The 69,428-nt window shown below is 46.1% G+C and overlaps 2 protein-coding genes across 4 annotated transcripts; both read right to left on the minus strand.

The window, feature by feature from the left end:
- Positions 1-19,790: 19,790 nt before the first annotated feature.
- Positions 19,791-22,361, minus strand: LOC110489151 (rho-related GTP-binding protein RhoG). Of its 2 annotated transcripts, none has more exons than XM_021561756.2 (3): positions 22,243-22,361; positions 21,490-21,674; positions 19,791-21,408 (listed from the first exon to the last, which is right to left on the minus strand). In XM_021561756.2, the coding sequence occupies exons 2-3, from the start codon at positions 21,616-21,618 to the stop codon at positions 20,962-20,964; spliced, it is 576 nt and encodes a 191-aa protein (XP_021417431.1). In that variant the 5' UTR covers positions 21,619-21,674; positions 22,243-22,361; the 3' UTR covers positions 19,791-20,961. The 2 variants fall into 2 exon arrangements, with proteins under 2 accessions (XP_021417431.1, XP_021417432.1); XM_021561757.2 differs by having other exon boundaries at positions 21,490-21,665; positions 22,243-22,351.
- Positions 22,362-25,832: 3,471 nt separating this feature from the next.
- Positions 25,833-59,475, minus strand: LOC110489150 (FH2 domain-containing protein 1). Of its 2 annotated transcripts, none has more exons than XM_036943334.1 (12): positions 59,263-59,475; positions 50,978-51,732; positions 49,678-49,739; positions 41,724-41,826; positions 40,750-40,835; positions 39,426-39,526; positions 37,810-37,880; positions 37,132-37,239; positions 36,026-36,096; positions 30,112-30,229; positions 29,573-29,737; positions 25,833-29,093 (listed from the first exon to the last, which is right to left on the minus strand). In XM_036943334.1, the coding sequence occupies exons 2-12, from the start codon at positions 51,449-51,451 to the stop codon at positions 26,967-26,969; spliced, it is 3,486 nt and encodes a 1,161-aa protein (XP_036799229.1). In that variant the 5' UTR covers positions 51,452-51,732; positions 59,263-59,475; the 3' UTR covers positions 25,833-26,966. The 2 variants fall into 2 exon arrangements, with proteins under 2 accessions (XP_036799229.1, XP_036799230.1); XM_036943335.1 differs by having other exon boundaries at positions 59,159-59,475.
- Positions 59,476-69,428: the final 9,953 nt, after the last annotated feature.

The following is a 69,428-nucleotide window of genomic DNA, read 5'->3' on the forward strand; positions in this document are numbered from 1 at the left end:
TCCATCCTCTCCAACACCAGACTTGTACACCATCTTCTCCAACACCAGACTTGTACACCATCTGTCTCCAACACCAGACTTGTACACCATCTGTCTCCATCCTCTCCAACACCAGACTTGTACACCATCTGTCTCCATCCTCTCCAACACCGTACTTGTACACCATCTGTCTCCATCCTCTCCAACACAAGACTTGTACACCACCTGTCTCCATCCTCTCCAACACCAAACTTGTACACCATCTGTTTCCATCCTCTCCAACACCGTACTTGTACACCATCTGTCTCCATCCTCTCCAACACAAAACTTGTACACCACCTGTCTCCATCCTCTCCAACACTAGACTTGTACACCATCTGTCTCCATCCTCTCCAACATCAGACTTGTACACCACCTGTCTCCATCCTCTCCAACACCAGACTTGTACACCACCTGTATCCAACACCAGACTTGTACACCATCTGTATCCATCCTCTCCAACACCAGACTTGTACACCATCTGTCTCCATCCTCTCCAACACCAGACTTGTACACCATCTGTCTCCATCCTCTCCAACATCAGACTTGTACACCACCTGTCTCCATCCTCTCCAACACCAGACTTGTACACCACCTGTCTCCAACACCAGAGTTGTACACCATCTGTCTCCATCCTCTCCAACACCAGACTTGTACACCATCTGTCTCCATCCTCTCCAACACCAGACTTGTACACCATCTTCTCCAACACCAGACTTGTACACCATCTGTCTCCAACACCAGACTTGTACACCATCTGTCTTCAACACCAGACTTGTACACCACCCTCCCCTACCCTCCATACAGATAATATAAAGCTTTGTCCCGACTGGCACCCTATTCTATTCCCTACATAGTGCACTAGGGGCCCTGGTCAAAAGTAGTGCACTAAATTTGGAATAGAGTGCCATTTGGGTATAGATGTCAGGGGTTGGCAGGATGTAGATTTAAGAGACCCTCGCACTGTGCTTCACATCAACCCTGTTTAATTCTCTATTTGTATTCTCCCAGTCGGCAGAGAGGATGACAAGATGATTGTGAAGAGAGAGAGGGGGGGGAGAGAGAGAGAGAGAGAGAGAGAGAGAGAGAGAGAGGGAGAAAGAGAGAGAGAGGGAGAGAGAGAGAGAGAGAGAGAGAAAGAGAGAGAGAGAGAGAGAGGAGTGTAAAGAAGAAATGAGGAGTGTGAGGACTGTGTTATTTTTCCATTATGAGAGTGTTACGTGGGCATTGTGTGTGTGTGTGTGTGTGTGTGTGTGTGTGTGTGTGTGTGTGTGTGTGTGTGTGTGTGTGTGTGTGTGTGTGTGTGTGTGTGTGTGTGTGTGTGTGTTGTATGATGTACAAGTCTCTGTGAACAATGTATGTGTATCGTATGATGGTGGTATGGTGTATATCCCTGTGTGTATAATATCTTTGTTTGAGTGAGTATGCTGTATATCCCTGTGTTTATAATATCTTTGTTTGAGTGTGTATGCTGTATATCCCTGTGTGTATAATATCTTTGTTTGAGTGGGTATGCTGTATATCCCTGTGTGTATAATAACTTTGTTTGAGTGAGTATGCTGTATATCCCTGTGTTTATAATATATTTGTTTGAGTGTGTATGCTGTATATCCCTGTGTGTATAATATCTTTGTTTGAGTGGGTATGCTGTATATCCCTGTGTGTATAATATCTTTGTTTGAGTGGGTATGCTGTATATCCCTGTGTGTATAATATCTTTGTTTGAGTGAGTATGCTGTACATCCCTGTGTTAATAATATCTTTGTTTGAGTGGGTATGCTGTATATCCCTGTGTGTATAATATATTTGTTTGAGTGAGTATGCTGTATATCCCTGTGTGTATAATATCTTTGTTTGAGTGTGTATGGTGTATATGCCTTCTTGCCCATCCAATGTTTCCTCATCTCTCACCCTTTCTAATGCGATTATCCCCAATGCTTCTCCCTCTTTCCCCCTCCCCCTGCCCTGCTACAAAGTTTCTCCCTGCAGGTGGTCACTGAGTCCGAGATGCTAAAGGAGCTCCTTAACCTTGACCCCCAAAAAACAACTAGTCAGGTGGTTTAGACCTTTTCTTCTTTAAGGTTGCTGACCCTATCATCGCCAAACCGATCTCGGACCTTTTTAACCTGTCTCTCCTCTCTGGGGAGGTTCCCATTGCTTGGAAGGCAGCCACGGTTCAGCCTTTATTTAAATGGGGAGATCAAGCTGATCCTAACTGTTATAGGCCTATTTCTATTTTGCCCTGTTTATCAAAAGTGTTTGAAAAACTTGTCAATAATCAACTGACTGGCTTTCTTGATGTCTATAGTATTCTCTCTGGTATGCAATCTGGTTTCCGCTCAGGTTATGGATGTGTCACTACAACCTTAATTGCCCTTAATTCTAAGCAATGTTGTGCTGCTATTTTTATTGACTTGGCCAAATCTTTTGATTGGGTAGGTCATTCCATTCTTGTGGGCTGGCTAAGGAGTATTTGTTATGCGGAGGGGAACAGGTGAACCCAAGAGTAGACTCAGACGAGGAGACGGATGAGGTAACCAAGGTATTTATTGAAACACAGGGGGAAGATGGAGTGCAGGCCAGGGGAAGCTCGGGCAGGTTGCAAGAAACCAAGTGCGGAGGCTGAAGTTGGAGCGAGAGGTGTTGTGACAGGGTCAGCAGGTCCACAGGGGAATCCAAGGGAGCAGTAGAGTGGGGGAGCCGGGACAGAGTAGCAGGACTGATGAGACGTGGGACTGGAGACAGGGACCAGAGTCAGAGCAGGCAGAACTGTATCGGAGAGGAAAACAGCATCAGACAGGAATAACACACAAAAAAAAGGATCTAAACAGGAACAAACGGCTAGAAACGTAGACTGACTGAGCAGAGATTACGATCTGGCAGCGTGGAAGTGGCAGGACTGAGTATTTGTGGAGGTCTTGATTATGAAACAGGTTGCAGCTGGTGGGGATCTGCTCTGACTCCAGCACACCTGTCTCCACCCACACAATCACACACAGAGACAGAGAGAGAGAGGGAGAGGGAGAGAGAGAGAGAGGGAGAGAGAGAGAGGGAAAGAGCACTGGGGGAGGCGACAGGTCATGGAGACACAGGATGCGCAGCGACTGGAACGAGCTGCAACAAACACTCAAACTGGACAATTTTATATCAATCTCTTCATTCTCTTCATTCAATCATGGACACTCTTACTGACAGTGTGGCTGCTTTGTGCGACATATTGTTGTCTCTACCTTCTTGCCCTTTGTGCTGTTGTCTGTGCCCAACAATGTTTGTACCCTGTTTTGTGCTGCTACCATGCTGTGCTGCTGTCATGTTGTGTTGCTACCATGCTGTGCTGCTGTCATGTTGTGTTGCTACCATGCCGTGTTGCTACCATGCCGTGTTGTCATGTGTTGCTGCCATGCTATGAAATCGTCTTATGTAGTGTTGTGATGTGTGTTTGATTTAATTTATTTATATTTTTAATTCCAGCCCCCAGCCCCGCAGGAGGCCTTTTGCATTTTTGGTAGGTCGTCATTGATTGAGAACCATACCCGGCCAGAACCTAGAAATAAAGAGACATAGAAAAGAAAACATAGAATGCCCACCCCACATCACACCCTGACCTGACCAAATAGAGACATAAAACGTCTCTCTAAGGTCAGGGTGTGACAGTGGTACTGTAGGAATGCATGCAATGCTGTCAACACCAACTAACAAGCTGTGTGTGTGTGTGTGTGTGTGTGTGTGTGTGGTACTGTAGGAATGCATGCAATGCTGTCAACACCACCTAACAAGCTGTGTGTGTGTGTGTGTGTGTGTGTGTGTGTGTGTGTGTGTGTGTGTGTGTGTGTGTGTGTGTGTGTGTGTGTGTGTGTGTGTGTGTGTGTGTGTGTGTGTGTGTGTGTGTGTGTGTGTGAGCGTGTGCGCGTGTCTGTGTCAGGGTTACGTGACAAGCTTCTACTCTCTCTTTATCTGTAATGAAGACCTGATTGGTTCTCTGAAGCTTCTCTGTCCTCTTATATTTTCTTCCCAGTTCTGTTCTTGACTCCTCTCGTCTCTCCTCCTCTCCTTGCCGCTCAATGCCTCTCCTCTCCCATCTCCTCTCTCTTTCTCTCCTCTCAACTCCTCTCATCCACTTTTCTACCTGCCCACTAAGTCAGTGTTCCCCGAGGGATTCCATCTGCGTTCTACTCCGCTCCCAGAGCTGTCTAGAATAATAATGCAACCATAATGTGGCAATAAACATAACGTTTAAAACCACCTACCCTGCAAACACACACACACACTCATGCACACACACACACACACACACACACACACACACACACACACACACACACACACACACACACACACACACACACACACACACACACACTCATGCACACATGGACACAAACGCACACATGCATATGCACGTAAGTAAGCGAACACGCATGTACAGTAACTCCTATCTCTATATCAATCTCTTTCATTTCTTCTGTACAGTAACTCCTATCTCTCTATCAATCTCTTTCCTTTCCTCTATACAGTAACTCCTATCGATCTATCAATCTCTTTCCTTTCCTCTGTAGAGTAACTCCTATCTCTATATCAATCTCTTTCCTTTCCTCTGTACAGTAACTCCTATCTCTATATCAATCTCTTTCCTTTCCTCTGTAGAGTAACTCCTATCTCTCTATCAATCTCTTTCACCATACCCACTCAGTACACCATACCCACTGAAATAAAGGTAAAATTAAAATTCAATCTCTTTCCTTTCCTCTATACAGTAACTCCTATCTCTCTATCAATCCATTTCCTCTACACAGTAACTCCTATTTCTCTATCAATCCATTTTCTCTACACAGTAACTCCTATCTCTCTATCAATCCATTTCCTCTACGCAGTAACTCCTATCTCTCTATCAATCAATTTTCTCTACACAGTAACTCCTATCTCCTCTACGCAGTAACTCCTATCTCTCTATCAATCCATTTCCTCTACGCAGTAACTCCTATCTCTCTATCAATCCATTTTCTCTACACAGTAACTCCTATCTCTCTATCAATCCATTTCCTCTCCGCAGTAACTCCTATCTCTCTATCAATCCCTGTCCTCTACACAGTAACTCCTATCTCTCTCTATCAATCCATTTCCTCTACACAGTAACTCCTATCTCTCTATCAATCAATTTCCTCTACACAGTAACTCCTATCTCTCTATCAATCCATTTTCTCTATGCAGTAACTCCTATCTCTCTATCAATCCTCTCTCTTTCACCCTGTATCTAAAAGCATTTTCGTGAGCACGGCCATAAAGCCTCCCTCTGTGACTTCTACCTCTTTCTATTCTTCTTCACCTCTACTGCTTGATTAGAATGCAGAGCCACAACTTCCTTTCTCTGTATCCCAAATGGAACCCTGTTCCTTACCCTGTGGGCCCTGGTCAAAAGTAGTGCACTATGTAGGGAATAGGATGCCATTTGAAAATATTAAGTTCAAGGCCACTTCTTCTTTTTCTCTCTCTAAAGAAAATAAGAAATATTCCTATTGGAGCCCACAGCTGACCAACCTCTACCCCCAACCAGCACAGCATCAAACGGATGGATGGAGGGAGAGAGTGAGGGCGCACTAGACACACACACACACACCCATACACACAGGACATGAGCCTGCTGGTAGGTTACACTGATTATCACATGTATCTTAGGAGGAAGATAAACCGATAAAGAGAAAAGAGAGATACCGCTAACCTCCCACAGAGCTGAGTGATCCAGCTAACCTTCCACAGAGCTGATAGATCCAGCTAACCTTCCACAGAGCTGATAGATCCAGCTAACCTCCCACAGAGCTGATAGATACAGCTAACCTTCCACAGAGCTGAGAGATACAGCTAACCTCCCACAGAGCTGAGAGATACAGCTAACCTCCCACAGAGCTGATAGATACAGCTAACCTCCCACAGAGCTGATAGATACAGCTAACCTCCCACAGAGCTGATAGATACAGCTAACCTCCCACAGAGCTGATAGATACAGCTAACCTCCCACAGAGCTGAGTGATCCAGTTAACCTTCCACAGAGCTGATAGATACAGCTAACCTCCCACAGAGCTGATAGATCCAGCTAACCTCCCACAGAGCTGAGTGATCCAGCTAACCTTCCACAGAGCTGATAGATCCAGCAAACCTCCCACAGAGCTGATAGATCCAGCTAACCTCCCACAGAGCTGAGAGATACAGCTAACCTCCCACAGAGCTGATAGATACAGCTAACCTTCCACAGAGCTGATAGATACAGCTAACCTCCCACAGAGCTGATAGATACAGCTAACCTCCCACAGAGCTGATAGATACAGCTAACCTCCCACAGAGCTGATAGATACAGCTAACCTCCCACAGAGCTGATGGATCCAGCCAACCTCCCACAGAGCTGAGAGATACAGCTAACCTCCCACAGAGTTGATAGATCCAGCTAACCTCCCACAGAGCTGAGAGATACAGCTAACCTCCCACAGAGCTGATAGATACAGCTAACCTCCCACAGAGCTGATAGATACAGCTAACCTCCCACAGAGTTGATAGATACAGCTAACCTCCCACAGAGTTGATAGATACAGCTAACCTCCCACAGAGTTGATAGATACAGCTAACCTCCCACAGAGTTGATAGATACAGCTAACCTCCCACAGAGTTGATAGATACAGCCAACCTCCCACAGAGTTGAGAGATAAAGCTAACCTCCCACAGAGTTGAGAGATAAAGCTAACCTCCCACAGAGTTGAGAGATAAAGCTAACCTCCCACAGAGCTGATAGATCCAGCTAACCTCCCACAGAGCTGAGTGATCCAGCTAACCTTCCACAGAGCTGATAGATACAGCTAACCTCCCACAGAGCTGATAGATCCAGCTAACCTCCCACAGAGCTGAGAGATACAGCTAACCTCCCACAGAGCTGATAGATACAGCTAACCTCCCACAGAGCTGATAGATACAGCTAACCTCCCACAGAGTTGATAGATACAGCTAACCTCCTACAGAGCTGATAGATCCAGCTAACCTCCCACAGAGCTGAGTGATCCAGCTAACCTTCCACAGAGCTGATAGATACAGCTAACCTCCCACAGAGCTGATAGATCCAGCTAACCTCCCACAGAGCTGAGAGATACAGCTAACCTCCCACAGAGCTGATAGATACAGCTAACCTCCCACAGAGCTGATAGATACAGCTAACCTCCCACAGAGTTGATAGATACAGCTAACCTCCTACAGAGCTGATCGATCCAGCTAACCTCCCACAGAGCTGAGTGATCCAGCTAACCTTCCACAGAGCTGATAGATCCAGCTAACCTCCCAGAGTTGATAGATACAGCTAACCTCCCACAGAGTTGATAGATACAGCTAACCTCCCACAGAGTTGATAGATCCAGCCAACCTCCCACAGAGCTGAGAGATACAGCTAACCTCCCACAGAGTTGATAGATCCAGCTAACCTCCCACAGAGTTGATAGATACAGCCAACCTCCCACAGAGTTGAGAGATACAGCTAACCTCCCACAGAGTTGATAGATCCAGCCAACCTCCCACAGAGCTGAGAGATACAGCTAACCTCCCACAGAGTTGATAGATCCAGCTAACCTCCCACAGAGCTGATAGATACAGCTAACCTCCCACAGAGTTGATAGATACAGCTAACCTCCCACAGAGTTGATAGACACAGCTAACCTCCCACAGAGTTGATATATACAGCTAACCTCCCACAGAGGTGATACAGAGAAGGTGGAGATGTTTCACTATCTAAACTCTGAGACAGCCCATTGTTAATATGTGTAGGTGTAACAGATTGAGATCGTCCTGGACAACCTCAGCTTGTTGGCCCCTAGAATCAGATCCTTTTCACTGGTCTGCTGTTCAGTATGTTTTCAAGCCGACGGTCATGTGTGTTGGCCAGCAGAGGATCACTTGTTTAAGTCATGGTACCGGCAGGGAGTGGAGGAAGCAATGCTGTTTGTGGCACAGTGGCTCCGGCTACATAGGCCTAGCTCTTTAATGGAACTGGGGGGGGGGGAGATAGAGGGGGTGGACAGAGAGGGGGTGGACAGAGAGGGGAAGGGAGAGAAATCTGAAATTGAAATATTCTGTCTGTATTGTGTAAAGTCCTTGGTATATTCTCTTTTTCAGTTCTCTGCCAGAGGCTTTATCTGAACCTCAGATCCATAGGGACCTATCCTTTCTTCTCTTCTGTTCTCTACTATCCAGGCTTTACAGTGGATGTCCTCAGCTCTGCACCAGAGTAACTTAGCTGTCTTCAGCTCAGTACCAGAGTAACTTAGCTGTCTTCAGCTCAGTACCAGAGTATCTTAGCTGTCTTCAGCTCAGCACCAGAGGAGCTTAGCTGTCTTCAGCTCAGTACCAGAGTAACTTAGCTGTCTTCAGCTCAGTACCAGAGGAGCTTAGCTGTCTTCAGCTCAGTACCAGAGGAGCTTAGCTGTCTTCAGCTCAGTACCAGAGGAGCTTAGCTGTCTTCAGCTCAGTACCAGAGTAACTTAGCTGTCTTCAGCTCAGTACCAGAGGAGCTTAGCTGTCTTCAGCTCAGTACCAGAGTAACTTAGCTGTCTTCAGCTCAGTACCAGAATAACTTAGCTGTCTTCAGCTCAGTACCAGGGGAGCTTAGCTGTCTTCAGCTCAGTACCAGAGTAACTTAGCTGTCTTCAGCTCAGTACCATAATAACTTAGCTGTCGTCAGCTCAGTACCAGAGGAGCTTAGCTGTCTTCAGCTCAGTACCAGAGTAACTTAGCTGTCTTCAGCTCAGTACCAGAGTAACTTAGCTGTCTTCAGCTCAGTACCAGAGGAGCTTAGCTGTCTTCAGCTCAGTACCAGAGTAACTTAGCTGTCTTCAGCTCAGTACCAGAGGAGCTTAGCTGTCTTCAGCTCAGTACCATAATAACTTAGCTGTCTTCAGCTCAGTACCAGAGTAACTTAGCTGTCGTCAGCTCAGTACCAGAGGAGCTTAGCTGTCGTCAGCTCAGTACCAGAGTAACTTAGCTGTCTTCAGCTCAGTACCATAATAACTTAGCTGTCGTCAGCTCAGTACCAGAGGAGCTTAGCTGTCTTCAGCTCAGTACCAGAGGAGCTTAGCTGTCTTCAGCTCAGTACCAGAGTAACTTAGCTGTCTTCAGCTCAGTACCAGAGGAGCTTAGCTGTCTTCAGCTCAGAACCAGAGTAACTTAGATGTCTTCAGCTCAGTACCAGAGGAGCTTAGCTGTCTTCAGCTCAGTACCAGAGTAACTTAGCTGTCTTCAGCTCAGTACCAGAGTAACTTAGCTGTCTTCAGCTCAGTACCAGAATAACTTAGCTGTCTTCAGCTCAGTACCAGGGGAGCTTAGCTGTCTTCAGCTCAGTACCAGAGTAACTTAGCTGTCTTCAGCTCAGTACCATAATAACTTAGCTGTCGTCAGCTCAGTACCAGAGGAGCTTAGCTGTCTTCAGCTCAGTACCAGAGTAACTTAGCTGTCTTCAGCTCAGTACCAGAGTAACTTAGCTGTCTTCAGCTCAGTACCAGAGGAGCTTAGCTGTCTTCAGCTCAGTACCAGAGTAACTTAGCTGTCTTCAGCTCAGTACCAGAGGAGCTTAGCTGTCTTCAGCTCAGTACCATAATAACTTAGCTGTCTTCAGCTCAGTACCAGAGTAACTTAGCTGTCGTCAGCTCAGTACCAGAGGAGCTTAGCTGTCGTCAGCTCAGTACCAGAGTAACTTAGCTGTCTTCAGCTCAGTACCATAATAACTTAGCTGTCGTCAGCTCAGTACCAGAGGAGCTTAGCTGTCTTCAGCTCAGTACCAGAGGAGCTTAGCTGTCGTCAGCTCAGTACCAGAGTAACTTAGCTGTCTTCAGCTCAGTACCAGAATAACTTAGCTGTCGTCAGCTCAGTACCAGAGTAACTTAGCTGTCGTCAGCTCAGTACCAGAGTAACTTAGCTGTCGTCAGCTCAGTACCAGAGTAACTTAGCTGTCTTCAGCTCAGTACCATAATAACTTAGCTGTCGTCAGCTCAGTACCAGAGGAGCTTAGCTGTCCTCAGCTCAGTACCAGGGGAGCTTAGCTGTCTTCAGCTCAGTACCAGAGTAACTTAGCTGTCGTCAGCTCAGTACCAGAGTAACTTAGCTGTCTTCAGCTCAGTACCAGAGTAACTTAGCTGTCTTCAGCTCAGTACCAGAGTAACTTAGCTGTCTTCAGCTCAGCACCAGAGGAGCTTAGCTGTCTTCAGCTCAGTACCAGAGTAACTTAGCTGTCTTCAGCTCAGTACCAGAGGAGCTTAGCTGTCTTCAGCTCAGTACCAGAGTAACTTAGCTGTCTTCAGCTCAGCACCAGAGGAGCTTAGCTGTCTTCAGCTCAGTACCAGAGTAACTTAGCTGTCTTCAGCTCAGTACCAGAGTAACTTAGCTGTCTTCAGCTCAGCACCAGAGGAGCTTAGCTGTCTTCAGCTCAGTACCAGAGTAACTTAGCTGTCTTCAGCTCAGTACCAGAGGAGCTTAGCTGTCTTCAGCTCAGTACCAGAATAACTTAGCTGTCGTCAGCTCAGTACCAGAGGAGCTTAGCTGTCTTCAGCTCAGTACCAGAGTAACTTAGCTGTCTTCAGCTCAGTACCAGAGGAGCTTAGCTGTCTTCAGCTCAGTACCAGAAGAGCTTAGCTGTCTTCAGCTCAGTACCAGAGGAGCTTAGCTGTCTTCAGCTCAGTACCAGAGTAACTTAGCTGTCTTCAGCTCAGTACCAGAGGAGCTTAGCTGTCTTCAGCTCAGTACCAGAGGAGCTTAGCTGTCTTCAGCTCAGTACCAGAGGAGCTTAGCTGTCCTCAGCTCAGTACCAGAGGAGCTTAGCTGTCTTCAGCTCAGTACCAGAATAACTTAGCTGTCGTCAGCTCAGTACCAGAGGAGCTTAGCTGTCTTCAGCTCAGTACCAGAGGAGCTTAGCTGTCGTCAGCTCAGTACCAGAGTAACTTAGCTGTCTTCAGCTCAGTACCATAATAACTTAGCTGTCGTCAGCTCAGTACCAGAGGAGCTTAGCTGTCCTCAGCTCAGTACCAGAGTAACTTAGCTGTCTTCAGCTCAGTACCAGAGGAGCTTAGCTGTCTTCAGCTCAGTACCAGAATAACTTAGCTGTCGTCAGCTCAGTACCAGAGGAGCTTAGCTGTCTTCAGCTCAGTACCAGAGTAACTTAGCTGTCTTCAGCTCAGTACCAGAGGAGCTTAGCTGTCTTCAGCTCAGTACCAGAGGAGCTTAGCTGTCTTCAGCTCAGTACCAGAGGAGCTTAGCTGTCTTCAGCTCAGTACCAGAGTAACTTAGCTGTCTTCAGCTCAGTACCAGAGGAGCTTAGCTGTCTTCAGCTCAGTACCAGAGGAGCTTAGCTGTCTTCAGCTCAGTACCAGAGGAGCTTAGCTGTCCTCAGCTCAGTACCAGAGGAGCTTAGCTGTCTTCAGCTCAGTACCAGAATAACTTAGCTGTCGTCAGCTCAGTACCAGAGGAGCTTAGCTGTCTTCAGCTCAGTACCAGAGGAGCTTAGCTGTCGTCAGCTCAGTACCAGAGTAACTTAGCTGTCTTCAGCTCAGTACCATAATAACTTAGCTGTCGTCAGCTCAGTACCAGAGGAGCTTAGCTGTCCTCAGCTCAGTACCAGGGGAGCTTAGCTGTCTTCAGCTCAGTACCAGAGGAGCTTAGCTGTCTTCAGCTCAGTACCAGAGTAACTTAGCTGTCTTCAGCTCAGTACCAGAGGAGCTTAGCTGTCTTCAGCTCAGAACCAGAGTAACTTAGATGTCTTCAGCTCAGTACCAGAGGAGCTTAGCTGTCTTCAGCTCAGTACCAGAGTAACTTAGCTGTCTTCAGCTCAGTACCAGAGTAACTTAGCTGTCTTCAGCTCAGTACCAGAATAACTTAGCTGTCTTCAGCTCAGTACCAGGGGAGCTTAGCTGTCTTCAGCTCAGTACCAGAGTAACTTAGCTGTCTTCAGCTCAGTACCATAATAACTTAGCTGTCGTCAGCTCAGTACCAGAGGAGCTTAGCTGTCTTCAGCTCAGTACCAGAGTAACTTAGCTGTCTTCAGCTCAGTACCAGAGTAACTTAGCTGTCTTCAGCTCAGTACCAGAGGAGCTTAGCTGTCTTCAGCTCAGTACCAGAGTAACTTAGCTGTCTTCAGCTCAGTACCAGAGGAGCTTAGCTGTCTTCAGCTCAGTACCATAATAACTTAGCTGTCTTCAGCTCAGTACCAGAGTAACTTAGCTGTCGTCAGCTCAGTACCAGAGGAGCTTAGCTGTCGTCAGCTCAGTACCAGAGTAACTTAGCTGTCTTCAGCTCAGTACCATAATAACTTAGCTGTCGTCAGCTCAGTACCAGAGGAGCTTAGCTGTCTTCAGCTCAGTACCAGAGGAGCTTAGCTGTCGTCAGCTCAGTACCAGAGTAACTTAGCTGTCTTCAGCTCAGTACCAGAATAACTTAGCTGTCGTCAGCTCAGTACCAGAGTAACTTAGCTGTCGTCAGCTCAGTACCAGAGTAACTTAGCTGTCGTCAGCTCAGTACCAGAGTAACTTAGCTGTCTTCAGCTCAGTACCATAATAACTTAGCTGTCGTCAGCTCAGTACCAGAGGAGCTTAGCTGTCCTCAGCTCAGTACCAGGGGAGCTTAGCTGTCTTCAGCTCAGTACCAGAATAACTTAGCTGTCGTCAGCTCAGTACCAGAGGAGCTTAGCTGTCTTCAGCTCAGTACCAGAGGAGCTTAGCTGTCCTCAGCTCAGTACCAGAGGAGCTTAGCTGTCTTCAGCTCAGTACCAGAATAACTTAGCTGTCGTCAGCTCAGTACCAGAGGAGCTTAGCTGTCTTCAGCTCAGTACCAGAGTAACTTAGCTGTCTTCAGCTCAGTACCAGAGTAACTTAGCTGTCTTCAGCTCAGTACCAGAGTAACTTAGCTGTCTTCAGCTCAGTACCAGAGGAGCTTAGCTGTCTTCAGCTCAGTACCAGAGTAACTTAGCTGTCTTCAGCTCAGTACCAGAGTATCTTAGCTGTCTTCAGCTCAGTACCAGAGGAGCTTAGCTGTCTTCAGCTCAGTACCAGAGGAGCTTAGCTGTCTTCAGCTCAGTACCAGAGTAACTTAGCTGTCTTCAGCTCAGTACCAGAGTAACTTAGCTGTCTTCAGCTCAGTACCAGAGTAACTTAGCTGTCTTCAGCTCAGTACCAGAGTAACTTAGCTGTCTTCAGCTCAGCACCAGAGGAGCTTAGCTGTCTTCAGCTCAGTACCAGAATAACTTAGCTGTCGTCAGCTCAGTACCAGAGGAGCTTAGCTGTCTTCAGCTCAGTACCAGAGTAACTTAGCTGTCTTCAGCTCAGTACCAGAGGAGCTTAGCTGTCTTCAGCTCAGTACCAGAGTAACTTAGCTGTCTTCAGCTCAGTACCAGAGTAACTTAGCTGTCTTCAGCTCAGTACCAGAGGAGCTTAGCTGTCTTCAGCTCAGTACCAGAGTAACTTAGCTGTCTTCAGCTCAGTACCAGAGTAACTTAGCTGTCTTCAGCTCAGTACCAGAGTAACTTAGCTGTCTTCAGCTCAGTACCAGAGGAGCTTAGCTGTCTTCAGCTCAGTACCAGAGGAGCTTAGCTGTCTTCAGCTCAGTACCAGAGGAGCTTAGCTGTCTTCAGCTCAGTACCAGAGTAACTTAGCTGTCGTCAGCTCAGTACCAGAATAACTTAGCTGTCTTCAGCTCAGTACCAGAGGAACGTTCATGCATGTTTGTAGGCCTATAGATGAAGGTGTTCCTGACTTTATATCAAATCAAAATCAAACGTATTTATAAAGCCCTTCGTACATCAGCTGATATCTCAAAGTGCTGTACAGAAACCCAGTATAAAACCCCAAACAGCAAACAATGCAGGTGTAGAAGCACAGTGGCTAGGAAAAACTCCCTAGAAAGGCCAGAACCTTGGAATAAACCTAGAGAGGAACCAGGCTATGAGGGGTGGCCAGTCCTCTATGAGGGGTGGCCAATTCAAACATTGGTTTTAATTAGTTGCATCTAGAAGTTTAAATGGATGTTTTGTAGAGCTGGGAAATATCAATACAATTACTGTTGAAGTCAGAGGTTTACATACACCTCAGCCAAATACATTTAAACTCAGTGTTTCACAATTCCTGACATTTAATCCTAGTAAAAATTCCCTGTTTTAGGTCAGTTAGGATCACCACTTTATTTTAAGAATGTGAAATGTCAGAATAATAGTAGAGAGAATGATTTAGTTCAGCTTTTATTTCAGGGTAGCCTGGTGGTTAGAGCATTGAGATAGTAACCGAAAGGTTGTAAGTTTGAATCCCCCAGCCCTCTGACAAGGTACAAATCTGTCGTTCTTCCCTGAACAAGGCCCACTGTTCCTAGGCCGTCATTAAAAATAAGAATTTGTTCTTAACTAACTTGCCTAGTTAAAAAAAAAATCACATTCCCAGTTGGTTATAAGTTTACATACACTCAAGTAGGATTGCCTTTAAATTGTTTAACTTGGGTCAAACGTCTCGGGTAGCCTTCCACAAGCTTCCCACAATCAGTTGGGTGAATTCTGGACCATTCCTCCTGACAGAGCTAAGTCAGGTGTGTAGGCCTCCTTGTTCGCACACGCTTTTTCAGTTCTGCCCACAAATGTTCTATAGGATTGAGGTCAGGGCTTTGTGACGGCCACTCCAATACCTTGACTTTGTTGTTCTTAAGCCATTTTGCCACAACTTTGGAAGTATGCTTGGGGTAATTGTCCATTTCGAAGACCCATTTGCAACCAAGCTTTAACTTCCTGACTGATGTCTTGAGATGTTGCTTCAATGTATCCACATAGTTTTCCGTCCTCATGATGCCATCTATTTTGTGAATTGCACCAGTCCCTCCTGCAACAAAGCACATCAACAACATGATGCTGCCACCCCCGTGCTTCAAGTTTGGGATGGTGTTCTTCAGCTTGCAAGCCTCCCCTTTTCCTCCAAACATAACGATGGCCATTATGGCCAAACAGTTCTATTTTTGTTTCATCAGACCAGAGGATATTTCTCCAAAAAGTACGATCTTGATGGTTTTATAGCAGTGGCTTCTTCCTTGTTGAGTGGCCTTTCAGGTTATGTCGATATAGGACTCGTTTTTACTGTGGATATAGATACTTTTGTACCTGTTTCCTCCAGCATCTTCACAAGGTCCTTTTTCTGAGGTCTTGGCTGATTTCTTTTGATTTTCCCATGATGTCAAGCAAAGAAGCAATGCGTTTGAAGGTAGGCCTTGAAATACATGCACAGGTACACCTCCAATTGATTCAAATGATGGCAATTAGCCTATCAAAAGCTTCTAAAGCCATGACATCACTTTCTGGAATTTTCCAAGCTGTTTAAAGGCACTGTCAACTTAGTGTATGTAAACTTCTGACCCACTGGAATTGTGATACAGTGAATTATAAGTGAAATAATATTGTGTCATGCACAAAGTTGATGTAATAACCGACTTGCCAAAAATATAGTTTGTTAACAAGAACTTTGTGGAGTGGTTGAAAAACAAGTTTTAATGACTCCAACCAATGTACAGTTGGAGACTTCTGACTTCAACTGTACATATTGCTATAAATTGTCTGAACTTATGTGATATCGATAAATAGAATGATAAGTTTATAACATAAATGTTTATTTTTATTTTACCTTTATTTAACTAGGCAAGTCAGTTAAAAACAAATTCTTATCTTCAATGACGGCATAGGGTTAACTGCCTTGTTCAGGGGTAGAACAACAGATTTTTACCTTGTCAGCTCAGGGATTTGATCTTGCAACCTTTTGGTTACTAGTCCAACGCTCTAACCACTAGACTAGCTGACTACCTGTAAACCACAAGTTTAAAACGAACCTTTAAACTATTAAATAAATACTACTAGTTTGATGGTTGATGCCATTAATTGTCCCATTAACAATCACCCATATTAGCAGATGTATTTTATTTAAAACGTTAAATGTCTCTAGTATAGGCTATGTATCGTAATGAACAATATCAGAAAAAGGCCTACGATAAGTGATCGGTATGGTTGTTGTCGATCATTTTCGGTTCATCTTCTATGTCTTCTAAACAGTTTAATGTCCATATTGTGTCTACTAAATGTTGGCCTGATAAATATTCTGTGCCAAAAATGTCAACCTCTTAAATAGAACACAAACCTGAACGGAATAAAACATTTCAGGACAGAGAATATGCATACTGTTGTGGGAGTTTGTTGGTGAAGTTCAACACATCTATCATGTGTTTAGAGACAACTCCCACGAAGGTCACAGACATTTTTCAGAGTTAGCAACACTTCGACATTCTAGAGCAGGAAGAATGGATGGAACTTGTAGGTGTCTGCTGAGTTGAAGGATGACTCAGAGAGAAGAGGTGAGGAGGGTGGAACATTAAGTCTGAAACTGTGTCCCAAACGGCACTATTCCCTATATAGTGCACTACTTTTGAACCGAGCCCTATGTGGGCACTGGTTAAAAGGTAGTGCACTATTAAGGGAATAGGGTGCCATTTGGGACACACCCTCTGAATGAAAAAGGTTTTGTAACACCAGTGTAAACGAGAGGAGAGTGTCAATCTGGGAATGTGGAATAAAACCGACGGACTTTGTCGCCATCTTGTGTTGAAGAATGATTATGTACTCAACACAAACTACAAAATACAGATGTACATGTATTTTAGTGCAGCAATTTCTTATTTCCATCAAAGACTGTGCTAATAAAGATGCCACAGTAGCCTAAATGTAACTTTTAAAAAGGACTGAATACATACAGCACATGTAGCCACTTGGGACCTGAAACGTAGAGCTGTGTTCTAGACCCTACTGTATCATGACATGAAACCTAGAGCTGTGTTCTAGACCCTACTGTATCATGACATGAAACATAGAGCTGTGTTCTGGACCCTACTGTATCATGACCTGAAACATTGAGCTGTGTTCTAGACCCTACTGTATAATGAAAAGTTTCCATTTCACGTTCATCATTTGATGTCCACAGCTTTACATGATCTAAGCTCTGTTCCATTTGGTTAGTCAATAATAAGTCACATTAGGTGTGGCTTCAGCCACACCTACAGGTTCACCCACTTTGAACCCACAGGCTCACAATCTGCAGAAGCAGAGAACACCTCACAGGAAATAGCACAATATCCCTATTTAACTAACTATAACAATTTTATTTAGCATAGTTTAAAATCATTTCATGGTTCATTTATACAAATAGGCTTTTGATATACAATGATCAAAAATATAAACACACCATGTAAAGTGTTGGTCCCACGTTTCATGAGCTGAAATAAAAGATCCCAAAAAGCATATTTCTTTCAAATGTTGTGCACAAATGTGTTTACATCCCTGTTAGTGAGCATTTCTCATATCCACCTGACAGGTGTGACCTATCAAGAAGCTGATTAAACAGCATGATCATTACAAAGGTGCACCTTGTGCTGGGGGCAATAAAAGGCTACTCTAAAATGTGCAGTTTTTTCACAACACTACTCCACAGATGTCTCATGTTTTAAAGGAAGTTTCAATTGCCATGGTGACTGCAGGAATGTACACCAGATCTGTTGCCATAGAATGAAATGTTAAATTTCTCTACCATAAGCCGCTTCCAACGTCATTTTAGAGAATTTAGCAGTACGTCCAACCAGCCTCACAACCGCAGACCACGTGTATGACGTCGTGTGGGTGAGCGGTTTGCTGATGTCAACATTGTGCCCCATGGTGGCGGTGGGGTTATGGTATGGGCAGGCATTAGCTACAGACAACGAACACAATATCCTTTTATTGAATTTGAATGCATAGAGATAGCGTGAAACAATTTTTTTTTATGATATCTTTGACCAACAGATGCATATCTGTATTCCCAGTCATGTGAAATCCATAGATTAGGGCCTAATTAATTCATTTAAATTGACTGATTTCCTGATATGAATTGTACCTCAGTGTAATCCCAAAACATTGTGGCATAATGCATTCATATTTTTGTTCAGAATATATGAAATTACAAAAATTCTACAAACAAATCAAGTTCCCAGTGTATTACAGAGTTCCCCACACATACACACTAGCCTTGTATTACAGAGTTCCCCACACATACACACTAGCCTTGTATTACAGAGTTCCCCACACATACACACTAGCCTTGTATTACAGAGTTCCCCACACATACACACTAGCCTTGTATTACAGAGTTCCCCACACATACACACTAGCCTTGTATTACAGAGTTCCCCACACATACACACTAGCCTTGTATTACAGAGTTCCCCACACATACACACTAGCCTTGTATTACAGCGTTCCCCACACATACACACTAGCCTTGTATTACAGCGTTCCCCACACATACACACTAGCCTTGTATTACAGCGTTCCCCACACATACACACTAGCCTTGTATTATAGAGTTCCCCACACATACACACTAGCCTTGTATTACAGAGTACCCCACACATACACACTAGCCTTGTATTACAGAGTTCCCCACACATACACACTAGCCTTGTATTATAGAGTTCCCCACACATACACACTAGCCTTGTATTAGAGTTCCCCACACATACACACTAGCCTTGTATTACAGAGTTCCCCACACATACACACTAGCCTTGTATTACAGAGTTCCCCACACATACACACTAGCCTACACCATTATTTCCCAAACTCAGTCCCAGGGACCCCAAGAGGTGCACATTTGGGTTTTTGCCCTAGCACTACACAGCTGATTCAAAAATCACCAAGCTTTGATTATGTGAATTAGCTGCGTAGTGCTAGGGCAAAAACCAAACATGAACCTCTTGGGGGCCGCAGGAGTTCTGAAAACACGGGCCCACACACACACAGCTAGCTGTAAGACCGCAGACAAAAAAACCACAGGTGTGTGTTCTGTTTAGACTGAGTAAATATCAGGACACGGTAGCACAACAAGCAACCCATAGCATTTACACTGACAGACATGCTTTCATTCTTTTAAAAACACTAAACACAGTCTCAGCAATATGTTCAACCACAAAGCCCTGAAGGATCTCCACATGACAGAATAAAAAGTGAACTCCCTCTAGAACTTGAGGTGGAGTGGCATGTTTCTTCCACACACAGATTTTTTTCTCAAACAATAATTTGCATCTCTCCCCCTACCTAGGGGTGAACTCCCATGATTGGTTACTGTTAAGTTTATATTCAAAATACCAGTTGAACACCTGAATATATAGATTTTTTTTTTAAAGATGATATAAAATAGGAATGAGTTTTAATTGCTCTCTTGGTTTTATTCTTTAATACTCTGAGTGAGTCACAAATGGTACCCTATTACTTACTTGATGCACTAAAAACGCAGTAGGGTGCCATTTGTGATGCACATGTAAATAGGTCTGACCCTGTACATTTTCAGCATGATACCCTATCAATGTCCAGACTATACTGCCCACGTTTCCTTTACTTAATAAAATGCAAAAAAATTAAATATGCCAAAATAAATGTGCAATCTCAGCCCTATTTCCTGCTATAGTTATTGTCAGTTATCACAGCCAGTAATCAAACCCCAGCCTCCATTTACCAGCATTATATAGGTTGTAGCATTCTAGAGGCAGACGCCAAGGGCTGTGAACACAAGTTCACACCACAACACCCACAACACTTCTCTGATGTCAGTTATAGGGCTACATCCGTCAGAGTAGACCGAGGGGAGAAACATTGTGTAATGTGGTTTCATGGAACTTTGATAAAGAAGCTTTGGTTTCATTTAAAGCTTTGGTTCTTCTGAGAGGATGTAACGTGGAGTTTAATCAACTCTAGTATCTCTCTCACACACACACACACACAGCTACTTAACAGTTTTGGCATCTAAAGCAAATAATCAATAAGGTAGATACAATAAACGTCAGATATCTTACAATAAGGCACATTAAAATGTAATTGGCATAAATAACTAGAAACGACAATCTGATATGTCCGTCATTCCACCATTCCTGTCAGCATTAAATCATACAAACTCACAACATTCATCCAACCAATCCATTCATTGATTTTAAAATGTCTGCACACAAACCCATTGCTTTGGCCCTTGCATCATACTTGGATTAGTCTAATATCCATCTGAAGGGACATTAAGAAGGTAAACTGGACACCTAGCTAAAGCAGAGAACCGTACAGAACAAGATGCCCAAAACGTATTGGCTATTTCCAGGTGTGTTTTCAACAGTCCTTGATGGATAGCCTGAATAACCGACTGGAGAGGCTGTGATTGAGGTCATGATTAACCTCTTACTAAGGCAGAGCTCATCTCTCCAGCTCTATCAGCCAACATGGCATATTAAGAAACATCTTAATGGTAAGGGATCATACAAAACAAAACAGACCGATTATTTACGCAGAAGCATCTTTGGAACATTGCAACAAAACATAAACAAAAATCTAGTGATAACACTAACACAGGTTTGAGTGGACTGGGAGGAGTGAGGCTATCTGCACCCTGTTGGTATAGTCAACTTGGTGATGATAGAATTAGAAGTGGATTAAACTCAGAGGACAAGGAATAGAGCCAGGGTACTCAGCTCTGACCCTACAAAGGTCCGAACAACTGGTTCTGTTCTACCTTGTAATTAATTGCACACACCAAGTGTCCCAGGTCTAAATCAGTCCCTGATTAGAGGGAAATCATCCACCTGGTGTCCCAGGTCTAAATCAGTCCCTGATTAGAGGGGAATTAGGGGAAAAAGCAGTGGAACTGACTGAGTTCCAGATTTGATTTTGAGGGGCTGGAGGAAGGAGAGAAGTGAGCTGAATCAAGAGTCTTTAAAGGCAAAGGGGTCGAGAGACAGAGGGGGCCGAGAGGCAGAGGGGGCCGAGAGGCCTGGGGGCTGAGTCTATCTCCTCCAACAAACTCAACCTTGCGCCGTCATTGTCTCTCCCTCCTTCTCCCCATCTGTGTCCCTCCATTACAACAGTACACACTTCTTGGCATTCTTTTTGGTAACGGGATACAACACGGCCCGTACTGCCTCGCTGAACACTTCCCTGACCCCTTCCTGCGTCAGAGCAGAACACTCCATGTACTTCACCGCTCCTATCTGCTTAGCCATGCTGTTCCCCTGCTGCTGTGTGGTGGGAGCTAAACCCTGCTCCTTCAGCTTCTTCACCGTCTCCCCATCACTCCTCAGGTCCCTCTTGGTCCCCACTAGGAGGATGGGCACGCTGGGGCAGTGGTGAGACACCTCCGGGTGCCACTTGTGGCGGACGTTGGCGTGGGAGGAAGGACTCCCGATGGAGAAACAGATGACGAAGACGTTGGATTGGGGGTAGGACAGAGTGCGGAGGCGGTCGTACTCCTCTTGTCCGGCTGTGTCCCACAGGTTGAGGCTGATGATGCGGCCATCAACCGTCATCTGTGACAAACACACAAGTGTGTAAACATTTGTGTAACACATACGTGTAACACACACACACACACACACACACACACACACCTGGGCGCTGTAGTTGTCGAACACGGTGGGGATGTACTCCTCAGGGAAAGCGTTGGTGGTGTAGGAGATGAGGAGGCATGTTTTACCCACGGCACCGTCCCCCACCACTACACACTTTACGTTCTGCATTCTGTCTCCTGTCCTGTTGCCTTCCTAACACCGACCTACCACACGGGCTGCAGACGCTGGACAGAAAGAGGATGGGGAGAGAGGCACCAGAGAGAGGTTGGGGAGAGAGAAAGTGAGGAGAGCAGGAAAGAGAGGGAGAGAGAATAGAAGGAGAAGCGGAGTAAATGTCTGATTGATTGTTACTGCTGGACAGTTTTAGTTTCCTCTAACCTTTGTCTCAAAATCAAAGTCCACCGGCTGGAGCCTGCCGGCGAAACAGAACTCAGCAGCAGAGCACTGACTGGACTTTGTTTTGATTATTTATATAACTTTTGCTCAAGTCTTCTTAATTAGCAAGGTACCAGTTAAGTACAAGGATTTACCTATGATAAAGTGTAACGCCTGAGTAAATTAGACAACAATAAAATTGCTATCCTAGGTCGTTAACTTTTGGGCGTACCCATAAGTTACTAGCCAGCCAGCTAGATGGAAAGCTAAGGAACTAGCATGTGGAATTCCTCGAAGTTTCTACTTCCTAAACACAATAAGTAACTATCAGCCACAATTAGCACAGTGTTAGTATACATACAAGTATAACAATGGCTTGCAAGAAGTATCTATATTCAAAAAAGTTGTTTCTCTTACCACCTCTCGACTAGAGCGAAACTTTTTAGCAGTGTACAGTCAATCACAACTGCATCCGGGGACCTGTCTTAAACGCCCACCACGTTCTATGTTGATTAAGGCATCATGGTAGTTGTCGTTTTTATTCTTCTTATTTAGAGCTGATAAGTCATTCGGACGCTAGATGGCACTATAAACCATAATGCTTCATAAATAATGATCTCGCCCAGAAAATAACCTTGCTCGTTACCTTAAACGTGTCTTACACTAAACATGCACGTTCAAATTTTGGTATATATTTGATTGTTTTATAAAACCGGTATGTATAGATCTCAAATCAACAACTAAATCAACAGTAGTCAGACCATGCCAAAATGTAAGCCTACAGTCAACAGAAGTCATTGGGCAGCCAAGCATGGCTCATCACAAAATGATACGGAACAAAAATATTAACACAACATTTAACAATATAAAAGATTTTACAGTTCATATAAGGCAATCAGTCAACTGAAATAAATAAATTAGGCCCGAATCTATGGATTTCACATGACTGTTAACTGTTAACACAGATAGGAATCTGTTGATCACAGATACCTTGAAAAAAAGCAGGAGCTTGGATCAGAACACCAGTCAGTATCTGGTGTGACCACCATTTGCCTCATGCAGCACGAAACATCTCCGAGTTGATCAGGCTGTTGCTTGTGGCCTGTGTACTCCTCTTCAATGGCTGTGCAAAGTTGCTGGATTTTGGCGGGAACTGGAACACGCTGTCGTACACTTCGATCCAGAGCATCCCAAACATGCTCAATGGGTGACATGTCTGGTGAGTATGCAGGCCATGGAAGAACTGAGACATTTTCAGTTTCCAGGAATTGTGTACAGATCCTTGCGACATGGGGCTGTGCATTATCATGCTGAAACATGGGGTGATGCTGGTGGATGAATGGCACGACAATGGACCTCAGGATCTCGTCACGGTATCTCTGTGCATTCAAATTGCCATCCATAAAATGCAATTCTGTTCATTGTCCATAGTTTATGCCTGCCCATACCATAACCCCACCGCCACCATGGGGCACTCTATTCACAACGTTGACATCAGCAAACCGCTCACCCACACAACACCATACACGTGGCCTGCAGTTGTGAGGCCGGTTGGACGTACTGCCAAATTTTCTAAAACAATGTTGGAGGAGGCTTATGGTAGAGAAATTCAAATGAAATTATCTGGCAACAGCTTTGGTGAACATTCCTGCAATCAGCATGCCAAATGCACGCTCCCTCAAAACTTGAGATATCTGTGGCATTGTGTAGTAGAGAGGCCTTTTATTGCCCCCCAGCACAAGGTGCACCTGTGTAATGATCATGCTGTTTAATCAGCTTCTTGATATGCCACACCTGTCAGGTGGATGGATTATATTGGCAAAGAAGAAATGTTCACTAACAGGGATGTAAACAAATTTTTGCACTAAAGTTAAGAGAAATAAGCTTTTTGTGCATATGGAAAATGTCTGGGATATTTTATTTCAGCTCATGAAATCAACACTTTACATGTTGCGTTTATATTTTATTCTGATTGATCATTTTAAATCCAGTATTGGACGGGTGCTGCACCCTGACTGACTACTCTTTTAAGCTCTTTTATGCACTTTCACTGTCTTAACTTCCATTCATTGTTACATATTGCTCAATGATATGTATGCTGCTCTCTTGATCAGGGCTCGCTTGAAAAAGAGATGTAAATCTCAGTGTGACATCTCTGTTTAAATACATCAATCATTTGGTTGGATGTCGGACAGGCCTCTCCATTTCCCAAAAATGTGACCCTTGACCGATCGCTAAAACGATCAGTTTTCCGACACCATTACAAACGGCACAGATTACACAGTGTTACTAATTACCATGTCTCATCGGCTTTGTCCACTTTCTTCTGGAGAGAACTGACACCGACTAACATGCCTTCACTGGTTACTTTTAACTTAAGGGTAGGGTACATTGGCCAGTTCTGTTCATAAACTTTGTAGAGCAACATCTGCATTGAAGTCCATTTATGTTTGTTGACAGTGACAGAGCGGTTGTGAGTAACTCTTCATCACAAGCAGACAAGGAATAGGAAGGGAAGCCATTTTAGAATACTTTACACTATTTCAGTCGGACCTACTCTGGCAGAGCGGGGCAGACTGGGACCCGAAATCGGGCCTGGCATTTCTAACACACCGGCCCATTTCTTTCCTTAAGGCCCCCAAACCGGTCCATTTTATTCTTAAAAGCTTCCACACCCAAGTATTAGCCAGATAATTATTGTTTTGCGCATAAAGAAATACGTTAAACAAGCCCACTGGGCTGAAAATGGACCAGCCCACCCCCACTGGCAGACTCATCAATGAAGTCACATCTCCCGTCTATACACTGATCAAGGTAAAGCAATGGATACGTCCAAAATGGCACCCTTTTCCCTATATAGCACACTGCCCTGGTCAAAAGTAGTGCACTATAAAGGGAATACAGTAGGGTGTAATTTGGGACACAGAGAGTGGTTAAGAGGTCAGTGCTGACCAACCACCAGACAACCAGGGGAGACAAAGAGGCGCCAGTTTGTTGCTCTGCCCTCCAGGAGGTTCTGGCATCATCCGTGTCACTGTGGCCTGTAAACAGAGCTCTCCCACTGGACTCTTACACCCACACCCTTCTCACCCAAATTCTCCAAGGAGATTCTCTAGGACGCCTGCAGTGTCACCATGGCAACGGTTACAGGCCTGAGGAGGACTGTGTCAAGACATGGAGAGGAGGAGAGAAAAGGAGAGAAGCTGAGAGACAGTGGAGAGAGGGAGAGAAAAGGAGATGGAAAAGAGGACAATGGTAGGACAATGGTGTGTTAGTAGAGCAGGACAGCTTTGTCTCTGGAGGAGGAAGTAGTGTCATGATGCTGATAACGAGCCAGCAGCTTGGTTAGTAGAGCAGGACAGCTTTGTCTCTGGAGGAGGAAGTAGTCTCATGATGCTGATAGCGAGCCAGCAGCTTGGTTAGTAGAGCAGGACAGCTTTGTCTCTGGAGGAGGAAGTAGTCTCATGATGCTGATAGCGAGCCAGCAGCTTGGTTAGTAGAGCAGGACAGCTTTGTCTCTGGAGGAGGAAGTAGTCTCATGATGCTGATAGCGAGCCAGCAGCTTGGTTAGTAGAGCAGGACAGCTTTGTCTCTGGAGGAGGAAGTAGTCTCATGATGCTGATGTCGAGCCAGCAGCTTGGTTAGTAGAGCAGGACAGCTTTGTCTCTGGAGGAGGAAGTAGTCTCCTGATGCTGCTTGGTGATCAAGACAGGTCTCTAGTCTAAAATACCGTGACCAATGTCAGGCTATTCACTATAAGGTTCACATAGGTTTCTGATCAAAAGTAGTGCACTATGTAGGGAACAGGGTGCATCGGGAGGGGCACAGCAGTACGTGACCCTGCAGATGTCTGGGGGAACTCAGACTGTGGAGGATAGTAACTGCAGGAAAAAACAAATAAGCAGCGCTGTGCATTGAAGAACACCTGCCTTCGACTTCTCTGTCGTCTTTAAACAGAAAGTCCTTTAGTGACGTCATTTCTAAAACAAACAACCACACCCCGAGTCTGATTAGCAACTTTATTTGATACGTTATTTACAAATACACACAATGTTGCCATGGATAACAATTCATGCCGTTCATTTTAAGATCTTTTTGATATAAACAGCAGCAGAATATTACAGTGAGTATCCTAGCAACATGTCTCCTCTTCACTTGTTAAAGTGCGTCAGAATGAAGAGCACATTCGAGATGAGGATAACCAATAAAATCGCTCAATTACCAATAATCACTTCGATATCACACCGATTGATTGCTGATTGGGCAAATTCCATCTATTCAATCTAAGTTTGGTCCATGCATCTAATGAAACAGCACAACAGGTGTAGAAATACAGTTCTAAGAATGGCCGCTCGAAACACAGAGGGAAATTATTCCCTACATAGTGCACTCATTTGGACCAGAGCTGTTTGGGGGCCCTGGTCAAAGGTTGTGCACTATATGGGGAATAGGGTGCAATTTGGGATGCAGGTAAAATAAAATAAAATAACCTTTGAAGACGAACACGCCATTTTCAACATACAACATGCAACCTAAAAAGACTGGTCGATGAGAGTGATCTGTTGGAAGACCAAGGCACAGAGGAGGCCGCAGTGGCAAATTATTCTAAACAAATGATTTTCTTGAACAACAAATGAGGCACCCATTTCAGTAGCTTGACAAAGTCCAGGTTGGGTGTGAGGTGGTTAGAGTATCTCCTTGAAGTGCCCTGTTGCATGGACAGGACACTAGTGGATGGAGGTAGAGTGGAGAACAGAAGACAATTATATCTACAGTGACAGTACACCTACTGTCCATTTGCAAAACATGGTAAATGTAGAGTGATGTAGTGGCAGCCATTTTGTTCGAGTTGCAGTTCTTTGTCATCTTCCTGCCAGACAAGAGCGAGTATGGCAGGTACTTCGTACGTCCTTAATTGCACTTTACAATAAGACAGACCCAAGTGAAAACACCCCATCGATTCTGGACAAGCTAAATAGAGTCTGCATGGACCAGTAACTGCCTACCCCTCCAGAACAGAGAGGTCTGATACAATTCACCAAGTCATTTATTGATACCCGCATACATGTACAGTGGACACAAACATAAACACACCGAGGCATGTGGACAGAAGACTGAAAAAGTGGTATGATCTCCCACGATCACTTCCACATGGGCGAGGAGGCAGGACGGGCCATTTTAGGCCCAGGTATCCGTGTTGCTGTGGGGGTTTTGCAGGCAGGGACAGCAGCTCTAGAGGGATCTGTGCTGGGGCTCGTCTTGGTTGTTTTAGTCCTGGACGCAGCTGTAACAGCTGTACGGATGGTTTTAGCTGTAGCAGAGGAGGGGCTGTGTGTGGAGCGGGGCTGAGAGGAGTGTTGGGTCTCAGAGTTGGAGGTGGGGGCAAGACGTTTGGTGACCCTGAGAGGAGAGCCTCTGACAAAGGCTGGCTGGGTGGTAGCTGTACTACTAGTGGTGCTGGTGCTAGAAGTCCTCTCCCTCTCTGGTCCAAGCCCCAGCCCAGCTCTCTCTGATGCCCGGCGGGTCATGGTGGGTTTCCCTGGGGTCTGCTGCTGGTTCTCACCCCCAGCCTGGCTCCTCTCACTCCTGGTGCTACCGCGCCGCTTCACCTCTGTCTGGGTAGTAGTAGGGCGTGTGATGGGGGAGGAGCGTATGGAGACGCTGGGTACGGACGGGGACGCCAGATGAGTGGAACGTGGTGTAGTCTGTAAATTAGGATTTGGAACGGGGCCGGTGGGTGTCTGTGTCTCCGGTTTGGTAATAAAACGCACCCTATGGATAGCAGTATTGTTCGGTAGACCTGCACGGGGTACCAAGCCCCGCTTAGCCCCACCTCGGACAACAGGAGACTTCCCCCCGCCCCGAGAGTCCTCTTTCCCCATTGGAGACCCAGAACCAGCCCCTGGGGTCTCCGCCTGCTTCACTTTCCTCCACTTGGAGCAGAGGCTGGGTGGGGCTCTGGAGAGTGTTGTGGTAGGGGTGGGAGGAGGGGATAGGTTGTCGTAGGAATGCAGACCTCGGACCAGGGTGTGGCACTCAAGGGTTTCGCCCACACATGGGTATGACCGGTCCCTCTCCCTGTCAGGGCTGGAGACCTCTGGGCATTCCTGTGCCCGCTGTGGGCTCAGTTCTGGTAGGCTCGGAGTCAGCCAGCTCTGTTCCACAGATTCGGTTTCCCTCTGCTGGGTTGGTCCGCTCTCAGGTGAAAGCCTCAGCTCCAAGGCACCACCACGTCCTGGTGTGGTCTCATTGGCTCCCTTAGCCTCCTGGGATTGTGACTGGACACCGTCTGGGGTGGCGGTGGCCATTGATGTTTCTGATTGGCTCTCGAAGGGCTGCTGAGTCACCTGAGTAACCGTTGACCCTGTTAGCTGAGCGAGGTCAGGGTCCTGATGCGCTGCATCTCTGACTGAGGTGTCTGTGTGTTTCGCCTGAGAAACAGTGGTAGGATCAGTCCCCTCTAGGTCATACCTGTGTCTAAGACCAATGGTATTTCTTCTCACACTGGGGATGGCAGTAGTGGTAGTGGAGGAGTGTCTATAAGGACTGGCCATAGACTTAGTGGTCAGTACACACTGGTCAGGGACGGCATCAACTGTCCGTTCATCGTGAGTTTGAGTCACTCGAGCCGTTGGTTCATGTCGGCTATCAATGACGTTTTTAAATATTCCATGTTGGGTTTGGGTGACATAGGCAATAGTGTCCTGCCTGTTTTGGGGGAATTTGAATCTATGTCCACACTGGGTTTGAATGAAGTTAGAAGTCAGTTCATGTTGCGGTTCTGAGACTTGAGTCTGAGTTGTCCCTTCATGATTTGGTCCCTTAGTCTCCAGGACTGGTCGGTGCTGACGGACCAGGGGCTCTGTCTTGGTCTCGGTCCCCAGGGATGGTCTCTCCTGGTTGGGGTAGGTGGGGCAGGGTAGCCCTGGAGAGGTCTGGAGGTTGGAGGAGCTAAGGTGGAGTTGGGGGGATGTGTTTCTAACCAAACCTGGGGATGTCTGAATAGGAACGGAGGTGTAGTTCTGGAGGTGGTGGGAGTGCCTGCGGTTCTCCTGGGTTCTAAGGCTGCGCCGGCTCCAGGTGTGGCTCAGGTTCTCAAGGGTTTTCTCTAGGTCATTCTGGTTCTCCTGGGTTCCCAGTGGGGACACCCGACCCGTAGCCACAGCCAGGTCCAGGTCCAGCCCTGTACACACGGCCACGGAGCGACGCTTCTCCACCATCTCACGCTCCATCCGTTTCTGCTCCTTCTGTTCCCGCTCAGCGTTTTCCTGAGAGGGAACAGGACGAGTTCAATGAGTTTCAGGTAAAAGAAGAAACATCAAGTATACATTTATCAGCACAGCATCTACGCTTCTTTCTTCTGTCTACATCTACGGTATTCCATCCCACTCATCCATCCCACTCATCCATCCCACTCATCCATCCCACTCATCCATCCCACTCATCCATCCCACTCATCCATCCCACTCATCCATCCCACTCATCCATCCCACTCATCCATCCCACTCATCCATCCCACACATCCATCCCACACATCCATCCCACTACCTCATATTGCTGTCATGCAGAGGGTCGTCAATATCTTCCCAAGTTGCAAAGTCGGAAGCCCAACCTAGTTCTACAAATTATCTTCTTAAAATCCTATTTTAAAATCCAACCCTAACCTTGAATTACAACCAAAAGGCATTACAATATGTACGTAGTGGGAACCCATGCAGACAGCTTGATGTAAAACAGTCGGACTCACCTGTACGGCTCTTTGGAAGCGAAGGCAGAATGAGTGGAAGACCCTGCAGGCCTCCTCCAGTTTAAAAGTGCTGTCATCCTCACAGAAGAACTGGACCAGAGCCTGACTGGACATCCTCATCCCCTCCACTTCATCCTCTGCTTCCTTCAGACGCTCCTCTGCCACCTAGAGAGAGAGATGGAGAAGAGGAGAGAGAAGAGAGAGAAAGGAAAGGAAAGAGAGAGCGCGAGTGCGAGCGAGCGCGAGAGACATGGAGGAGAGATGGAGAGATTGCGCGCAAGAGAGAGAGAGAGATAGCAAGATTAGACTGACTGTTTTTTTTGACCAAGGAGGACGAATATGAAGGGAAGAGACTCAAAAGCTCAAGAACCAAAGCCATGTGAGTTTCAGTTTTGTTCTTTGTGAGTTCATAAATTCTCACTTCACTAGACACCATAGATGTGCTGTAGATCTAGAATTATATATTTTCTAGGTCAGTGCGAGTTCTAGATCAGTGTGTGTTCTAAATCCATGTTCTAGAATCTAGTTCAGGTCCATACCTCCAGGAAAGGCTGTGTGAGCTGCTGGATCTCTGCCTCCGTCTGGACACTGATCCTGAGGGATGCCACACGCCTGTGGAGCCTGGAGAGATCCTCTACTACCGACTCCTCACACAACCTATAGGAAGACAGAGACGAGAGAGATGCATCACTTTACATGACTTTAAAGGTGGGCAATATGAGATAGATGCAGAAAGTAAACAGCATAGTGGGTCCATTACCGTAACAACTAAGAGTGTGAAAAGCATGAAGCAAACCCGTACACATGCACAGATACTGTGTGTTGCATCTCGCTCATCTCAATATCTCCGGTGCTGCTCGTGGCAACGTCATTTTGCAGAGTCTACCTTCATAGATGATAGTAAAGTGATCGCTGTGAGTTTCTGTGACCAAAAGTTGGCCGAAATATATGGCTCTGGATAAAAGCATGGGTTTTTAAACCACAACCCAACCTGTTGCTGTGATCCGTGAGAGACTAGCGTGCGGCAAATCAAACCATATGGGAATCTTTGTTGTAGAAGATGCTGTTAATTAAGATTATAACTCAAAGCTGTTCCCAAGCTGTGACCTACATCAAGCTGTTATTTTCCTCTAACAGATAATGTAATACATCCAAGATTTCCCCTTTGGCCCCAGCAGGCTGTCGCAGAAGCTTTTATTTAACGAGTCCGTCGTGAAGGACATACTGCTTTCCCGGGAACAGGCCCAAATCCCTGTCCTTTGCGTGAAGAGAAGATGGAGAAAAAGAGGACGGAGTTCGGGCTGCCTTCTGAGAATTAGTTGGCGATCAAATAAACCCCCACTGCCTTCTGTTCTACTAGCTAACCTGTAATCATTGGAAATTAAAATCGACGACCTACGAGGAAGATTATTCTACCAACAGGCCATTAAAAATGAAAATCTTATGCTTCACGGAGTCATGGCTGAACAACGACATTACAGCTGGCTGGTTACATACAGCTGGCTGGTTATACACTGTATCGGCAGGATAGAACAGCAGCCTCTGGTAAGACAAGGGGGCAGACTATTTATATTTGTAAACAACAGCTGGTGCACGATATCTAAGGAAGTCTCAAAGTTTTGCTCGCCTGAGGTAGAGTATCTCATGATAAGCTTAAAGACCACACTATCTACCTAGAGAGTTTTCATCTGTATTTTTCGTAGCTGTCTACAGACCACCACAGACTGATGCTGGCAGTAAGGCCGCACTGAATGAGCTGTATTCCACCATAAGCAAACAGGAAAACACTCATCCAGAGACGTTCCTAGTGGCTGGGGATTTTAATGCAGGGAAACAAATCCATTTTACCAAATTTCTATCAGCATGTTAAATGTGCAACCAGAGCGAGAAAAAAAACAACTCTAGACCAACCTTATTCCATACACAGAGATGCGTACAAAGATCTCCCTCACCCTTTGGCATATCTGATCATAATTATATCCTCCTGGTTCCTGCTTACAAGAAAAAATTAAAGCAGGAAGCACCAGGGACTCGGCCAATAAAAAAGTGGTCAGATGAAGCAGATGCTAAGCTACAGGACTGTTTTTCTAGCACAGACTAGAATATGTTCCGGGAATCTACAGATGGCATTGAGGAATACACCACATCAGTCATTGGCTTAATAAGTGCACAGTGACCGTACGTACATACCCCAACTAGAAGCCATGGATTACAGGCAATATCAGCATCGAGCTAAAGGCTAGAGCTGCTGCTTTCAAGGAGCGGGACTCTAACCTGGAAGCTTATAAGAAAGACCACTATGCCCTCCGACAAACCATCAAACAGGCAAAGCATCAATACAGGACTAAGATTGAATCATATTACACTGGCTCTGACGCTCGTCAGATGTGGCAGGGCTTACAAACCATTACAGACTACAAAGGGAAGCACCGCCGAGAGCTGCCCAGTGACACAAGCCTACCAGATGAGCTAAACTACTTCTATGCTCATTTCGAGGCAAATAACACTGAAACATGCATGAGAGCACCAGCTGTTCTGGACAACTATGTGATCACGCTCTCAACATTCACAAGGCCGCAGGGCCAGAAGGATTACCAGGACGTGTACTGCGAGCATGCGCTGACCAACAGGCAGGTGTCTTCACTGAAATGTTCAACCTCTCCTTGTCTGAGTCTGTAATACCAACATGTTTTAAGCAGACCACCATAGTGCCTGTGCACAAGAACACTAAGGAAACCTGCCTAAATGACTACTGACCCATAGCACTCACGTCTGTAGCCATGAAATACTTTGAAATGCTGGTCATGGCTCACAACACCATTATCCCAGAAACCCTAGACCCACTCCAATTGACATACCGCCCTAACAGATCCACAGATGATGCAATCTCTATTGCACTCCACACAGGTTTGTAGGCCTTCTTGCTCGCACACGGTTTTTCAGTTCTGCCAAAAAATGTTCTACAGGATTGAGGTCAGGGCTTTGTGATGGCTACTCCAATACCTTGACTTTGTTGTCCTTAAGCCATTTTGCCACAACTTTGAAGTATGCTTGGGGTAATTGTCCATTTGGAAGACCCATTTGCGACCAAGCTTTAACTTCCTGACTGATGTCTTGAGATGTTGCTTCAATATAACCACATCATTTTCCTTCCTCATGAAGCTATCAATTTTGTGAAGTGCACCAGTCCCTTCTGCAGCAAAGCACCCCCACAACATGACGCTGCCACCCCCATGCTTCACAGTTGGGATGGTGTTCTTCGGCTTGCAAGCCTCCCCCTTTTTCCTCCAAACTAAACGATGGTCATTATGGCCAAACAGTTCTATTTTTGTTTCATCAAACCAGAGGACATTTCTCCAAAAAGTACGATCTTTGTTTAAATTACATTATTTTCTGGAATTTTCCAAGCTGTTTAAAGGCACAGTCAACTTACTGTATGTAAACTTCTGACCCACTGGAATTGTGATACAGTGAATTAGAAGTGAAATAATCTGTCTGTAAACAATTGTTGGAAAAATTACTTGTGTCATGCACAAAGTAAATGTCCTAATCGACTTACCAAAACTATAGTTTGTTAACAAGAAATGTGTAGAGTGGTTGAAAAACTAGTTTTAATGACTCCAACCTAAGTGTTTGTAAACTTCCGACTTCAACTGTACCTTGTGTCAACTGAAGCTTATCCTCAATACTGACAAAACTAAACTAATGGTGCTTTCTAAAGCAAGAAATAGACATCTCAACCTTTCCCCTAATACTACCTGCCAGGGCAATGAGATTGAGGTTGTAACCTCATAAATACCTTAGAATTTTTATTGATGACGGCCTCCTTTAAATAGCATATTCAACAATTACAAAAAGATTGAAGCTGAAGTTGGGATTTTATTTCAGGAATAAGGCCTGTTTTTCTTTTGAAGCCAGAAGGAGGCTAGTACCCGCTACATTTATGCCTTTAATGGGATATTTTATATATGAACGCTTCCGCTCAGTGTTTGAGATCAATTGAAACCCTTTACCATGGCACTTTGAGATTTATTTTAAACTGCAAAACCCTTACGCACCACTGCACTTTATGAACAAAGATTGGCTGGCCTTCTCTAGTCAATCGTAGGATCAGTCACTTTTATTTAGAAAGCCATTTTGGGTTTACTACCACCATATTATTTGGCTCTGTACCGGTACCCCCTGTATATAGCCTTGCTATTGTTATTTTACTGCTGCTCTTAAATGACTTATTCCTTTCATTTCTTATTCTTATTTTTTTTTTTAAATTAAGCTGCATTGTTGGTTAGGAGCATGTAAGTAAGCATTTCACTTCATTGTATTCGGTGACTAATAACATTTGATTTGATTGGCTGAGAGAAATTGATTATAAAATGATTGTGGGGCTGTTTTGTTAGACTTCAGTGTGGCCTTTGACATTGTCGATCATAGTCTGCTGCTGGAAAAACTTGTGTTATGGCTTTACACCCCCTGCTATATTGTGGATAAAGAGTTACCCGTCTAACAGAACACATGTGTTCTTTAATGAAAATAATCAGGAATTCCCCAAGGCAGCTGTCTAGGCCCATTACATTTTTCAATCTTTACTAATGAATTGCCACTGGCTTTGAGTAAAGTGTATCTATGTATGCGGGTGACTCAACACTATACATGTTAGCTACTACAGTGACTGAAACGGCTGCAACACTCAACAAAGAGTTGCAGTTAGTTTCATAGTGGGTGGCAAGGAATAAGTTAGTCCTAAATATTTCTAAAACTAAAAGCATTGTATTTGGGACAAATCATTCACTAAACCCTAAACCTCAACTACGTCTCGTAATGACTAATGTGGAAATTGAGCAAGTTGAGGTGATGAAACTGCTTGGAGTTAACATGGATTGTAAACTGTCATGGTCAAAACATATTAATACAACAGTAGCTAAAATGGGGAGAAGTCTGTCCATGGTAAAGCGTTGCTCTACCTTCTTGACAGCACTGTCAACAAAGTAGGTCCTAAAGGCCCTAGTTTTGTTGCACTTAGAGTACTGTTCAGTCGTGTGGTCAGGTTCCACAAAAAAGGACTTAGGAAAATTGCAATTGGTTAAGAACAGGGCAACAAGGCTGGCCCTTGGATGTACACAGAGCTAATATTAATAATATGCATGTCATTCTCTTCTGGCTCAAAGTGGAGGAGAGATTGACTTCATCACTACTTGTATTTATGAGAGGTATTGACATGTTGAATGCACCGAGCTGTCTGTCTGAACTATAGGCACACAGCTCGGACACCCATGCATACCCCACAAGACATGCCACAAGAGGTCTCTTCACAGTCCCCAAGTCCAGAACAGACTATAGAGGGCGCACAGTACTAAATAGAGCCATGACTACATGGAACTCTATTCCACATCAAGTGACTCATGCAAGCAGTAAATAACAGATTAAAACAAAACACATTATGGAACAGCGGGGACTGTGAAGCAATACGAACACAGGCACAGACACATGCATACAAACACACAATAACATACACACTATACACACACGTACATATGGATTTTGTACTGTATATATGTGGTAGTGGAGTAGGAGCCTGAGGGCACACAGTCTGAATGTATTGTACTGTTTTTAAAATGGTATGAACTGTCTTAATTTTGCTGGAGCCCAGGTAGCTGCTAATGGGGATCCTTAATAAATACAGACACCGATACCCACAGAGTAACTGACAGTAAGAGTGTTTCCCAAATGGCACCCTATTCCCTTTATAGTGCACTATATCTAGAGCTCTGGTAGTGCACTATATAGGGAATAGGGTGCCACTTGTGGACTCAATCTAAGGGTCCTACATAGCTAACCAAACCCAACAGAGCCGTGATATTGAAACAGACATGTTGCTCATGACAAGGGGATAGCTATATCACTAACAGCTGGACAGTACCGTAACACAATACAGTCCAGTTGGAGGGGTGTGTGTGTGTGTGTGTGTGTGTGTGTGTGTGTGTGTGTGTGTGTGTGTGTGTGTAGCCTGCGGATCTCATATGCTCCCCAGAAGCAGCCAAAACACCACGGGCCACGTTGGAACACTTCCGATTGCTTCCTTCCTTCTTTCCTCCGTTTAATTAACTAATTCAGTACAGATCTACTGGATTGGTTAATAGCAATGAAGTGAAAATCTTACTTTATATGCAGATCAAGCAAATATCTGTTTTTGCCACGAGGTAGATTTTCAAACTATTAGAACTGTGGCGCGTTCAGTGTGGCAATGTTTTGGAACATTCGGATAGAACTATGTAATATAGAAAAAACATGCCTCTCTGACATGTAGAACAATGAATCATGTTGGCTCTATTTGTGGCATTTCTATTTGCAAAGTTTGACAGCGTCTGGCAACTGAACGTTGCCCAGTCCCCTATGAGGAAGGAAGGGGAGCATTTCTAATCTTGGGAGGGATCTATATTATTGGCTCTTACTGACCTGGAGGCGGGGCCGACGTGTCCTAGTTGGCCGGGAAACGACAGTAAACTCTGGTCCTTTTTCACTGCTTCCTGTGGAGACAGAGACAGAGCTGATCCAGCTATTGTTTCACACAGTGAGCCCTCATAATTCTGGATGAATCATTGCATTGTGTCACGATTCAGTGTGTTGATGTGGTTATTGTGAATTCATGGTTGGTCAAATACAACAAATAGTTTGAAAGAGATTTTGAAGACCTGTTTTATCTGTGCCAGTTGAACAATTTAGCTAAATAAGAAAAAGTATCTAGTTTTTCCAAAGGAAACTAAATGAGCAGTCTGTCAGATGGTTGTTAGTCTTCAATAAAAGGGATGAATTTTGTTGTCTTTGAACTACATCTGGAGAGAATTAATTTAGATGTGTGGAATATTACTGCTACAGCTATAAGTAGGTCTTGACTGAAAGATAAACTAAAGTCAAGCACTTCAAGGGTCACTGAGTATACAAAACATTATGAACAGCTGCTCTTTCCATGACAGACTGACCAGGTGAAAGCTATGATCTCTTAATGATGTTGCTTGTTAAATCCACTTTAATCAGTGTAGATGAAGGGGAGGAGACAGGTTAAATAATAACTTTTAAGTCTTGAGACACTTGATACATGGATTGTGTATGTTTGCCATTCAGAGGGTGAACGGGCAAGACAAAATCTTTAAGTGCCTATGAAAGGAGTATGGTAGTAGGTGACAGGCGCACCGATGTGTGTCATGAACTGCAGTGCTGCTGGGTTTTTCACGCTCAAGAGTTTCCTGTGTGTATCAAGAATGATTCACCACCCAAAGGACATCCAGCCAACTTGACACAACTGTGGGAAGCATTGGAGTCAACATGGGCCAGCATCCCTGTGGAACGCTTTCCACACCTTGTAAAATCCATGCCCTGACAAATTGAGGCTGTTCTGAGGGCAAAAAAGGTCGGGGTGCAACTCAATATTAGGAAGGTGTATATTTGACGACGTCGGGGCGAGGGGTGCTGAAGTACAGTAGGATCAGTTTGGCACTTTAGATGATAATGAATACAGCTACAGTATATGAGTAATAGATACCTGATCCTAGATCAGATCTTACCATGGCCACAAAGTGCAGGAGGTTCATGCCTGGTTTGTTGGCTTTAGTGTCGGCCAGTTTGAGCAGGGAAGGGATTCGAAACCCTGCTGCGTTGCCTGCGTACCCACCCTGAGGTCAAATACAGTAGGTCAGTGAAAAGAGGTCACACACAAACCTGACATCTTAAACAAACACATTACAAAACACAGATGCCGTCAGAGTGATGCTCTGGAACACACCGCAGTCCACACCCCAGTCCAACACCCCAGTCCAACACCCCAGTCCACACCCCAGTCCACACCCCAGTCCACACCCCAGTCCAACACCCCAGTCCAACACCCCAGTCCAACACCCCAGTCCACACCCCTGTCCAACACCCCAGTCCAACACCCCAGTCCAACACCCCAGTCCAACACCCCAGTCCACACCCCAGTCCAACACCCCAGTCCACACCCCTGTCCAACACCCCAGTCCAACACCCCAGTCCAACACCCCAGTCCAACACCCCAGTCCAACACCCCAGTCCACACCCCAGTCCAACACCCCAGTCCAACACCCCAGTCCACACCCCAGTCCAACACCGCAGTCCACACCCCAGTCCAACACCAGCAGCATTGTGCACACAGATAAAGAACGTCTCTCTCTTTCATCTGAAAGGTAAAAAGAAAGGAGGAGAAAAAAGAAAACATGAATACTCACAGCATTCATGTAGTTTCCTGCCTTCAGAACCAGACGGAGGATGGAGTGCAGCTCAGGACAGCTCAACAGCTCTGAGAGAGAGAGAGAGAGAGAGAGAGAGAGGGTGAGAGAGAGAGAGAGAGAGACCATTGAGAGAAATATCGAGAGACCGAGAGAGAAAGATTTGGAAAGAATTAACAAAATAAATCAGTGCAAACAATAATCTATAAAAAGAGAGTCTATATAGAATATATAGAATACAGAATATCTGACCACTGTTACTGACCCAAACTTAAGGAAAGCTTTGACTATGTACAGACTCAGGAGCATAGCCTTGCTATTGAGAAAGGCCGCCGTAGGCAGACATGGCTCTCAAGAGAAGACAGGCTATGTGCTCACTGCCCACAAAATGAGGTGGAAACTGAGCTGCACTTCCTATCCTCCTGCCCAATGTATGACCATATTAGAGAGACATATTTCCCTCAGATTACACAGATCCACAAAGAATTCAAAAACAAACCCAATTTTGATAAACTCCCATATCTACTGGGTGAAATTCCACAGTGTGCCATCACAGCAGCAAGATGTGTGACCTGTTGCCACGAGAAAAGGGCAACCAGTGAAGAACAAACACCTTTGTAAATACAACCCATTTTTATGCTTATTTATTTTATCTTGTTTCCTTTAACCATTTGTACATTGTTAAAACACTGTATATATATATATATAATATGACATTTGTAATGTCTTTATTGTTTTGAAACTTCTGTATGTGTAATGTTTCCTGTTAATTTTTATTGTTTATTTCACTTTTGTATATTATCTACCTCACTTGCTTTGGCAATGTTAACACATGTTTCCCATGCCAATAAAGCCCTTGAATTGAATTGAATTGAGAGAGACAGACCGAGAGAGAGAGAGAGAAAGAGACAGACCAAGAGACATACATGTTAAGAAATTAATGAGTTAGTCATTCGGTTTTACACCAATAAACATCAAACATCACTTAATGCTAACTTCAAAGTTTCTGATGACTTAGATGTCGTCTGTCAGCGACCCTGTATAAAACTGGTGAATAAAACTCATATCTTCATTAGACGAAAAGCCACGTGCCAAATCCAACGCCTGTGGCCCATCTGTGGCCTACAGTACAAAGCATCACTAATTCTGGACAAACTTTAGATTACCTTCCCAGACTAAACTCAAACAAGACTGAGAACTCAAAGGGGAAAATAAAAACCCCTGCTGGTGATTAAAGGGGAAACTAAAAACCATTGGTCTTATCTAAAAAGGGAAGTGGATGGGCCACAAAAGGGTTTAAAGAGACAGTGATGAGGAGTAGAGTAGGCCTAATCTAAAAACCTACTTTCACCATTTCATACTAAACTGAAACAAGAGCACTAAAACGGGACATGACTGGTATGGACGTGAACAGCCACATAAAGGAGTTTAAAAAGGGGCAGTAATTGGGAGTAGAGTAGGCCTAGGGTTCATCCCAAATGGCACCCTATGCCCTACATAGTGCACAACCTTTGACCAGATCCCTATGGAACCTGGTCAACAGTAGTACACTACATAGGGAATAGGGTACCATTTGGGACGAACACTTAACTATAAAGGCCGTGCTGACGGTTTACCTCTGGCCGCCTCCCTCAGACATCTGGCCGCCAAACAGAGAGAGGTCACGGCAGGGTCAAACTCCTCTTGCAGGATCATGGCATCCAGACGCAGACGAAAGCTAATGGGGAAGAAAATGGGAGGAGAGGAGGGATGAGGAGAGGAGGAGGTAGAGGAGAGAAGAGGAGGGGGGGAGGAGAGGATGAGAGGAGGGGGAGGAGCGGATGAGAGGATGAGGGGAGGAGGAGGTAGAGGAGAGAAGAGGAGGAGGGGGAGGAGAGGATGAGGGAAAGGTGAGGTAGAGGAGGAGGGGGAGGAGAGGATGAGGGCAGGAGGTGGTAGAGGAGAGAAGAGGAGGAGGGGGAGGTAGAGGAGGAGGTAGAGGAGAGAAGGGGAGGAGGGGGAGGAGGTGGTGGAGGAGAGAATAGGAGGAGGGGGAGGAGAGGAGGAGGAGGTAGAGGAGAGAAGAGGAGGAGGGGGAGGAGAGGAGGGTGGTAGAGGAGAGAAGAGGAGGAGGGGGAGGAGGTAGAGGAGAGTAGAGGAGAGGAGGTGGTAGAGGAGAGAAGAGGAGGAGGGGGAGGAGGAGGTAGAGGAGAGAAGAGGAGGAGGGGGAGGAGATGATGAGGGAAAGGGGAGGTAGAAGAGGAGGGGGAGGAGAGGATGAGGGGAGGAGGTGGTAGAGGAGAGAAGAGGGGGAGGGGGAGGTAGAGGAGAGAAGAGGAGGAGGGGGAGGAGAGGATGAGGTGAAAGGGGAGGTAGAAGTGGAGGGGGAGGAGAGGATGAGGGGAGGAGTTGGTAGAGGAGAGAAGAGGAGGAGGGGTAGGTAGAGGAGAGAAGAGGAGGAGGGGGAGGTAGAAGAGAGAATAGGAGGAGGGGGAGGAGAGGATGAGGTAGAGGAGAGAAGAGAAGAGGAGGAGAGGGAGGGGAGGAGGAGGTAGAGGAGAGAAGAGGAGGAGGGGGAGGGGAGGAGGAGGTAGAGGAGAGAAGAGGAGGAGGGGGAGGGGAGGAGGAGGTAGAGGAGAGAAGAGGAGGAGGGGGAGGAGGAGGTAGAGGAGAGAAGAGGAGGAGGGGGAGGAGAAGGTAGAGGAGAGAAGAGGAGGAGGGGGAGGATGGAAGTGGTTAGAGCCTAATCGATCCTCAGAGACACACACATCAGTGCAAAGCTAGTGAATCAACCAGTAGTGTGTGGAGGGAGGGGTCACTGCAAAACGAGGAGATAGACCGTCACCCTGAGAAAAGCAGATCAATTGGAATATTTTGCACCATAGTTAGAAATTCAGGATCAGGGTTTGTAATCATTGTAAAACACGAGGTGCTGAAAGTTCTAAGGATTGAGTGGTATACCTGGGGACTTCCACTAGCAGAATCATGAAGAGGTCAGGCTCCCCAAGCCCACTGCGTTCGGCCTTGAACCTCTTCAGACGAGCCTCCTGTGAAAATACCCAGATGGACAGCATAGAGAAGTGATCAGTCAGTTCTGTTCAATTCTACAAGCCTCATTACTTTTACTGGGAATTCCACACAGCTTTAATCGAGTCCAGTGTTAAAACCCCCCATCACCCTGGGTGAGTCTAGTGGTAAAAAACCCCATCACCCTGGGTCAGTCTAGTGGTAAAACCCCCCATCACCCTGGGTGAGTCCAGTGGCAAAACCCCCATCACCCTGGGTGAGTCTAGTGGTAAAACCCCCCATCACCCTGGGTGAGTCTAGTGGTAAAAACCCCCCATCACCCTGGGTGAGTCTAGTGGTAAAAAACCTCATCACCCTGGTAAAAAAAAAACATCACCCAGGGTGAGTCCAGTGGCAAAACCCCCATCAACCAGGGTGAGTCCAGTGGTAAAACCCCCATCACCCTGGGTGAGTCTAGTGGTAAAAACCCCCATCACCCTGGTAAAAAAAAAACATCACCCAGGGTGAGTCCAGTGGCAAAACCCCCATCAACCAGGGTGAGTCTAATGGTAAAAACCCCATCACCCAGGGTAAGTCCAGTGGTAAAAACCCCATCACCCAGGGTGAGTCTAGTGGTAAAACCCCCATCACCCAGGGTGAGTCCAGTGGTAAAACCCCCATCACCCAGGGTGATTCTTATGACTGTTATATTATTATAACCATGTCCATATACAACACGTGCAGTCATTGGCAACATCTTTTACAACATGTATTATCAGTAAGCATTTCTCAATGATGATGTAATGGCAAACTGTTGATCAGGATAAGGAGAACCAGATGATGAGAGGAGTGGGGGGGCTACAGGCTAGTCAGCGTTGTTGCAGTAGGAGCTACGGTGTGTCGGAGAGGACACAGAGCAGAGACTTTACCTCGTCTGCGTCAGGCAGCAGTTTGCAGAGCTCGGACAGTTTCTCGGCCCCGTAGCGGGTCCCGACCCCCTGCCGGATATCCTCCACTATCTCCTGGACAGCCCTGTAGAAACATGACAACACACATCAGCTCTATGGATGACTTCTCTCTCACACACACACACACACACACACACACAGGTCCTTAGAGGTTGAGATACCGCCAGACAGAAAGAGCAGAAACTAGCCAGTTCCTGACATTATGACCTCCAGGAGCCAGGAGTCCATTACCTTAATCTGCCTGACTCCCTCCAAATGATGAATCAGTCCAGGTGACTCAACCCCTCCAGGAGCCAGGAGTCCATTAGAGATACCGCTCTCCTTTCATCTGCCTGACTCCCTCCAAATGATGAATCAGTCCAGGTGACTCAACCCCTCCAGGAGCCAGGAGTCCATTAGAGATACCGCTCTCCTTTCATCTGCCTGACTCCCTCCACTTCTACCCCCTCTTTACCGGACTTTCTCTCTCTCGGTTATTTTCCCCTCCCCCCACTATTTCCCTGACTTCCCTCTCTCCTACTCTTTCTTTCCCTTCTCTTATTACATACATACACTGAACAAAAATATAAAAACACCACATGCAACAATTTCAAAGATTTTACTGAGTTACAGTTCATAAGGAAATCAATTAATTAGGTCTTAATCGATGGATTTCACATGACTGGGAATACAGATATGCATATGTTGGTCACAGATACCTTAAAACAAAAAGGACCTTGGATCACAAAACCAGTCAGTATCTGGTGTGACCAACATTTGCCTCATGCAGTGCGAAACATCTCCTTCACATAGAGTTGTTCAGGCTGTTGATTGTGGCCTGTGGAATGTTGTCCCACTCCTCTTCAATGGCTGTGTTAAGTTGCTGGATATTGATAGGAACTGGAACCTGCTGTCGTACACGTCGATCCAGAGCATCCCAAAGAGGCTGAATGGGTGACATGTCTGGACAATATGTAAGCCACTGGGACATTTTCAGGAATTGTGTACAGATCCTTGCGACACGGGGCCATGCATTATCGTGCTGAAACATCAGGTGGTGGCGGCAGATGAATGGGCCTCAGGATCTCGTCACGGTATCTCTGTTCATTCAAATTGCAAAATCAATAAAAAGCAACTGTGTTCGTTGTCCGTAGCTTATTTCTGCCCATACGCTAACCCCACCGCCACCATGGGGTACTCTGTTCACAATGTTGACATCAGCAAACCGCTCGCCCACACAACGCCGTCCACTGTCTGCCTTCTGCCCGGTACAGTTGAAACCGGGATTCATCTGTGAAGGGCACACTTCTCCAGCGTGCCAGTGGTCATCGAAGCTGAGCATTTTCCCACTGAAGTTGGTTGTGACGCCGAACTGCAGTCAGGTCAAGACCCTGGTGAGGATGTCAAGCATGCAGATGAGCTTCCCAGAGACGGTTAATGAAATTCTTCAGTTGTGCAGAAATTCTTCCACAGTTTCATCAGCTGACCGGGTGGCTGGTCTCAGATGATCCTACAGCTGAAGAAGCCGGATGTGGAGGTCCTGGGCTGGTGTGGTTACACGTGGTCTGCGGTTGTGAGGCCGGTTGGACATACTGCCAAATTCTCTAAAACAACGTTGAAGGCGGCTTATGGTAGAGAAAAGAACCTTCATGCAGTCAGCATACCAATTGCACGCTCCCTCAAAAACATCTGTGGCATTGTGTTGTGTGACAAAACTGCACATTTTAGAGTAGCCTTTTATTGTCCCCAGCATAAGGTGCACCTGTGTAATGATCATGCTGTTTAATCAGCTTCTTGATATGCCACACCTGTCAAGTTAATGGATTATCTTCACTAATACCATGGCTCTGTTGGCCCTGTGTTCACTCATACCATGGCTATGTCTGAATCACAGATAATACTAACCTTAATGAACTGCACGGGGCTCAACTGGGGTTATCCTGATTAATAAGAGTTCAATAAAAACGTTTTTTTTTGCCTCTGCCTTTGTTCTATGCAGACCTGAATGCTGGATACAATAATAGTCGACACAGTTGAAATACAGCATAATGAAAAGACAGAGGGAAGTAGTACAGTCGTGGCCAAAAGTTTGGAGAATGACACAAATATTAATTTTCACAAAGTCTGCTGCCTCATTTTGTATGATGGCAATTAGCATATACTCCAGAATGTTATGAAGAGTGATCAGATGAATTGCAATTAATTGCATAGTCCCTCTTTGTTGTGCAAATTAACTGAATCCCCCAAAAACATTTCCACTGCATTTCAGCCCTGCCATAAAGGACCAGCTGACATCATTGTCAGGGATTCTCTCATTAACACAGGTGTGAGTGTTGACGTGGACAAAGCTGGAGATCACTCTGTCGTGCTGATTGAGTTCGAATAACAGACTGGAAGCTTCAAAAGGAGGGTGGTGCTTGGAATCATTGTTCTTCCTCTGCCAACCATGGTTACCTGCAAGGAAACGCGTGCCGTCATCATTGCTTTGCACAAAAAGGGCAAGGATTTTGCTGCCAGTAAAATTGCACCTAAATCAACCATTTATCGGCTCATCAAGAACTTCAAGGAGAGCGGTTCAGTTGTTGTGAAGAAGGCTTCAGGGCGCCCAAGAAAGTCCAGCAAGCACTAGGACGTCTCCTAAAGTTGATTCAGCTGCGGGATCGGGGCACCACCAGTACAGAGCTTGCTCAGGAATGGCAGCAGGCAGGTGTGAGGGCATCTGCACGCACAGTGAGGTGAATACTTTTGGAGGATGGCCTGGTGTCAAGAAGGGCAGCAAAGAAGCCCCTTCTCTCCAGCAAAAGCATCAGGGACAGACTGATATTCTGCAAAAGGTACAGGGATTGGACTGCTGAGGACTGGGGTAAAGTAATTTTCTCTGATGAATCCCCTTTCCGATTGTTTGGGGCATTCGGAAAAAAGCTTGTCCGGAGAAGACAAGGTGAGCGCTACCATTAGTCCTGTGTCATGCCAACAGTAAAGCATCCTGAGACCATTCATGTGGGGTTGCTTCTCAGCCAAGGGAGTGGGATCACTCACAATTTTGCCTAAGAACACAGCCATGAATAAAGAATGGTACCAACACATCCTCCGAGAGCAACTTCTCCCAACCATCTAGGAACAGTTTGATGACGAACAATGCCTTTTCCAGCATGATGGAGCACCTTGCCATAAAGCAAAAGTGATAACTAAGTGTCTCAGGGAACAAAACATCAATATTTTGGGTCCATGGCCAGGAAACTCCCCAGACCTTAATCCCATTGAGAACTTGTGGCCAATCCTCAAGAGGCGGGTAGACAAACAAAAACCCACAAATTCTGACAAACTCCAAGCATTGATTATGCAAGAATGGGCTGCCATCAGTCAGGATGTGGCCCAGAAGTTATTTGACAGCTAGCCAGGACGGATTGCAGAGGTCTTGAAAAAGAACACTGCAAATATTGACTCTTTGCATCAACTTCATGTATTTGTCAATAAAAGCCTTTGACACTTATGCAATGCTTGTAATTATACTTCAGTTTTCCATAGTAACATCTTACAAAAATATCTAAAGACACTGAAGCAGCAAACTTTGTGGAAATTAATATTTGTGTCGTTCTCAAAACGTTTGGCCACGACTGTACACGTACTAATACCATAGTGCCTCACGAAGGGACCAATCTGTTCAAACTATTCCCACCCACACCCCAAATCTAACAGTACCTTGTTACAACACTCACACAAGGCAAACAAGCTCTATGTAAGAAGACAAATGCTTCTGTTCATAGGAGAGGCTCTTCTGTCGTCATAAAGGCTTTCAACTACATGTTCTGGCATATGTTGTTTAGAGAGAAAAGCTCTCTTCAATTAGGATTGGCACAACTGAATCTCTGAACTCTGTGTACTGTAAACGCATGACAACATACCTGCTCTGCAAGGGGCCATGGCCTCGTAGCTACCGTCATACCCACTAGTGTTGTCACAATACTAGAATCATTAGTTCAGTACCAGATTTAGTAACACGATAGTCGATATCAAAAAGATGACACGGCATACAGTGCCTTGCGAAAGTATTCGGCCCCCTTGAACTTTGCGACCTTTTGCCACATTTCAGGCTTCAAACATAAAGATATAAAACTGTATTTTTTTGTGAAGAATCAACAACAAGTTGGACACAATCATGAAGTGGAACGACATTTATTGGATATTTCAAACTTTTTTAACAAATCAAAAACTGAAAAATTGGGCGTGCAAAATTAATCAGCCCCCTTAAGTTAATACTTTGTAGCGCCACCTTTTGCTGTGATTACAGCTGTAAGTCGCTTGGGGTATGTCTCTATCAGTTTTGCACATCGAGAGACTGACATTTTTTCCCATTCCTCCTTGCAAAACAGCTCGAGCTCAGTGAGGTTGGATGGAGAGCATTTGTGAACAGCAGTTTTCAGTTCTTTCCACAGATTCTCAATTGGATTCAGGTCTGGACTTTGACTTGGCCATTCTAACACCTAGATATGTTTATTTTTGAATCATTCCATTGTAGATTTTGCTTTATGTTTTGGATCATTGTCTTGTTGGAAGACAAATCTCCGTCCCAGTCTCAGGTCTTTTGCAGACTCCATCGTGTTTTCTTCCAGAATGGTCCTGTATTTGGCTCCATCCATCTTCCCATCAATTTGAACCATCTTCCCTGTCCCTGCTGAAGAAAAGCAGGCCCAAACCATGATGCTGCCACCACCATGTTTGACAGTGGGGATGGTGTGTTCAGGGTGATGAGCTGTGTTGCTTTTACGCCAAACATAACGTTTTGCATTGTTGCCAAAAAGTTCAATTTTGGTTTCATCTGACCAGAGCACCTTCTTCCACATGTTTGGTGTGTCTCCCAGGTGGCTTGTGGCAAACTTTAAACTACACTTTTTATGGATATCTTTAAGAAATGGCTTTCTTCTTGCCACTCTTCCATAAAGGCCAGATTTGTGCAATATACGACTGATTGTTGTCCTATGGACAGAGTCTCCCACCTCAGCTGTAGATCTCTGAATTTCATCCAGAGTGATCATGGGCCTCTTGGCAGCATCTTTGATCAGTCTTCTCCTTGTATGAGCTGAAAGTTTAGAGGGACGGCCAGGTCTTGGTAGATTTGCAGTGGTCTGATACTCCTTCCATTTCAATATTATCGCTTGCACAGTGCTCCTTGGGTGTTTAAAGCTTGGGAAATATTTTTGTATCCAAATCCGGCTTTAAACTTCTTCACAACAGTATCTCGGACCTGGCTGGTGTGTTCCTTGTTCTTCATGATGCTCTCTGCGCTTTTAACGGACCTCTGAGACTATCATAGTGCAGGTGCATTTATACGGAGACTTGATTACACACAGGTGGATTGTATTTATCATCATTAGTCATTTAGGTCAACATTGGATCATTCAGAGATCCTCACTGAACTTCTGGAGAGAGTTTGCTGCACTGAAAGTAAAGGGGCTGAATAATTTTGCACGCCCAATTTTTCAGTTTTTGATTTGTTAAAAAAGTTTGAAATATCCAATAAATGTCGTTCCACTTCAAGATTGTGTCCCACTTGTTGTTGATTCTTCACAAAAAATACAGTTTTATATATTTTTGTTTGAAGCCTGAAATGTGGCAAAAGGTCGCAAAGTTCAAGGGGGCCGAATACTTTCGCAAGGCACTGTAAATAAATAGATAATACATATTATCCAAAGTCACAGAATGGCACTTGATCCAGACAGATCTTTTGAGTTTAATATTATTACATTATAATTGTTTTGATGTATGCATTAATGAATCAATTATACAGGCAATGTGAATGTTTTTTTTCACCCAATCTAACCACATAACAACATAATGGTAATCATGTATTTGAATGGTAAATCTCTATTGATAAACTGTGGTGAATCAATATGTAACCAATACATATTATTCAATAAGTGTGCGCACATGCATCGAGTTATTCAGCTTGTTTTGGCTGATTGGTGGCTACAGATGTAAAACTGTTTACAATACCTTCCATTTAGGACTTATTGTACTGATCAACATCATTTGCATAGAAGAATCAATCTCTTCTCTTTAAGACCCATGACCTCAAGACAGAATGAGAGGGGAGATAACATGATACAGACCAGACTCCCAGTGGTTCCTCAGGACAGTATGAGAGGGGAGATAACATGATACAGACCAGACTCCCAGTGATTCCTCAGGACAGTATGAGAGGGGAGATAACATGATACAGACCAGACTCCCAGTGGTTCCTCAGGACAGTATGAGAGGGGAGATAACATGATACAGACCAGACTCCCAGTGGTTCCTCAGGACAGTATGAGAGGGGAGATAACATGATACAGACCAGACTCCCAGTGGTTCCTCAGGACAGTATGAGAGGGGAGATAACATGATACAGACCAGACTCCCAGTGGTTCCTCAGGACAGTATGAGAGGGGAGATAACATGATACAGACCAGACTCCCAGTGGTTCCTCAGGACAGTATGAGAGGGGAGATAACATGATACAGACCAGACTCCCAGTGGTTCAGGACAGTATGAGAGGGGAGATGACATGATACAGACCAGACTCCCAGTGGTTCCTCAGGACAGTATGAGAGGGGAGATAACATGATACAGACCAGACTCCCAGTGGTTCCTCAGGACAGTATGAGAGGGGAGATAACATGATACAGACCAGACTCCCAGTGGTTCCTCAGGACAGTATGAGAGGGGAGATAACATGATACAGACCAGACTCCCAGTGGTTCCTCAGGACAGTATGAGAGGGGAGATAACATGATACAGACCAGACTCCCAGTGGTTCCTCAGGACAGTATGAGAGGGGAGATAACATGATACAGACCAGACTCCCAGTGGTTCCTCAGGACAGTATGAGAGGGGAGTTAACATGATACAGACCAGACTCCCAGTGGTTCAGGACCGTATGAGAGGGGAGATAACATGATACAGACCAGACTCCCAGTGGTTCCTCAGGACAGTATGAGAGGGGAGATAACATGATACAGACCAGACTCCCAGTGGTTCAGGACAGAATGAGAGAGGAGCTAACATGATGCAGACCAGACTCCCAGTGAGTTCAGTGGTTCCTTGTGGCAGGCTAGAGCTAGCAATAAGGAAGTATAGACTGTGGAGAAGGCATGGTGCTCTCGAGCTATAGGGGACCATCGGCTGATAGACAGACTTGATCGTCTCTGTCGACGAAACGAGACACATTTGACAACAAAAATAAAAACAGTACACACAGACACCAACCATATCTGCAGCATCAACAAAGAGACATTACTTCCAAACTGTCCACCGATTTTAAATCTAACATCTAAACTCTACATAAAATTAAAGTGAAAACATCAAGCTGTAGAAAAGCACAACTAGTTGTTTTAAAAGTAATTTCCAGAATCATAAACTACAGAGTAGAGGATGAGGACTATCAGTGTGTCCCACATAGCCCCCTATGTCTGACTGCCTCTACTGGAGGGCAGCTCTCCTTGAGGGTCTGAGCAGGTGTCAACTTTGACCCCCTGGGTCACCATCTGACCCCCCACCCACCCTGTGCTCCCCTACAGTCCTGCCATCTCCTAGGCACCTGTCACCTCCTTGACACCCTTTGTCCCCTCATACTTCGACAACCCCCCCCCCCCCCCCCCCCCCCCCTCCACCACCCATCTTCACACTAACACACTTACGTGCAATCACACTTGCACGCAGACACACTTCCCACTCCTTGACAAATGCTCATCCTCTCTAGTGTGAAGGATTGTTCCCCTGGGTGCTATCCTATCCCCTCCATACAGACTGTAATAGCTTTTCTGATTCATGGTGTTGACCTCTGATACCAGAGCACCACGTACTCTCTAGTACCTTCTATTTATTACAACAACAACAACAACAACAACAACAAAATAAAATAAATGAAAGTGCTGAGGAAATGGTAGTAGATCCTTACGTCTTAAACTGCCGTAGAAATATTCCCACATTCATACTGCGTTTGGAGTCCAGTAGTGAGACCTGCAAATACAGATGCAGAGAACAACGTCAGATACTATCAAGGTGGAATGATAGTTGGTAGTCTACCGGTATATCAGTGGAGGCTGCTGAGGGGAGGACGGCTCATAATAATGGCTGGTACGGCGCGGATGGAAACCATGTGTTTGATATCGTTCCACTTATTCCACTCCAGCCATAGCTACGAGCCCGTCCTCCCCAATTAAGGTGCCACCAACCTCCTGTGTGGTATTTGCAGTATCTTTCTACAGTATCTCTTTCAACTTTACAGACAACACATTCCATCAATATAGGCTACCTGGCAGTTTAAACTACACCTAGCCTCTGTGCCAGTCAGTGGCTGCCTCTAGCCAGTATGCTGTTGTCTTGGCACAGCAACAACATACCACTGCTGAATGGAGACAGACTGGCAGTAACTCATACTGCACTCCGATCCCATACCTTGTCTCTGGTGCTGTCTCTCCTAGCCCTCTACCCCACCCATCCCCAGCCCTCTCCCCAGCCCTCTCCCCCACCCATCCCCAGCCCTCTCCCCCACCCATCCCCAGCCCTCTCCCCACCCATCCCCAGCCCATCTCACCCTCTCCCCCACCCATCCCCACCCATCTCTCCCACCCATCTGCAGCCCTCTCATCCTCTCCCACCCATCTCCAGCCCTCTCATCCTCTCCCACCCATCCCCAGCCCTCTCATCCTTTCCCACCCATCCCCAGCCCTCTCATCCTCTCCCACCCATCCCTGCCCATCTCATCCTCTCCCACCCATCTCCAGCCCTCTCATCCTCTCCCACCCATCTCCAGCCCTCTCATCCTCTCCCACCCATCTCCAGCCATCTCATCCTCTCCCACCCATCTCCAGCCCTCTCATCCTCTCCCACCCATCTCCAGCCCTCTCATCCTCTCCCACCCATCTCCAGCCCTCTCATCCTCTCCCACCCTTCTCCAGCCCTCTCATCCTCTCCCACCCTTCTCCAGCCCTCTCATCCTCTCCCACTCATCTCCAACCCTCTCATCCTCTCCCACCCATCTCCAGCCCTCTCCTCTCCCACCCATCTCCAGCCCTCTCATCCTCTCCCACCCATCTCCAACCCTCTCCTCTCCCACCCATCTCCAGCCCTCTCCTCTCCCACCCATCTCCAGCCCTCTCCTCTCCCACCCATCTCCAGCCCTCTCCTCTCCCACCCATCTCCAGCCCTCTCCTCTCCCACCCATCTCCAGCCCTCTCCTCTCCTAACTATCTCACCTTATCTGTGGTGTTGTCCTGGGGTGAACTGCATCGCATCAGCACAGACCTGCGTCTCAAACTCCTGGCTCTGTCCTGAGGTTTACTGTCCTTCTGTCCAAACAGCTCATCCAGAGAGTGGAGGTCTATAGGGAACTCTTCCTCCTCCGTAGCCGCTCCACTCCAGACACTCTTCCTCCCCTCCACCTTCTCCTTAGGGATCTGCTCCCAGTTCAGCTTCCTCAGCCGGCTGCGATGGGCCGAGTCCATACGGGTCAGAGGAGAGGAGCAGGAGGTGGAGGGAGGTGGGGGCGGAGGAGGGGGCGGAGGAGGGGGCGGAGGAGGGGTTTGGGTTAGGGGAGCAGAGGTAAGGCCAGGAAGGGTGTCCATAGCTGTCACTTCCAAGACGAGGGGTGCAACACCGCGAGGGCTGGCGGGTGGCGTTCCATGAAAGGCACGGGACTCCTTGATGGACACGGTTAGGTTGATAAGCATAGAGGCTAGTTGGGAGTTAGGATAGGGCTCAACTAGGGTTTAGGACTGGTTGAAGAGCATGGAGGCTAGTTGGGAGTTAGGATAGGGCTCAACTAGGGTTTAGGACTGGGACTGGTTGTGGACTAGCATTGCAGATAGCCAGTGTTCAACATGGATAGATTGATATTGAGATGTAAGGTATGGCGGCTAGTTAGGCTGTAGCTTTAATGTCTCTACTCAACCAAGGTGTGTCCTCTTCTCTATTTTCTTCTCACAGTGGTGCAAGTCTCAGTCTCTCCAATCTAGGAAAACAACAACACAGGGAAATCAACTCTCAGTAAAGTTCAGACATTGACATACATACCTAAGAATACCTCTCATGCCACATCTTGATTATGCTAATAGCAGTGTAGGCCACGCTGGTATCAGACAATGTAATGAAGCATTTCACCCAGTCTCCATGATCACATGGCTTATTTAAAAGACAGACAGACACACATTATAAATAGAGGCCCTGTCTAGTCTGGTCTAGTCCTGGGCTTGACATTAACGTCTTCATATCTTTTAGTTCCTATGTAATTGTTTTATTTAACTAGGCATGTCTTTTAGTTCCTATGTAATTGTTTTATTTAACGAGGCATGTCTTTTAGTTCCTATGTAATTGTTTTATTTAACGAGGCATGTCTTTTAGTTCTTATGTAATTGTTTTATTTAACGAGGCATGTCTTTTAGTTCCTATGTAATTGTTTTATTTAACGAGGTATGTCTTTTAGTTCCTATGTAATTGTTTTATTTAACGAGGCATGTCTTTTAGTTCCTATGTAATTGTTTTATTTAACGAGGCATGTCTTTTAGTTCCTATGTATTGTTTTATTTAACGAGGCATGTCTTTTAGTTCCTATGTAATTGTTTTATTTAACGAGGCATGTCTTTTAGTTCCTATGTAATTGTTTTATTTAACGAGGTATGTCTTTTAGTTCCTATGTAATTGTTTTATTTAACGAGGCATGTCTTTTAGTTCCTATGTAATTGTTTTATTTAACGAGGCATGTCTTTTAGTTCCTATGTATTGTTTTATTTAACGAGGCATGTCTTTTAGTTCCTATGTAATTGTTTTATTTAACGAGGCATGTCTTTTAGTTCCTATGTAATTGTTTTATTTAACGAGGCATGTCTTTTAGTTCCTATGTAATTGTTTTATTTAACGAGGCATGTCTTTTAGTTCCTATGTATTGTTTTATTTAACGAGGCATGTCTTTTAGTTCCTATGTAATTGTTTTATTTAACGAGGCATGTCTTTTAGTTACCAGACATTTACGGCGATTCGGAAGTAAAGTGTTCCATTGTCACTCATTGTGATTACCTGATGTAAAAAGTTGAGCCTCAGCCTACATCAACCGATGGCATTTGGAAACTATGTAACTTGTGTTGTGTATTGTGATTGACAAAACACATTTGCAAATAATAAAGTATTTCTTATTCGTCTGTATTCTTTATGAATAAAAAAGAAAAAAAATTATATACAAGGCGAAGACCAATATTTATGGTTTTTCTAAAATAATTTGGAATATTCCAGTGTGCTGGCCCGAGAGCTACTAATACCGACACCTGACTAGTCCTTTAATTAGCAGCATGGTTATGCCTGTTATATCTCTACAGCGGATCTAACTGGCTGTTACACTGCCTGGGATATATAACCTCCAGTTCGGTTACACTCTCCAGGTCGGTTACACTCTCCAGTTAGGTTCCACTCTCCAGGTAGGTTACCCTCTCCAGTTAGGTTACACTCTCCAGGTCGGTTACACTCTCCAGTTAGGTTCCACTCTCCAGTTAGGTTACCCTCTCCAGTTAGGTTACACTCTCCAGGTAGGTTACACTCTCCAGTTAGGTTACAGTCTCCAGTTAGGTTACACTCTCCAGGTCGGTTACACTCTCCAGTTAGGTTCCACTCTCCAGGTAGGTTACACTCTCCAGTTAGGTTACACTCTCCAGTTAGGTTACACTCTCCAGGTCGGTTACACTCTCCAGTTAGGTTACACTCTCCAGTTTGGTTACACTCTCCAGTTAGGTTACACTCTCCAGGTCGGTTACACTCTCCAGTTAGGTTACACTCTCCAGGTAGGTTACACTCTCCAGTTAGGTTACACTCTCCAGTTAGGTTACACTCTCCAGGTCGGTTACACTCTCCAGTTTGGTTACACTCTCCAGTTTGGTTACACTCTCCAGGTAGGTTACACTCTCCAGTTAGGTTACACTCTCCAGGTCGGTTACACTCTCCAGGTCGGTTACACTCTCCAGTTAAGTTCCACTCTCCAGGTAGGTTACACTCTCCAGTTAGGTTACACTCTCCAGTTAGGTTACACAATTTTCAGTCAGGTTACACTCTCCAGGTCGGTTACACTCTCCAGTTTGGTTACACTCTCCAGGTAGGTTACACTCTTCAGTTAGGTTACACTCTCCAGTTAGGTTACACTCTCCAGTTAGGTTACATTCTCCAGGTCGGTTACACTCTCCAGTTAGGTTCCACTCTCCAGGTAGGTTACACTCTCCAGGTAGGTTACACTCTCCAGGTAGGTTACACTCTCCAGGTCGGTTACACTCTCCAGTTTGGTTACACTCTCCAGGTAGGTTACAGTCTCCAGTTAGGTTACACAATTTTCAGTTAGGTTACACTCTCCAGGTAGGTTACAGTCTCCAGTTTGGTTACACTCTCCAGGTCGGTTACACTCTCCAGTTAGGTTCCACTCTCCAGGTAGGTTACCCTCTCCAGTTAGGTTACACTCTCCAGGTCGGTTACACTCTCCAGTTAGGTTCCACTCTCCAGTTAGGTTCCACTCTCCAGGTAGGTTCCACTCTCCAGGTAGGTTACCCTCTCCAGTTAGGTTACACTCTCCAGGTAGGTTACCCTCTCCAGTTAGGTTACACTCTCCAGGTAGGTTACACTCTCCAGTTAGGTTACAGTCTCCAGTTAGGTTACACTCTCCAGGTCGGTTACACTCTCCAGTTAGGTTCCACTCTCCAGGTAGGTTACACTCTCCAGTTAGGTTACACTCTCCAGTTAGGTTACACTCTCCAGTTAGGTTACACAATTTTCAGTCAGGTTACACTCTCCAAGTCGGTTACACTCTCCAGTTAGGTTACACTCTCCAGTTTGGTTACACTCTCCAGTTAGGTTACACTCTCCAGGTAGGTTACACTCTCCAGTTAGGTTACACTCTCCAGGTAGGTTACACTCTCCAGTTAGGTTCCACTCTCCAGTTAGGTTACACTCTCCAGGTCGGTTACACTCTCCAGGTCGGTTACACTCTCCAGTTAGGTTACACTCTCCAGTTTGGTTACACTCTCCAGTTAGGTTACACTCTCCAGGTCGGTTACACTCTCCAGTTAGGTTACACTCTCCAGGTAGGTTACACTCTCCAGTTAGGTTACACTCTCCAGTTAGGTTACACTCTCCAGGTCGGTTACACTCTCCAGTTTGGTTACACTCTCCAGTTTGGTTACACTCTCCAGGTAGGTTACACTCTCCAGTTAGGTTACACTCTCCAGGTCGGTTACACTCTCCAGGTCGGTTACACTCTCCAGTTAAGTTCCACTCTCCAGGTAGGTTACACTCTCCAGTTAGGTTACACTCTCCAGTTAGGTTACACAATTTTCAGTCAGGTTACACTCTCCAGGTCGGTTACACTCTCCAGTTTGGTTACACTCTCCAGGTAGGTTACACTCTTCAGTTAGGTTACACTCTCCAGTTAGGTTACACTCTCCAGTTAGGTTACATTCTCCAGGTCGGTTACACTCTCCAGTTAGGTTCCACTCTCCAGGTAGGTTACACTCTCCAGGTAGGTTACACTCTCCAGGTAGGTTACACTCTCCAGGTCGGTTACACTCTCCAGTTTGGTTACACTCTCCAGGTAGGTTACAGTCTCCAGTTAGGTTACACAATTTTCAGTTAGGTTACACTCTCCAGGTAGGTTACAGTCTCCAGTTAGGTTACACAATTTTCAGTTAGGTTACACTCTCCAGGTCAGTTACACTCTCCAGTTTGGTTACACTCTCCAGGTAGGTTACAGTCTCCAGGTAGGTTACACAATTTTCAGTTAGGTTACACTCTCCAGGTCGGTTACACTCTCCAGGTCGGTTACACTCTCCAGGTCGGTTACACTCTCCAGTTAGCTTACACTCTCCAGTTAGCTTACACTCTCCAGTTAGGTTACACTCTCCAGGTAGGTTACACTCTCCAGGTAGGTTACACTCTCCAGGTAGGTTACACTCTCCAGGTCAGTTACACTCTCCAGTTAGGTTACACTCTTCAGTTAGGTTACACTCTCCAGGTAGGTTACACTCTCCAGTTTGGTTACACTCTCCAGTTAGGTTAAACTCTCCAGGTAGGTTACACTCTCCAGGTAGGTTACACTCTCCAGGTAGGTTACACTCTCCAGGTAGGTTACACTCTCCAGTTAGGTTACACTCTCCAGTTAGGTTACACTCTCCAGGTCGGTTACACTCTCCAGTTTGGTTACACTCTCCAGTTTGGTTACACTCTCCAGGTAGGTTACACTCTCCAGGTAGGTTACACTCTCCAGTTAGGTTACACTCTCCAGTTAGGTTACACTCTCCAGGTCGGTTACACTCTCCAGTTAAGTTCCACTCTCCAGGTAGGTTACACTCTCCAGTTAGGTTACACTCTCCAGTTAGGTTACACAATTTTCAGTCAGGTTACACTCTCCAGGTCGGTTACACTCTCCAGTTTGGTTACACTCTCCAGGTAGGTTACACTCTTCAGTTAGGTTACACTCTCCAGTTAGGTTACACTCTCCAGTTAGGTTACACTCTCCAGGTCGGTTACACTCTCCAGTTAGGTTCCACTCTGCAGGTAGGTTACACTCTCCAGGTAGGTTACACTCTCCAGGTAGGTTATACTCTCCAGGTCGGTTACACTCTCCAGTTTGGTTACACTCTCCAGGTAGGTTACAGTCTCCAGTTAGGTTACACAATTTTCAGTTAGGTTACACTCTCCAGGTAGGTTACAGTCTCCAGTTAGGTTACACAATTTTCAGTTAGGTTACACTCTCCAGGTCAGTTACACTCTCCAGTTTGGTTACACTCTCCAGGTAGGTTACAGTCTCCAGTTAGGTTACACAATTTTCAGTTAGGTTACACTCTCCAGGTCGGTTACACTCTCCAGGTCGGTTACACTCTCCAGGTCGGTTACACTCTCCAGTTAGCTTACACTCTCCAGTTAGGTTACACTCTCCAGGTAGGTTACACTCTCCAGGTAGGTTACACTCTCCAGGTAGGTTACACTCTCCAGGTCAGTTACACTCTCCAGTTAGGTTACACTCTTCAGTTAGGTTACACTCTCCAGGTAGGTTACACTCTCCAGGTCGGTTACACTCTCCAGGTAGGTTACACTCTCCAGGTCGGTTACACTCTCCAGGTCGGTTACACTCTCCAGGTCGGTTACACTCTCCAGTTAGATTACAGTTAGGTTACACTCTCCAGGTCGGTTACACTCTCCAGTTAGGTTACACTCTCCAGTTAGGTTACACGCTCCAGGTCAGTTATACTCTCCAGTTAGGTTACACTCTCCAGTTAGGTTACACTCTCCAGTTAGGTTACACTCCCCAGTTAGGTTACACTCTTCAGTTTGGTTACACTCTCCAGTTAGGTTACACTCTCCAGTTAGGTTACACTCTCCCGTTAGGTTACACTCTCCCGTTAGGTTACAGTTTGGTTACAATTAGGTTACAGTCTCCAATTAGGTTACACTCTCCAGTTAGGTTACACTCTCCAGTTAGGCTACACTCTCCAGTTAGGCTACACTCTCCAGTTAGGTTACACTCTCCAGTTAGGTTACACTCTCCAGGTAGGTTACACTCTCCAGGTAGGTTACACTCTTCAGTTAGGTTACACTCTCCAGTTAGGTTACACTCTCCAGTTAGGTTACACTCTCCAGGTAGGTTACACTCTCCAGGTAGGTTACACTCTCCAGGTAGGTTACACTCTTCAGTTAGGTTACACTCTCCAGTTAGGTTACACTCTCCAGTTAGGTTACACTCTCCAGTTAGGTTACACTCTCCAGGTAGGTTACACTCTCCAGTTAGGTTACACTCTCCAGGTAGGTTACACTCTCCAGGTAGGTTACACTCTTCAGTTAGGTTACAGTCTCCAGTTAGGTTACCCTCTTCAGTTAGGTTACACTCTCCCGTTAGGTTACACTCTCCCGTTAGGTTACAGTTTGGTTACAATTAGGTTACAGTCTCCAGTTAGGTTACACTCTCCAGTTAGGTTTCAGTTAGGTTCCACTCTCCAGGTCGGTTACACTCTCCAGGTCGGTTACACTCTCCAGGTAGGTTACACTCTCCATGTAGGTTACACTCTCCAGGTCGGTTACACTCTCCAGTTAGGTTACACTCTCCAGGTAGGTTACACTCTCCAGGTCGGTTACACTCTCCAGTTAGGTTACACTCTCCAGTTCGGTTACACTCTCCAGGTCGGTTACACTCTCCAGTTAGGTTACACTCTCCAGGTAGGTTACACTCTCCAGGTCGGTTACACTCTCCAGGTTGGTTACACTCTCCAGGTAGGTTACACTCTCCAGATAGGTTACACTCTCCAGGTCGGTTACACTCTCTAGGTCGGTTACACTCTCCAGTTAGGTTACAGTTTGGTTACACTCTCCAGGTCGGTTACACTCTCCAGTTAGGTTTCACTCTCCAGTTAGGTTACACTCCCCAGTTAGGTTACACTCCCCAGTTAGGTTTCACTCTCCAGTTAGGTTACACTCTCCAGTTAGGTTACACTCTCCAGGTAGGTTACACTCTCCAGGTTGGTTACACTCTCCAGGTCGGTTACACTCTCCAGGTAGGTTACACTCTCCAGGTTGGTTACACTCTCCAGGTTGGTTACACTCTCCAGGTCGGTTACACTCTCCAGTTAGGCTACACTCTCCAGGTCGGCTACACTCTCATAGGAAGTTCAAGGTGTTGGGCAAAGTACTTGGGGAGAGGGGGGGGGGTTTCACCCTGATGCCTGCCTCAAGTCCACACCTCCACAATGCCCTGCCTGTTGCATTTCCTTCTAATTATTGCAAATTTAGACATCCGAAGGAGAGAGGTGTATTGAAACAGATTATCATCTCTCTCAGACACACACATTATAGAGTTAACGAAAATGTCCCTACATTTCTCGGGTATAATATTACTAGATTATGATTAGATAAGACACGTCTAGTCACGAATATTAAACAGACTCCAAAATGTAGCAATAAGCGTCACACACCCACTGGAAAGTTTAGGCCTAACCTGCAATTACACAAATGAGTCATAAATGTTTCAAGTGCATGTTCTATTTCATCTGATTGAAAATATAAAAATGTATCAATCATAAATGTCAACATGTGAGCCTCGTCATTTGGTTTTCTCTGCATGAATGACAACACTGGGGCACTGAGGCGCTTGATCAATGCCAAGTTAGTTGTTCCACTTCGCACCGCAAAGCCTGATGGTTTAAATCAAGGAGGAAAGAAGACTAGTAAAGCCTTAGGTTACAGGACTGGTTTTCTGTGGACACGCCCAAAACAAACACATCCAATTGTCAAATTTAGCCTAAACGGTGTCAGTTCCCAAAATAGACTTTCATTTAAAACACTTAGCCACCTGGATGTTTTAAATTAAATCTCTGCACATGTTTTTTCTCAATGAAATGTAGGCTAAATTACTTTATAATTACCCTATAATGCCTTGCAATTCCCCGGTTAATCGTAATCCTCTCATGGTTATTTCCATTTTTTTCCTGCAAGAAAATCCCTAAAAACAAAACCATATGCTACTTACAGTGCGTTATAATGCGATATCCAACTTTACAAAGTTATTGCCAAAACGTATTTTACAAATCCTTATTTATTGTTGTAAACTTCAATGAAAAACGTATTGTTTTATTTCGTTCTCTGTTGCTTGCCTCCTCACTCAAGCCAATGCATTGTGCTGCTCCGCAGTTTCAAGTGTTCTCCTCTGCTCCGCTCAATTTGCAGGAAAACTTTCCCAGCGCTGAAGCAACGCGCATGCCCGCCGCGTCGTCCTTGATTTGCCCAGGGACACGTTTATCTGGACGCAACGTTTTGGAACATTCAGATATAAATATGTTAAGTAGAACAAACATGCCACTCTGACATGTAGAATAAGGAATCACGTCGCCTCTATTCATGCATTTCTATCTGCAAGTTTTGACGACGTTTGGCCACTGAACGTGGTTCCTGATCTTTTTGCGTTGTTTCCGCCCAACTTTGCCATGTGATGGACAAACAGGTACTTCATTGACCATTCCAGTGGAGGCGACTGCATACCTGGGCACATTTATAATACCCTGGGCACATTTATAATACCCTGGGCACATTTATAATACCCTGGGCACATTTATAATACCCTGGGAACATTTAGAATACCCTGGGAACATTTAGAATACCCTGGGAACATTTAGAATACCCTGGGAACATTTATAACGGGTTTACACACTCATTCACACATAATTGTGAGTAAAAAAGTGTACCCATGAAAATGATATAGAAAGTGCCATTAGAATATACTGTATAGATATAGTTGCGGCCAAATATATTGGCACCCTTGCAATTTTCTTAAATAATTCCCTATTTCTTCACACCTTGTTAATTTATTTAATGTAATGTAATGAGAGAGGGAGAGAGAGAGAGTAATGAGAGAGGGAGAGAGAGAGAGTAATGAGAGAGAGAGAGAGAGAGTAATGAGAGAGGGAGAGAGAGAGAGTAATGAGAGAGAGAGAGAGAGTAATGAGAGAGGGAGAGAGAGAGAGTAATGAGAGAGGGAGAGTAATGAGAGAGAGAGAGAGAGAGAGTAATGAGAGAGGGAGAGAGAGAGAGTAATGAGAGAGAGAGAGAGAGAGAGTAATGAGAGAGGGAGAGAGAGAGAGTAATGAGAGAGGGAGAGTAATGAGAGAGAGAGAGAGAGAGAGAGAGTAATGAGAGCGGGAGAGTAATGAGAGAGAGAGAGAGAGTAATGAGAGAGGGAGAGAGAGAGAGTAATGAGAGAGGGAGATAGAGAGAGTAATGGGAGAGAGAGAGAGAGTAATGAGAGAGGGAGAGAGAGATAGAGATTAATGAGAGAGGGAGAGAGAGAGTAATGAGAGAGGGAGAGAGAGAGAGAGTAATGAGAGAGAGTAATGAGAGAGGAGAGAGTAATGAGAGAGGGAGAGAGAGTAATGAGAGAGGGAGAGAGAGAGAGTAATGAGAGAGGGAGAGAGAGAGAGAGAGAGACTAATGAGAGAGGGAGAGAGAGAGAGAGAGAGAGTAATGAGAGAGAGAGAGAGAGAGAGAGAGAGGGAGAGTAATGAGAGAGGGAGAGAGAGAGAGAGAGTAATGAGAGAGAGGGAGAGTAATGAGAGAGGGAGAGAGAGAGAGTAATGAGAGAGAGAGAGAGAGAGAGAGAGAGAGAGGGGGGGGGAGAGAGAGGGAGAGGAATTAAAGTGAGTGTGTGAAGGGATAAAGCCTGAAAACCAAGAAGCTAGAAATCAAGACAGGCTGTTGACACATGGGGTGTAAAGCCACAACACTGGCCTTTCATTGGATGTGCTTGGGCGTCCAGGGTGCTCCTGGACCCATGTCACCTGTGGTTGCCTCTTTTACACGGCACGGTGACAGACACAACTCAACACGTCAGAGGCTGTAGTAGTTAATTAGGAGATTATGAGCTCTCAGCGCCAGCCATTGTACTCTCTGACTCTGTCCATCCACTGGGGTGTGTTGTGGTTATGGCGAGAATGTGCCAGACTAAACTAACTCTCAGGAGACGTATCTTTCTGACCAGTCAGTTCAGTCCGTCACTCCCCAGACTATGAGTACAGGTTTCAAAATACAAAGAAAGAAAGCTGTTGTATAGGCCTTGTACACGCATGCACACACACACACACACACACACACACACACACACACACACACACACACACACACACACACACACACACACACACACACACACACACACACACACACACACACACACTATATTTGTGCTTTATTGAGACACAGTGCTTCACAGTGATAACAACACAGTCTGTGGTGGACTGACCCCGTTTCCATTTCTGCATAACAGTGAGTCTCGGAGCTTGAGGCTCTGTTCTGCTGTGAATAGATGTGCATGTGGGTGTTTGTGTGTCAGAATGGACAGGGTGAGAAAGGGCCATTTCACTGAGGGGATGTGGTTCCTATGAATGAGAGAGAATGAGTGTTGTGGTGTTGAGACAAGGTGGGTTTTGGTGTTGAGACGGTGGGTGAATGAGAGAGAATGAGTGTTTTGGTGTTGTCCCTGTCCTGCTCCCTCCATCCTCCCTGTCCTACTCCCTCCATCCTCCCTGTCCTGCCCCCTCCCTCATCTCTGTCCTACCCCCTCCATCCCTCCTCCCTGTCCTACTCCCTCTCCCCTCCCTGTCCTACTCCCTCTCTCCTCCCTGTCCTACCCCCTCCCTACTCCCTCCCTCCTCCCTGTCCTACTCCCTCCCTGTCCTACTCTCACCTTCCTCCCTGTCCTGCTCCCTCTCTCCTCCCTGTCCTACTCCCTCCATCCTCCCTGTCCTACCCCCTCCCTCATCTCTGTCCTACCCCCTCCATCCCTCCTCCCTGTCCTACTCCCTCTCCCCTCCCTGTCCTACTCCCTCTCTCCTCCCTGTCCTACCCCCTCCCTACTCCCTCCCTCCTCCCTGTCCTACTCCCTCCCTGTCCTACTCTCACCTTCCTCCCTGTCCTGCTCCCTCTCTCCTCCCTGTCCTACTCCCTCCATCCTCCCTGTCCTACCCCCTCCCTCATCTCTGTCCTACCCCCTCCATCCCTCCTCCCTGTCCTACTCCCTCTCCCCTCCCTGTCCTACTCCCTCTCTCCTCCCTGTCCTACCCCCTCCCTACTCCCTCCCTCCTCCCTGTCCTACTCCCTCCCTGTCCTACTCTCTCCCTCCTCCCTGTCCTACCCCCTCCCTACTCCCGCTCTCCTCCCTGTCCTACCCCCTCCCTCCCTCCTCCCTCCTCCCTCCTCCCTGTCCTACCCCCTCCCTCCCTCCTCCCTCCTCCCTGGCCTACCCCCTCCATATCTCCTCCCTGTCCTACCCCCTCCCTCCTCCCTGTCCTACCCCCTCCATCCCTCCTCCCTGTCCTACCCCCTCCCTCCACCCTGTCCTACCCCCTCCCTCCTCCCTGTCCAACTCCCTCCCTGTCCTACCCCCTCCCTCCACCCTGTCCTACCCCCTCCCTCCTCCCTGTCCTACTCCCTCCCTGTCCTACTCCCTCCCTCCTCCCTGTCCTACCCCCTCCCTCCTCCCTGTCCTACTCCCTCCCTACTCCCGCTCTCCTCCCTGTCCTACCCCCTCCCTCCCTCCTCCCTCCTCCCTGTCCTACCTCCTCCCTCCTCCCTGTCCTACTCCCTCCCTACTCCCGCTCTCCTCCCTGTCCTACCCCCTCCCTCCCTCCTCCCTCCTCCCTCCTCCCTCCTCCCTCCTCCCTGTCCTACCCCCTCCCTCCACCCTGTCCTACCCCCTCCCTCCTCCCTGTCCTACTCCCTCCCTGTCCTACTCCCGCTCTCCTCCCTGTCCTACTCCCTCCCTCCTCCCTGTCCTACACCCTCCCTCCCCCCTCCCTCCCTCCCTCATTTTTCATCTGGCTGTTGGAGCCACTTCTGACTCCAATTAGGATTTCCTGAGACTCAGTAAAGGGGCTTATTGACTGAGAGAAACCACCAGCCCAGACTGACTACTGCTCCCCTGTCCCCTTCCTGCCCCCGCTATGTGTGTGCGTGTGTGTGTGTGTGTGTGTGTGTGTGTGCGTGCGTGCATGCGTGTGTGTGTGTGTGTGTGTGTGAGTTGCTGTTTATGAGAGGCTCTATGACTCACAGTATTTATGTTGTTGTGTCATCACTCTACAATCTCACTCCATGATGACACACGATGACACACGATGACACACGTTGACACACGATGACACACGATGACACACGATGACACACGATGACACACGATGACACACGATGACACACGATGACACACGATGACACACAATGACACACGTTGACATGAACAAATCTCATCTCTTCTCCTCCTTTTACTGACTTTCTCTTTGTTCCCTCTTGTTTTTATTTCATTGTTTCATTCTCAGTACCTGTAATGATTAAAACTGAAACCGACTCCTCAGTCATACTGTAGATAATGTCTGGTGCAATGTGTGCTCCCAGACCATACAATGGATCATTCATTACACAATGTAAATTATCAAATGTATAATTAATTCTCCCCTCCCTACCAATTGGCCGTTGACTAAACTCAAGTGCTTATTGAATGGCACTGGGACATCCATGGAGGCAGTAGTTTGGAGCACAAAGACCCCAATCTGAGGCTGAATGCTGGGCTGGATCTGGAGTTCACAGGGGATCTCTCTGGAAAAGTTTCATCTCAAATGGCTCCCAATTCCAAATATAGTGCACTACCCATGGGGCTCTGGTCAAAGGTAATGCACTATGTAGGGAATAGGGTGCCATTTGGGATGCAGTAGTCCTTGTATCTGGAGGAGGCTGTCTGTGTGGCAGGACCGCTCACATAGTTCATATTCAAAGGACCGGGGCCTTGTAAAGGAAGTCGTAAATAGAGGTTGACAAAGTGAGTTGCATACACAAAGACATGACCTTTAAATAGGCTGTGTGTATAGTGGGGTGTTGGGCTAGGGCTGTGTATAGTCAGGCAGAGCAGAGTGGTGCAGGGTGGGTGAAGGAGGGGTGGAGGGTAGCGGCCTGAAGGAGGATTGTGCTAGGATGGTCATGTATAGAGTCTACAGTGGGTCATTAAAGCAAGGTCTCACACTGCACCTCCCCTCTCCCCCATCACTGCAAACAAACTAACCCCACAGCTCACATTCTAGAACCTTGGTCAGATTGACTTTCAGTTCCATTTTCTGTGTTCTAACACATTCTAGAACCTTGGTCAGATTGTCTTTCAATTCCATTTTCTGTGTTCTAACACATTCTAGAACATTTTAGTATACCCTGCATCAGGTGCAGTATCCGAGAAAAGGACTTTTCTTACATTTTTGATTGTTTGATTATTTTGAGGAACCCAAATAACATTTTGAGGAAAACAAGGGAATTAAAAGTGAGTTAAATGATATCCATAGTGTGTCTTATTGACAAAATGGTTATACCCACTTTCTGAACCTGATTCTCCTTCCATCGTCAGCGCCAGCCATCTACGTGCTCTACACTGCGTAAAGCCTTGTTCCCATCACAACACACACAGACACACACACACACGGTTACTTCAACCAACTAAACCTAATTACCCCCCTTTCCCGCCCCCTGCCCCTTTATGCCAAGCAGTGATGTCACCCACAGAGAGACAGTTGGGTTGGCACACTGCCCAGCGATGTGAAACTGGCAGGAGAAAGAGGAGGGGAGGAGGGGAGGAGGAGAGGAGAGGAGGAGATGAGAGGAGGGGAGGAAGAGAGATTCTGGCTGGCCCTTGCGTGGGGGCCAAATGGATTAGAGTTTCTGCTAAGCACTGAAGCAGCAAAACCAAAGTCCCCCTCTTTCTCTCTCCTCCCTCTCTCATCCCAACCAACATCCCTCTTTCTCTCCCAACTCTTCCCTCTCCAGCACCGATAGAGCCAGCCAGCCCAGTTAATGCTGAAAGGAGAACACGGAGAACACACAGGGAGATGTGAGGGGCTGGGCCCTGGAGGGCCCTAGGGGCCCGGGACATTCTTCTAGAGGATTTACCTATAGCTTGGTCCCCTCTACCCTCTGCTTCCACTCCCGTTCACTTCCATTCATTTCCTGTTTACTTCCATTCAGCAGGCCTGCGTTGTGGTCCATTCATTACGGATAAACTGTCACGCAACAACACGGCCTACCTTTTGCTGAGGCATCCAAGATGGTTAAACAAGACACCCTTGGGCCCCTGGGCTTGGATTCTCTTACTGAGCCACGGCCCAGTTTCTACCCTCGAGCCCCTGTGATTCTCTGAGATTCTATTAGCCGTGGTCCAGTTTCTACCTTTGGGCCCCTGTGATTCTGAGCCACAATCCAGTTTCTGTAGCGGCTGCAGGGCTGTTGCGTGATGAGACAGGGAATCCTCATCAAGGATCAGTTAAAGAGGAAGGCTATCAATGGGTCAAAGTCAATGTATGGGGCCTGGGTTGGATTCTCTATCGTTTGTCTTGGTGATGTTGATGACAACCACAATATTGAGAATTATTTACATATTGAAAGTAACAGAGGAAATGGCGTACTGTAGATTGAGTCAATAAAGTCCATGAAAGCACAGGATATGAGTTTGCGTGGTTATTTTGTTTTAGTGAAAACACAGGCAACTCCCTCTCTTTCTCTCTTCCGTTCCCTCTCCCTCCATCCCTCCGTCTCCCAGACACAGAGACAGCTGGCTGAGAGAGAAGAGAGGGGGATCAAAAGGAAGAGAGACCGCTGCAGGCTCGCCAGCTGAGTTATTTGGAGAACCCCTGTGAAAATGGAAGCAGAGGAAGGCCTGTTGCTAGGCCTGTTGCTAGGCATGTTGCTAGGCCTGTTGCTAGGCTGACCTGTCAGGGGGTAGAGCACTCTCACAGAGCCTAGCGAAGAGAAACGGGCTATGTTTACACACCCACACACACACACACACACACGCAAACACCCACACACAACCCTGTGATTGTAGGTTAAGTACACTAGCTATCTCCTGTGCCATAAAGGATCAGAGCTCTTGAAGACGATTGTATCATATTTGATAAATTAATACGTGTTATTTACATGCCATTGCTGGTTGTTATCTATATATATCTGATGATTGTTATACTGTATATATACACTACCGTTCAAAAGTTTGGGGTCACTTAGAAATGTCCCTGTTATTGAAAGAAAATCACATTTTTTGTCCATTAAAGTAACATCAAATTGATCAGAAATACAGTGTAGACATTGTTAATGCTGTAAATGACTATTGTAGCTGGAAATGGCAGATTTTTTATGGAATATCTACATAGGCGTACAGAGTCTCATTATCAGCAACCATCACTCCTGTTTTCCAATGGCACATTGTGTTAGCTAATCCAAGTTTATAATTTTAAAAGGCGAATTGATCATTAGAAAACCCTTTTGCAACTATGTTAGCACAGCTGAAAATGGTTGTCCTGATTAAAGAAGCAATAAAACTGGCCTTCTTTAGACTAGTAGAGTATCTGGAGCATCAGCATTTGTGTGTTCAATTACAGGCTCAAAATGGCCAGAAACAAAGTCCTTTCTTCTGATACTCGTCAGTCTATTCTTGTTCTGAGAAATGAAGGCTGTTCCATACGAGAAATTGCCAAGAAACTGAAGATCTTGTACAACACTGTGTACTACTCCCTTCACAGAACAGCGCAAGCTGGCTCTAACCAGAATAGAAAGAGGAGTGGGAGGCCCCAGTGCACAACTGAGCAAAAGTACAAGTGCATTAGAGTGTCTAGTTTGAGAAACAGATGCCTCATAATTCCTCAACTGGCAGCTTCATTAAATACTATCCACAAAACACCAGTCTCAACGTCAACAGCGAAGAGGCGACTCCGGAATGCTGGCCTTCTAGGCAGAGTTCCTCTATCCAGTGTCTGTGTTCTTTTGCCCATTAAAATTTCTTCAGAATAGGGTATATTTGTCTCCATTTCCGCTTGACTGACGTGCCCAAAGTAAACTGCCTGTTGCCCAGACCCTGAAACCAAGATATGCATATAATTGGTACCATTGGAAAGAAAACACTCTGACGTTTGTATAAATGTTAACATAATGTAGGAGACTATAACATCATTTATATGGCAAGCGAAAATCCGGAGAAAAACCAACCAGACATTTTTTTTTTAGGTCCCAGACTTTTATAATGGAAAACTATGGATCCTATGTAATTCCGGCTCCCAGATTGCAATTCCCATGGCTTCCACCAGATGTCAACAGTCTTTGTTCAAGGTTTCATGCTTGTTTCTTCAAAAATGAGCAAGAATTTTGAGTTTTTGTGAAGAGACCACCGGAACAATATCAGTCTTTCAGCACACGAGGAAGAGGGCGCGTGCTTACTAATTTTACTTTCCTATTGAACATACTACTTGCCATATGAAATATTATAGTTTATTTACATGTTATGGTACCTGAGGATTAAATAGAAATGCTGACTTGTTTGGACGAAGTTTAGAGGTAGCATTTTGAACGAGTGGATTACTGAAATCGATGGCACCACCTAAACAGACTTTTTGGGATATAACGAATGATTTTATCTAACAAAACGACCATTTTTGTTGTAGCTGGGACCCTTGGAATTGCAAACAGAGGAAGATTTTCAAAAGTAAGTGACTTATTTAATCGCTATTTGTGATTTTGTGAAGCCTGTGCTGGTTGAAAAATATGTTGATGTGGTGCGCCATCCTCAGACAATCGCATTGTATGCTTTCGCTGTAAAGCCTATTGTAAATCGAACAACACAGTTAGATTAACAAGAATTTAAGCTTTTGAATTATGGATGTTCTGGACTGGGGACCGTCGCTTGAGACCCCGGGATGGGGACCGTCGCTGGAGACCCCGGGCTGGGGACCATCTCTGTAGACCCCGGGCTGGGGACCGTCGCTGGAAACCCCCGGCTGGGAACCGTCTCTGGAGACCCCGGGCTGGGGACCGTCTCTGGAGACCCCGGGCTGGGGACCGTCGCTGGAGACCCCGGGTTGGGGATCGTCGTTGGAGGCTCCGGACTGTGTCCCGTCCTTGGAGGTTCCGGATTGTGGCCCGTCCTTGGAGGTTCCGGACTGTGTCCCGTCCTTGGAGGTTCCGGATTGTGGCCCGTCGTTGGAGGTTCCGGATTGTGGCCCGTCGTTGGAGGTTCCGGACTGTGGCCCGTCGTTGGAGGTTCCGGTCTGTGAACTTTCGCCGGAAGCTCTGGACTAGGTACTGTCGCCGGAAGCTCTGGACTAGGTACTGTTGCCGGACTCTCTGGACTGGGTACTGTCGCCGGACGCTCTGGACTGGGTACTGTCGCCGGACGCTCTGGACTGGGTACTGTCACCGGACGCTCTGGACTGGGTACTGTAGGCCTGGTGCATGGTGCCGGCACTGGTGGTACCATGCTGGAGACAGGCACCTCAGGGCGAGTGCGAGGAGCAGGAACAGGGCGTACTGGACTGCCGAGGCGCACTGTAGGCCTGGTGCGTGGTGCCGGCACTGGTGGTACTTGGCTGGTGACACGCAGCTCAGGGCGAGTGCGGGGAGCAGGCACAAGACGTACTGGATTGTGGAGGCGCACTGGAGGTCTGGAGTGTAGAGCTGACACAACCCATCCTGGCTGGATGTTAATTTTCAGGGTGCTGGCACAGGACGCACTGCAGACTCACCGGAGACACAGTACACCGAGCTGGCGCAGGATGGTCCAAAGAGGTATACTGGAGACCAGGAGCGCTGAGCCGGCACCCTCCTTCCTGGCTGGATGCCCATTCTGGCCCGGCCAATGCAAGGAGCTGGAATAGAGCGCACCGGGCTAGAATAGCGCACCGGGCTAGAATAGCCCACCGGGCTAGAATAGCGCACTGGAGACACAGTGCACTCCACCGCATAACACGGTGCCTGAACAGTAACACGCTCCCCACAGTAAGCACGAGGAGTTGGCTCAGGTCTCCGACCTGACTCATGCAATCTCCTCCCAAAAATTATTGGGGCTGCCTCTCGGGCTTCCGTGCTAGCCGTGTACCCTCATATCGTCGCCATTCCTCTATTCTCCGGTATTTCTCCTCGTAGTATCGCCGCCGTTCCACTTTCGCTGCCTCTATCTCCTCCTTAGGACAGCGATACTCCCCCGGCTGTGTCCAGGGTCCTGCTCCATCTAGTATCTCCTCCCAGGTCCATTTCCCCATTAAGCGCTGCTCCTCCTTTTCACGCTGCTTGGTCCTTTTATGGTGGGTTGTTCTGTCACGGTCGTCATATGGAGGAGACCGAGGCGCAGCATGG

Source organism: Oncorhynchus mykiss, chromosome 14 (genome assembly GCF_013265735.2).
Source record: "Oncorhynchus mykiss isolate Arlee chromosome 14, USDA_OmykA_1.1, whole genome shotgun sequence".
NCBI lineage: Eukaryota > Metazoa > Chordata > Actinopteri > Salmoniformes > Salmonidae > Oncorhynchus > Oncorhynchus mykiss.

Bases quoted from the DNA above. Each gene is read 5' to 3' on its own strand.
- LOC110489150 (XM_036943334.1), bottom strand. From the start codon at position 51,451: ATGCTTATCAACCTAACCGTGTCCATCAAGGAGTCCCGTGCCTTTCAT. The intron at 30,230-36,025 runs GTCAGTAAGAGC...GTCTTCCTATAG, and splicing joins CACGTCGGCCCCGCCTCCAG to GTTGTGTGAGGAGTCGGTAG. The intron at 29,094-29,572 runs GTGAGTCCGACT...GTTCCCTCTCAG, and splicing joins GCTTCCAAAGAGCCGTACAG to GAAAACGCTGAGCGGGAACA.
- LOC110489151 (XM_021561756.2), bottom strand. From the start codon at position 21,618: ATGCAGAACGTAAAGTGTGTAGTGGTGGGGGACGGTGCCGTGGGTAAA. The intron at 21,409-21,489 runs GTGTGTGTGTGT...TGTTTGTCACAG, and splicing joins TCGACAACTACAGCGCCCAG to ATGACGGTTGATGGCCGCAT.